Source organism: Channa argus, chromosome 12, assembly GCF_033026475.1.
Source record: "Channa argus isolate prfri chromosome 12, Channa argus male v1.0, whole genome shotgun sequence".
Taxonomy (NCBI): Eukaryota; Metazoa; Chordata; class Actinopteri; order Anabantiformes; family Channidae; genus Channa; species Channa argus.
In genome coordinates this window covers 15299559-15353912 of record NC_090208.1, presented here as the reverse complement: position 1 = coordinate 15353912, position 54354 = coordinate 15299559, and the positions used below count along the sequence as shown (strand labels likewise).

General features: G+C 40.1%; 1 protein-coding gene across 4 annotated transcripts; it reads left to right on the top strand.

The window, feature by feature from the left end:
• Positions 1-4181: 4181 nt before the first annotated feature.
• On the top strand, positions 4182-44021 carry stim2b (stromal interaction molecule 2b). Of its 4 annotated transcripts, none has more exons than XM_067524155.1 (12): positions 4182-5511; positions 25569-25699; positions 34529-34640; positions 35717-35828; positions 37564-37679; positions 37834-38011; positions 38180-38357; positions 38806-38967; positions 40054-40154; positions 40641-40879; positions 40973-41216; positions 41772-44021. In XM_067524155.1, the coding sequence occupies exons 1-12, from the start codon at positions 5382-5384 to the stop codon at positions 42397-42399; spliced, it is 2331 nt and encodes a 776-aa protein (XP_067380256.1). In that variant the 5' UTR covers positions 4182-5381; the 3' UTR covers positions 42400-44021. The 4 variants fall into 4 exon arrangements, with proteins under 4 accessions (XP_067380256.1, XP_067380257.1, XP_067380259.1 ...); XM_067524156.1 differs by having other exon boundaries at positions 4183-5511; positions 40973-41162; XM_067524158.1 differs by lacking the exon at positions 4182-5511 and adding an exon at positions 24425-24538.
• The last annotated feature ends 10333 nt before the right edge of the window (positions 44022-54354 follow it).

Here is a 54354-nt window from a genome sequence, read left to right as displayed (position 1 = left end):
CTGACTCTTTTAGCAGTCATGCACATCCACTGGCCCACAGAAGTCTGTTTCTGCAGAGACGACCATTACCTGGTGTTTTGTTCCCTCAGGCAGTGATCCTTCCTGGTGTTACACTGCAGGTTGAAGTGCCTTCTGTCCATCATCACTTTAAAGCTGGCCATCGCTGAAAGATTTCTCATTGAAAGTCATATCAAGTACAGTGTTTGGACAGCAGTGTGTTGTGTGATGTTTTGGCACCTTGTCATCACTGATGATATAAAATGACACAAAAAGCTATGAGGGTTTCATACCATGTCAAATTGAGCAGTATAATGAGACAGGTCTTCCTGTCTCCTACCTATTCCAAGGTCATAAACAAACTTGAATAGAATATAAATATTACATAAATATTCTCATGCTGCATTTAAATTTTTCTTTTTTTAACAACAGATAACAACGCTTTAAATTGTACCTGATAAAGTAAAATATTTTAAGAAATATAAAAAAAGAGTTAAAAAAAAAAAGACTTTTACCAATAAATACAAGTAGTATTCATTTATCTCAGTACCCCAGTAAAGTGAAAGCAGAATTTTAGTAATGACTTTTTCTTTTTGTTGTTCTTTCGGCTATGCCGTGAGCTTAGGGTCTCCACAGCGGACATTGTCCGCAAGTTGATTTGGCACAGTTTTTTACGCAGGATGCCCTTCCTGACAAACTCCCCAATTTCTACCGGGCTTGGACTGGTACTGCACAGCTGGGGAGGGGAATGGGCTGTTAGGGGTTAAGTGTCTTGCCCAGAGACACTTCGACATATAGCTTGGACCGGGGATCGAACCACTGACCTTGTGGTTCGTGGAGGACTGCTTTACCATTAAGATTAAAACTTTTAGTAATGACTGTAAATTTAATAAAAAGAAAAAACTGAAATATCACAGTGGCCTAAGTATTTCAGACCCTTTGCTCAGTACTTTGTTGAAGCACCTTTGGGAGCAATTACAGCCTTGATTCTTTTTTGGTATAAATCAACAAGCTTTGCACACCTGGATCGAGGGATTTTCTACCATTTTTCTTTGCAAATCCTCTAAAGCTCAGTCAGGATGGATGGGGACCATTTTCAGGTCTCTCCAGAGATGTTCAATGTGGTTTAAGTCAGGGCTCTAGCTGGTCCACACTAGGAAATTCCCAGAGTTGTCCCTAAGCCACTTCTGTTTTGTCTTTGCTGTGTGCTTAGGATTGTTGTCTGGCCCAGTCAGAGCTCCCGAGTGCTGCGGACTAGGTTTTCATTGAGGATATCTCTGTACTTTATTCCATCAAGTAGAAATCAAAAAGTTCAATCTTGGTTTTATCAGACCAGAAAATCGTGTTCTTCACAGCGTGAAAATCCTTCAGGTGCTTCTTTGCAAACTCCAAGCGGGAGTCATGCGTTTGGACTGAGGAGAGGCTTCTGTCTAGACACTGCTATAAAGCCCAGATTGGTAGAGGGCTACAGTGATTGTTGTCATTCTGGAACTTCGTACCATCTACACACAGGATCTCTAGAGCTCAGCCAGTGTGGTTTTGGTTCTTCATCACCTCTCTCACAAAGACCCTTCTCCTCAATTAATATGTTTGGCTGGACAACCAGCTTTTGGAAGAGTCTGGTCGTGCCAAACTTCTTTCATTTGAGAATAGCGAGGCCATTGTGCCCTTGAGAACCTGCAGTGCAGCAGAATATTTTATTGCCTTCCCCAGATCTGTGCCTTGCAATATTCCCGTCTCTGAGCTCTGTAGGCAGTTACTTCGACCCCATGGCTTTGTTCTGATTCATTATCCATTGTGAGGCCTTCTATAGAGAGGTGTGTGCCTTTCCAAATCATGTCCCATCATTTTAAATGACTACAGGTAAACTTTAGTCAAGGTGCAGAAAAATCTCAGCAACGATCAAGAGAAATAGGGGTCACCTGAGCTGAATTTCAAGTGTTGTTGCAAAGGGTCTGAATACTTACTCCAATGTGATTCAGTTTTTCCTTTTTCATTCATTTGGGGTGGGGTGGTAACATTAATGAGCAATCACAGCACTAAAAAGTTCAGTATACTATAGCATGCTCAAAAATGGGATCCCAGACCAAAGCAGCTGAGTATGCAGCTGATACACAGTATACAGTAGATCACATAAAGCTGGAAACTGGGACAAGGTATACTCAAACAACCTGGCTTTAGTGGTTGCATTACATTACATTAAGTCACTTAGCAGACACTTTTATCCAAAGTGACTTACAACTGAGGTACAAGGCAAGCAAAAATCAAACGTCATGGAGAAAACATGTTTACATTTCATGAGATGCAAGTGCAAGAGAGACCATAAAGGAAGTAAAAAAAACAGAAAGGTGGAGAAGAGTTCTGTTTTCAGCAGTTTTTTTCAATATTGAGAGTGAGTTTGCTGAGCCTGTAAGTGGTTGTATTTGTTTGGACCTCTCCATGGAAACATCTTGTGTTGCTCTAAAACAAGGATTCAAATAGCCTAATAATTTGCATGGGATGGCCCCGACACTCACAGACACAACGGGAAACCCTGACTCTAACCAAAAACATGCAAGAGTGCGAATGTTCAGCGGTCGTTTGAGTTATAGTGAGAATGTGCAGCACAGGTGTTGTAGTTTTTGCTTACTTGCATAACACTTAGTCTGCTCCTACCTTGTTGCAAGTACTTTTTGTCGTACAAAGTGTTACCTATGTTTTTTCATTCACATTTTTGCTAGTAAAATTAATAGTAATGTTTTCTTTACTGAAGCAGTAAGAGGATGTGGTGAATAAGTAATATTATTTATTCCCTCTAAATCACTAATACCTGTTAAAAAACATTCTATACATTGTTGTTATTTTAAATAAGGAAGTGAAGAAAGTACTTAACTCTTTCCCAGAATTGAGGTCAACTCACTGCTTCGGTTATATAGATGGAAAATGGTAAATGGCTCGTTATATAACACTTTTATCCAAAGCACTTTACTATGTGTCTTCTCATTCTCCCATTCACAAACACAGACACATTCACACACAGATGGCGCTGGCTGCCATGCAAGGTACAACTTAGGGTTCAGTGTCTTGCCCAAGGACACTTTGACATGTAGACAGGAGGGACCGTGAAATCAAACCACTGACCCTGTGGTCCGTGGATGACTGCCCTACCATACCTGTTCACTTTAAACCCACTGGCTGCCTATACTGTACATGTACACAAACAACCGAGGTACTCGACAGAGGCTCATCCACCTGAAAGGCAGGACCCCAAAATGCAGTGAGAAGCGAAACGGCTCTACACAGGAGGATGTACCAACAATCAGCAGTACAACTTCATCTGAAAGACAAAGGAAGCTCTAAGAATGACACACAAGCAAAACACAATGGACGGAGAAGACAAATCGGAGCAAGGCCAGGGGGGGCTCACCTAACAATTCCCTTCAAGGGGGACTGGGTGTCAAGAGTCGTGATCATCACATCCCCCTAAGATTCCTCTCTACTCACGTCCCCCATTGTCCACATAATGAACCTATTCAGGCCGGGGGAGAAACCTAGGATCAGCCTGGAGAATAAATCGGGTCCCCTGGCCAGCTTTTCCTCAAAGAAGCTACTTGGGTTTGAAGCCAAAGATTTAAAACTAAGAACAAACAAGTCCAGTTGACATAACTCAACTTCCAGATAATCAAATCTGGATGTCTGGGAACCTTAACTATTACTATTATAATAATTAGATATTATATTGCTATATTTGCAAAGTATAATATATAGTTTCCAGGAAAACAGCATTCATGTCTCCGCAGCAAAAGTAATAAGAAAATTACTCTAAATCAAGACGTTATATTTAAGAAAATCACTGAGAATAAATCAGTGTACAATCCTTTAAGGTCCATTTATTTCGCGGGCTGAGCGTCTTCAAACTAGACAACGCTGACGTGTGAATTGACCAATCAGGTTCTGCCATGTTGGGACAGTTTGGCCAATGAGAGCGCTCCGCCTGGAAGAAAACTTGGATGGGGCGGACTCGGGAAGTGGGTATTGAGTGAGTATTCCCCTGCTCGGCATTTGGCGATGAGTAAACGCAAAGTTTCTGTGGAAGATACGTGTTTTTTTTTTTTTTTTTTAAACATTTATTTATTATATTAGTCGCGGTTCAAGTATCTACCTCAACAACAACAAAAAAAATAAATAAATAAACAAAAACATCCGGCGCCCTGGAGTTGTCACCAACACATGTGTGGGAGATGAAGTGATTCCCCGCTGAATTTCTCCAAAACCAAAAACAACCGATTCCAGCGTCCGCGCAGCGGCAACAGGGGCCAAATTAAAGCTCCATCCCTCATTCCCCACCTCCTCCTGGTGTCAAAACCATTTTGCATAGTGACTTCCGGCCCGCTCGGCTTTCCTTCCCTACTGGTCTGCATCAGCCGGCATGCAGCTGGTATGACAGCGGGATACAGTATCGCACTGAGCCACGTAGAGCTGACTTAAAAAAAACTTCATTTAGAAAGTAGGCCGATCTCGTGTGCGGCTGATACGGGTCGAAGAAGGATTAGTAGAAACGGGGGATGAAGCATTGAACATATATTTGTTTTGACGCAATGGGATTTGCCACTTTGGTATGAAGAGGCGGACCTATGAGACACTGCGAGTTCAATATGTTGAGGCTGTCCCCGCTGTTTGTATACTGTACGTGGAGGTACACAGATTATTTTCTTCTAGATCACAGGCCTGCGTAAGAATTCAACACAGCATTTGACAATTGTAGCTCGTACATACACCCACGCTAGAAACGCTGCAACCATTTTTGTTCCAGTTTTGGTTTTGGACAGGGGATCCCTTCAAATAGACTGCATGTGCTGTCCGATCTCTACTATTCGGTCGTTTTTTTAAATTTTCTTTTTTTTTGTCAGCTAGTATAGACATTTAAATGCATAAAATTAGACATGGGGGGGCTCTCTTGCAGCAGCGAGCCCTCTCAAACAGCATGTAAACCCGTTAGAGGCTATTTGAGATTTTTGGTATTGGGTCTTCTTTCAAACTAGTTTCGCTGGCCCACGATGGTTGCTTTCTTTGTCGGCATTTTTCACGCTCCTGTGAGGTTTTGTGACAGCAATGACTGCCTCTGTTTTAGCTCTTAGCCGGTAGCTTTACAAACAATTCTACTGCAGGATTGTTTTTTTTTAAGTTGGTGCATTTTTTTTCCCGGTGTTTCTTTTTTTTCTCTCTCTCTTCTCGTGACACCACGATTTCTGTGACATCTCCTCGAAAGACTGATTATTTTGTGCTGTTTGGGAGGGCTGGCTATTGCTGTGTTGTCCAGTCGGAACCTGATATATTGTTTCTGGATCGCTCCTGCGCTTTCAATCTCAATCCGGGATTTCTCGATTTTTCACCTCCTTTCCACCATGAGTTACATCCACAAGCTGGCGAATGTATTGCTCCGTGGACTCGTCATCTATGCGGTACTGGGCTTGGAGTGCACTTACTCGAATGATCTACCCAGTCACTCGGATGCTGCGAGTGTGGCCACCACAGGTAAGCACAGTCCATGTCGGATAACGTTACAAGTGTCTCCTATTTATTTACGCATGTAACGTGTTATTCTCCTCTCCCCCTTCTTCCCGTCGTCCCCCGTGGCTTTCACGGAGAAAGCCGAGGAATGCCCTGCGCAGGGGGCTTAATGGATTTTTTTTTTAATGTGCGGGAAATCATCTCCCTCTATTGCTGAGGAATGCATGACATGACAGGAATGCAGGAGACATCCTCACTGGGGATGAGAGTGTTTTGTATTTGCCTTTTTTTTTTTGCCTTATAAAAACCTTTTATAGTTCACCTGCATGGATTGCGCACACGCAACACAGGAAGAAACATGACAGTTATGTTGTGATGCTACAGTAGGATGACACATCGCCAGTGCTTTAATGTTTACATTAGTGTTTTGAGTCAGGGTCATTGCTCGGAATACTGCTATTGACATAATCGAATGAGAGGAAGATTTCTATCTGTATTCATCTGTCTTTCAGTGGCTGCCATGGCTGGATGATGATTCAACTGGTTTTAGTTCATGGCAGGTGCAAGTTTGTTAGAGGGCCCCCTGCATGAAGAGGCAGTTGTGTAAAAATAATCTTGTTACAAGTGTTTGGGGTTTAAACAACTGAACAAACATGTGAGGCATAAAAGAACAGTTAATCTCAAGTAACATAGTGTGGACACTACAGTATGTATGTAAACACAGTGTCCTGTGTGCCCAGAGTGTGGGCATCCACATACTCTATGTGACCAGAAGAGCCGTTGAAAACCTTTTGTTCACATCTTTTGACACTTTCTGACCTGTTACTGCATATCCAATGGACTGACTCTGGGGTTAGTAAACTAAGATTTGTCTTGTAGCAGAGGTTTCTATTGTTATCTCATTTAAAAAGTTTACTACTTCCTTTAATCGTCTTTGATGCTCAAGACAACCTCACACCCTGTCACTAACACACCGTATTTGAAAGTGGCCATGGAATAAAGTCAAATAATATGTGGAAGGGATGTAACCACAGAGGGCATTTATATAAGTATTTTCAAAACGGCATACCTGTACTGTAGGTTAATCATCCGATAGCATCACACATCATAGGATAGCAGCGGATCTCCATGACAACTGAGCAAACTTCCATCTGCTGCTGGAGGCCACGAAATGTGGCTTAGAGCTCCACAAATCGTGCCGTTCTAAGACATTTCTTTGGACTTACCATGTTCAGTAATGAAGCTTTGAGCTCCAACCGCATCTTGGATTTTACTGTTGTGTTTTAGGGAAACATTTTCCTGAAACAGATATCCTTCACTATCTTCCCGTCACACACCATAACAGGCAGATCATCAGGACGAGTCAAATAATGTGTCATTAAAATCTTTGTATTCACTTGTAGCACAATCTCAAGTTAAATTTAATAAAGGTAAACTTTTAATTATTTTTATTCTTACGCATTTTGGGCTGTTTTTATCTGTGTTGCACTGGCACACTTGGGTTCTGCACTGAACACACACACACACACACACACACACACACACACACACACACACACACACACACACACACACACACACACACACACAAGGCCTTGTAAATGATAACCTGCAGTTTCATTTGTATATGTGTCCAACACATACACCTCTACTTGAGAAAGTAATAAACCTCATCCCAGGCAGCTGTTAAACATTCACGACTGTCTGTTTACAAGTGTTAAGCCGCTCCTGAAAATAAACCAGGCAAATACTGTATATTGATTAATAAGGCACAAGCTAACTTGCCCTTTTCCACAATAACAACACGACAGTGTAAAATGGGCCAGTGGGAGATGTCAGCCCTCTCTCCCCCGCGAACAATGAAGTGCTGGCTGCAGCCACAGTTGTGACTTAGTATGGTATCAGTAAACATGACCGCAGCATTACCTATTTCCCATCCGGCTCCTTGGAAAGGTCAGATGCCTTTTCACTGGGCTTGGCGTCAGGGGAAGAAGACAAAAGTCTTTGGGTGTGTGTGTGTGTGTTTGTGTGTGTGTACAAGAACTACAGCATATGCAGTCTTTCCTGTATAGGTTAACAAATTCCTAAGCAAATCTTAAAATGTGTTAGCACTACTTAAACTGTTTTTATGAAATCTACTTAGAAACAGATTTACCCTTTTAGATATTTAAAGCAGTATCTGTAACAGGAAATGGTTATAGGGGCTAAGGTTAGCTAGCTTTAAGTAAATGTTGCTGTATACCCTATTATAAATTGCTGACTTTATGACTCCTCTGATTGTGCCAATATTAAGGTAGCTTAGTATTTTAGCTACATGTTAATTAAGTAATAATTTAGCATGTAGCCACAGTGGCAGCTGCTCAGCAAGAGATTAATAGTGTGGCTCCAAGGATGTGATTCATTACTCATGTGACTGATAACACTTGCTCTAGGATGTTTGCCCATTCAGAAATCAGGTTACATTGTTGAGCTCTGCTTGGCTGTGGAATTGACCATTTGCAGGTCTATTTGCATACATACACACATTCTCCGGCTGGTGCCTGTGATTGTCACATGCATTGAGTGAAATTTTGTTGGAGTTTCAAGTTGGAGTGGAGGCTGTAATCATCCAAGCAATTTAGGTTTACAGTAGAATGCTGTGAGTAGCTACGGAGGTTATACAGGGGGCCTTTAATATTTGGTGGGCCAGGCAGCTCCCTTGTGTTTTAGGATCTTCAAAGACAAAGTCACGAGAGGTTAGAACGTACTTTTACTAATACATTGTAATTTAGAGATAAAGCAGAGCACGGTGACTGTGCAGTTTTTTAAAATAATAATAATTGAAATGATTTTAAAACGTCCTCACCACATCTGAAAAGTCTAGACATTTGTAAGATTGAGAATTTTAATGAGGTCTAGAACATGTAAGTGATTTCAACATAGAAAATGACCATTAAAATGGCTGATTTGTGTGCTCTGGGATATTCCTGTGTCTCTTAAGAAAGCCAAATCCGAATCCGGTGCTAAACTAGTAAATGCATTCAATTTGAATCGATGGTCAAAGTCATAGAGGTTACTGTTGCTTCACAGTTTTTTTTAGGTAATTTAGGTAATATGATATCCCTTAGTTCTTTCTCCATACCGGTAAACACATTCCTGACTGTGGGCCTTTTCAGCTGTACAGTATATAGAGTACCTGATTTATTTTGAACCTACTTGCATCCTTTGCAGTATGCTCTGAGCTGCGCATTGTTTTAAAATATGAGCTGAATTCTGAGTGGGTGTAAACATTAGGACTCGTAAATCATCTTTTGACACCTGTAGCAAACACAGGGAATAGACATGCAATAAAAGGTAAAGGGAATAAATTGTTTATAGAATGGGGTTGGTCGAGTGGCAGCGTAAACACGGTCTTCTTCTCTTTTAATTTTTCGAGGCAAATTACACAAACCTAAATGTAGTAAACATGATCTCTGTCACTAATATTTGGTTCAAAGCTGGTCCAGGTTTGGAGAGACTTCACTGAACATTTCTTTGTTTGTTTAGGGAAATCAGTGGTGACATGGGCCATATCGGAGCGGAGTGACTGCATTATTAAAGCGATTTGTTTGGAAAGGAGGTTCAACATTTGCCTGTCCTGCCAGTGCTTGCTTAAATACTGCAGGGAGTACAAGTATTTGCATTTTGTGATACATCTGTCGCTGTTAGCTTGCCCCTGTTCTATCAAACTAGCACACGCAAGTGGTTGAGGAAAACCAGGCTTTTACTTACTGTGGTGTTGGAATGAGTTTTGGGTTCACTCTGTGTGTTAATGGTGACAGAGTGTCACTGTGAAGCTGGAGCGAGAGATAATATCCTGGTTCTGTGGAGCACAGGTCAACAGGCAAAGCAGTTTCCTTTTTCCTACTGGGGTAAAGTGTTTGAGGGGTTCTTAATCGGATTAAACTAATTCTTAAAATCATGACATTGTGCTGCAGAGGTCAAACCTTTGCAGCAAAACTTGGAGACTTCTAAAACATCTGCTTTAATAAACCTACAGAGAATTATCATGTGACTCTACAAAGCCCTACAGCTGCAAGGAGAAGTTTGAGACGTTCTGTGGTTATATATATATTAATAATAAGAAACTTTGCTAACTTTGCTTTGTTTTTGCTACATTAAAATAGATTTTTTCTTGCAGCTAAAAAACACCTTCACATGATGTCACCTGTAATAGACAAGCAGGTTTACCACTGCGACTACAACTTCTGTAGCATAAGAAACCCAGTGATATCATCTTAACTAGAAACTATTTCACATGACATCATCTAGAAGTGTTTCCATTTTCTAGCTGTATCAGGCAGCCATTGTAGGCAAAAAACAAAAAAACAAAAAACCCACCTGTACTACCCAACAGCAGATAAATAAAGTGAGAAGCTGGTTGACACAGTGGAGCATTCAACAGCTAAAGAGCCAAAATATTTCCTATGGAAGTTGGTGGAGATAAAAACTGAACTTAAAATGTGTCCAATGTTTACAACTTCTCTCATTAGGAGGCACACGTCTATTTTATTATTGCTCTAAAACTGCTGGATTGGTGATTGGCCACATCATAACTTTATGTGGTGTTATGTTGTCTTTGTATTTGAGGGCTGGGGAACCCATGCTCCCCGAAGGCTGCAGGCCTGCTTCTGATTTACTGAGCACACCTGATCCAAATAGTCAGCTGTGGGTGGTGCAGGGATAGTTGGGAAAACAAGCAAGGAGTGTAGGTTCCCAACCCTTGTTGTATTATGTTGGCTTGTTTATCTTCTACACCCAAGAGACCAAAAACTAAACTTGTACCACTTTAAAGCACAATCCACTATCTATCTGTCAAGTGAGATCGTGGTTCAACTATAACATCATTAATAACCTCAAATGAAATGCCAATTGTTGCATAGCTTTACTGACGCCGCTCAGCTGCCCGCTTAGCATGTCCGAAAGTGGGCAGCTGCTACCCATCTCAGTTAGGGGCTTTAGGGGTTGTGATCCTACTTAATGAGGCCCGTCATCAAACAAACCGACCCCTCCTGTGTATTTATAAAGCCACTGTTGAAGTTTTCCATGTGCACTTTCTGTCATGCTCCCTGTTGTAATTGTGGTTGACCCAATACTGAGATCTGGCAGTGTGGCGCCAAGCCAGGCTGACTTTCGGCTGGGCTCTCCAGGGACATAATGGTTCCTCATTTAATGATTTACTCTGGTGACTGTAGGCACAATAAACAGTCGAACAGACCCTGGATATGAAGTCAACAAGTACCAAGACAATAAGTGTCCTGATTCATTGGCGTGTAGGCATTGTTAAATTTGTAGTTTGTGTCTTTTATTTATTCATATATATATGTTACGCCTTATTGATTTTGTTATTTAAAGACACAGGATGTAACTTAGTTGAAGATTTTTTTTACTAGGAATATGCTTCAAATGTATCTTCTTGTGGAGAGATGCTGTCAAAGCCCCCAGGCTCTTTGAAGAGCACTGGTGGCAGTGCAGAGATATTTGCTTTCTAAGTTTTTTCTAACCAGTCTGAAACGGTCATTATTTCTGCTTGATTAATAAGCAGTTTTGCCATTTTTTTGTTAAATTTTTTTATCAAAGCTACCTGAAGGGCCGTACAGGATGTAGCAGAAGGTATCGGAGCAGGGAGATGGATTGCTGGGTGGAGTAGACCGGATTGACTTGTCATGCAAGTGTCAGCTTAACTTGCATTATGTAGCTTTAAATTTGAAGAACGTCTTACTATTGATCCTCAATCTCTATATCACTGAAGTAAATGCTTGTTTTCAGCACACGAGCAGACAACACTGGCAATCAGTGGGCTGACTCACTCGGGCAAAAAAGCACCTCAGAAGAGATGTAGGTCACTGTACTTAGCTGTACAGTGTTTCCTGCTGTGAGTGACCTACAGTAGCAGAACTGTCTGTCCTCGTCGAGCCTAGAGGGGGCTATTGTTGTCCCGCTCTGCCACACTTCACCACAGGTGTTAAACCCTCAGCTGGCAATGCATGAGCCATTTGTTGGGTGAACCCTTTATGACAGATACACACAGGAAATACTACATGTAAACAGACAGTAAATACAAAGTGTAAATATGCAAACACTTGTAGAAGTCACACGCTGTCTCATCTGGCTCAGAGAAATTATTTTTCCATTATTGTTTGACATTTTATTGACTACACAGTAGCTTAAGTAAATATATCAATGCTAATAGAGTTTCTTAAAAAGCAAAACAAAACTAAGAAATCCACAGTTTCACCTCTACACATTGCAGGAGAAAAAGGTGATAGGGGTCACAGCCTCACCCTGTAATGGGTTTAAGAGCCTACTGATAATGATCACCCTCACACAGGAAGATGCCCAGTGCTTGGCCTTCACAGAACTATAAAAAGGTCACCATGGCTTCCTCATTTGACCAACTACATGTATTCACATGCATTTATTTTGTTAGTGCTTTTAATGAAGTCTTAAATTTTATATATTGTGCTTCTAAGACATTTAACCTACACACTTTAGTTCTTTCTTTTTGTTTTTCAATGTGAGAAACCCTGAGCAGACCAATCACCTTTCAGATTTTAATGATTGGGTATTTCTAAAGAAGAGAAGTGGACAGCTTTTACATTTCAGCTGTTTTATTAGGGGCTCATTCTCCTTTTTGATTTAGCCAAATGGATCTATGTAAATATATTTCTATTTGGGTGAAATTTAAAGTTAGAAATTAGAAACGAGCAGCAGTCCCCTCTGATTTCAGGGACTTTCCCTTGGCAGAAAGCTCGTGATGAGATGGCCTGGGCAAGAGTTTGCAAAGAGCGGTGTGGATTTCTTTGGTATGCTGTCCCTTCTCAAGTCTGTCTCCACCAATGTTCAAGTTCTGACCTGTGCTCATAACAAATTAATTTACAAGTAGAGACCAATACCCGTGAGACTCAGGTGCAAATGTAATCAATGAACAAAAGCAGCACTGAGACAACACTTGTCACACGTGTCTTTCAGTTTCTCCTTTTGACGGTTGTGAGAGCAGAGAGATAATTATCCCAAAGTTGCTTTTATTATAGTCACCAACCTTCTTGTATTAACACTGGCCCAAATAACTGCTTGGAATGTGTAAGGGGTCACTCTTGGTGACAAACTAAGAGTTCACATCTAACTAGATTTTTAAATAATTTTTGCTATTGCTAAGTTGCTATTATTAATATTTTGTTAACAAACACTAGGCTAAATAAGTGCTTGCAATGTCAAAGGGGACACATTTAGGGGGAAACAGAGGTAAACGATACTAGAAGAATCCAAGTGACTTAGAAGTTATATTGGTACATTTGCAGAAATAAATGAAACAACCAAATTATTATTATTTTTTTAATTAAATGGGGCGGCTATAGCTCAGTTGGTAAAGGCAGTTGCTTATGGACCACAGGGTGAGTGGTTTGATCCCCATCCCTGGCTATATGTCGAAGTGTCCCTGGGCAAGACACTGAACCCCTAACATTCCCCTCCCCAGCTGTGCAGTGCTGGTCCAAGCCCGGTAGAAATTGGCAAGGGTTGCGTCAGGAAGGGCATCCGGCGTAAAAACTGTGCCGAATCAACATGCGGACAATGATCTGCTGTGGCAACCCTGAACGGGATAAGCCAAAAGGAGAGTAGTAGTGATGTCAGTGTTTTTTTACTTTTGCCTCAGCACGGACAAAATTATTATGATTATGATCATTCACTGATCGAACATACATTTTTAAATACTCACGAAAGCTAAAAATCAGTTGTGACACTCTCCCTGTTGTAACCATGTAACCAACCTATTTTTCCGTTTCTTGTGTGCAAGGTGACAGTGAGTTGGCCTCCACTCCTCCTTAGTGCTGCTAACAGTAGCCTGTTCAGACCAACAGGTGGCTTGTCCGTGGCCATATGGCTCGTCCTTCATCTGCTCCAAAGTAAACCAGTTTGTATTACACATCAAAGGGCATGCTTACAACAGGATGACTTTACTTGCTTCTCACTGTCTCTCCGGTACCAAACTGTTCTGCTCTGTCTTTGCATGATGTGTTTGTGCTCTGTTTCACATCAGTCTGTAGCTTATGTGCACTTGTTAACCTTTAGAAGGACCTTATTGCCAAAAAGGAATGTATCGTGTCCCTGTTTGTCTTCATTATGGCAAGTGCACCACATGAAGGAACTTAGCTGTTTCCTTTTTTTTTTTTTTTTAAATGAACAGGTGTTTTTATTTGCTATTGTCTGAAGTGTGTCATCTATGCTAATCTTCCATACTGGAATCCATATTTAGGAGCACCAAGTACAAAAACATCATAATCCTGTCAACCAGGAAGGTAGGGGACATACACAGGAAGCTGGCAGAGAGTCAGACCTGCTGTCGGCTGTCAGTTACACATAAATGTCCCACCAAGACATTTGCAAGCTTAAAGCATAACATTTATCTTTTAGTACTACTTTTCAAAATGAAACTAAAATGTGTCCTTGTGAGCTTGTTATTTATTAAACAAAGCTTGAAGGCCAATCAGAAGTCTGAGATGTGCACTTCGACTGTCCTGATATTTAAAATAGATCTGGGTTTTTTTATGCTAAAGTAGTTTTTTCATAATTGGGTCCCATCAGCTCCTCCATCCCACTATTCATAAAGGCCCTAAGATTTACAAAAATATTTACAAAATAATGTGAGGATATTTTTAATGCCTGCCCTTAACTTACCTAACTTATAGTTAATGACTCTGTTTTCTGCAGCCAAATATGGAAATGGGCTGAAGCTCATTTTGGATTTCTCCACAAAATGTCAGTCTGAAAGAGTTGTTGTTGTTGTTGTTGTAGCTTGTTGATGATGAAAATCCTCAACCAGTGACTGGTTTAGTAGTTTGGTTTACATCTGTTAAAGTAATAGAAAATGTCAAATTAAAGAAGAAAACACGAGCTTTCTGTGTTGTTACTGCTCAAAATCATGAATGGCAGTAACACCCTCTTGCTGCCCCACCATTTTAGTTGAACCTGCACCTCCAGGTTTGAAGATATTCCCGTGTCTATGTGATTATGGGTATTATTTTCTTTAATACACATCTAGTTTCTATTCTTTGCTAATTTATTTCTCTTTGTTCAGACAGTCAGACAACATTGAGTATCATACCAAATAAAGATGTAGAGATGTCAAGTTTTTACCCTCCTCTTAACTTTCCTGTGGTCATTTCACAGATGAGGGACACATCTGGTCCAATATCTATCTATTGTGCACCACTTTATACATTAGACTAAAATGATTTATATTGCCTTGTAAGCATCTCTTTAAAAATAGTCAGAAATAGTCAGAACATCATATCCTGCTATTACATATTATGGGCCCAGTGCACATTGACTTCTCATCATGCTTTTCATTGTTCATTGCCTTGCTTGTGATCTCTTTCTTGGTTCGGCTCGCTCTATAGACCAAGAATCCATTAATCTTATATCCAGAAGAGCATGTCAGATGTCGAGCCAGCTAATTAAATGAGTGCTTGGCCTCTCCATGTCTTTTCATCCTCCAGCTTTTCTTCCCGGGGCTGACTGCATACATCACACATCTCGTGTTCAGGGCTGTTATTGAAACATTCCAAGGACGCCCAAGCACAAGGAGCATCTCCTTTTCTGGAAGTTTTTAGATCAGACTTTGTGGGCCTTCACACATTTTGCCCAAGCTGCCCTCCTCCTTTTTTTGGTAAACCCGTGGCCTGAGCCAAGGATTACTGTGGTCCATGAAGGTGGTTTAGAATGGTAAGGTATATTCTTGTTTCAGTGGGATGCCCGAGTCCATGGACTTTCCTGTTCATGTATCAAATCAAAGATAGAGGAGTGGAAGTTTCTTTTTAGCATTAGAACAATTTTAGGTTCTACTTTTGCAGCAGTGCAAATTTAAAGTAGCCCCGTGAGATTTCATTTATGATGTTTCTTAAAAACAAAACATGTGCCCACTCATAAAACTTTTCCCCAGTGTGTTACAAATGGTCAGAAACTCTGCAGGGTTATCTTTAAAGGGGCCATATTATGCTTTTCATATTTATAGCTGTAGTGTAGTAATGATGGCAATCTATATAAATAAATAATAAAGTCCATATGTTGAAGAAATCACATAAAAACATATCTAATGTCTCTGTCAACTGTCTAACACGGCTTTCTGCAGACTTTTCAATGGCTTCCATAAAATTTCTGCGCAACCACCCAAAATGCTCCTGTCAGTCGTGCCAATGTTCAAAAGTCAATCAGAAACTAATGTCCATTTTCTGTCCTCACACCCATTCGCTCTCATATTACATCAAGGGCTCACTGCTCTGCTCGGCCCACCGGCAGCCTTTCTGCGAGCCGGCCAGTCAGAACAGAGTGAACTCGGAGTGAGGGAGGGCAGTAATGACATAGGAGCTAAAACAAACTCTTTAATACAGAGCTAAAGAGGAATAAAAGGTTCATTACCCTCTTTAGTCCTAGGGGGAAAAAAGAGCAAAAAAGAAGAATTTTATGGATAATTTGATGCCCTAAACACAGTCCAACCTTTAAATACTGCAGAGGCAGGCAGCTGATCTGCCTCCACAGCCACCTATTGTTCTTGCATAATCTATTGTTCTTATAGGTGTTACATTCAGCAGGTTAAGATAATCCACTACAGGGTGGATCACATTTCGCTGTGATGTTGTTGGGCTGGAAATATGACTGTCTCTGTGTAGGTGGCTGCTGAAAGTATGAATCATGCTTAGAGATGCAAGCGTTTGGGGAAGAAAGGTTAGACTCCCATCTGGGCATGAGGTAATTTTGCAATGGTGTGTGGCACTGTGCTGTTGTTTGCTCGTAAATAATTTTTCAGTAACACATCTTTTGCCTTGCCCTGGGGGAAACCTGGGGAGCTGAAAAGCTCACCTGTCAGCAGAGCAGTCGCCAATAACAAAAATCTTAAAACCTGGCATATAAACAATGATTTTATTTTGCGAGGGCATCAAGCCAGAGAAATCGCTTATTTGGTTTTAAGGGGGAGACAACTGCTGTGATGCATCAGGTCCTGTCCTCCTGCTGGCCAGCTTCACTAAAGACACCTTGGGGTTTTTTGTCATCTTTGCCATTCTCTTGCCATAAGGAGCCAAAGTGAAATAAGTCAGATTTAAATGTACACTTGTGAGGCATTGGTTTGTCTTCACTTACAGTGACAAATGATAGAAGGAGACAGGAAATTCGTGCAACAACATTCTCTCAGGAACTGTAACTGTTCTGTTACCAAGGCCCCCATTAAAACTGATTTTAAAAACTGAGTTCTTTTGTTTACCTGACAATACGTCTTGGTCTTTACAGCAACTTTTGTCTGAAATGCCATTATGCTGTAATAAATGAACAGCTTGTGCAAACGGAGTAAATAAACAAACACTTCATCCTAAACTCTCTGTCTCTCTTTCTCTCTCCGAACCTCTGATCTAGCTGGTGGCATTTGTAGGTGGCTAATGATATTTGTGTCTTATTAATGGCTGCTGATGAGCTGAAATGGTAGACTCTCCAGTAGCTTTATTTACTTGCCTTTAATACTGAGCTGTCAGCTTGACTTATGACACTGCCATATGGGCACTGGTTACAGGGAACACGTCTGGTACACTCTGACACTTTTACACAATTTGGAGCATCTGATCTGTGGGTTGAATGCTGTGGGATTAGGAGCTTTATTTGCAAGGCTGGTAAAGGATCAGGTGTGTGAAGTACAGGTTGTCTACTCGTTCCTGTCTGCTTTGGGTATCAAAATGCAGGAATGCATAGGAATATCCTCACACATGTCATCCATATGATGAATTCTTATACACCCGTGAAGGTTCACATACTGTGGTAAAATAATGTAAGGTGTACTAAGGGTAAGCTTTGCTGCTCTTTGGCTGGAGAGCTAAGTGACATTTAGACAGAAACTGTTCGAGCAAATAAAAAGGTTTGCTCAAAGGAGGTTTGTGTAGCAAATAAAAAGAGCGGAGGAAACGTGTTCAGATCTGAGTGCCTGCAGTCCTGAAGTGTCAATGAACATGACAATGGGGAACCATTGCATAGCTGGTGTGCTAAGATGCAAGGACAAGTTCAACTTCTGCCAGGAATTTTCACATCTTATGATGGTCCAGTAGCACTTTTTTCATGGTCTTAACATCTCTTTGACATTTTCTGTTTCATAATAATGGAAAAAGAGTTATAAAAGAAATGTCTAAGAATAAAGATCCGGCTTTATGTATTTATGTGTCCTTAGATTTCCCCGCAAGCCAACCGCTGTTAATGTTGACAACCTTCTTAGTGTACCTACCCTGAGGAGACTGCTGTACTTTAGGGATTTCAAAAATGCCCTGTGGAGATACAAACAACAGTTGTTTATATAAAGAGCTAAAATCTGTGTGCCTTTTTTGATGTAAAACAAACACTGGAAGCATTTTATTCCCCCTATAGAACAATTTCCATCAGGACACACTAATGAGTTTACCACGTGTCATTGTTAGCCTGTACCTGTAGATGACAGACACAGTTTTCTATCTTCAGCATTTTTCCAACTTGGTGAGGCATCAAGCCTGAAGCCATTACTCCTTCAACGGCCTGTTCCTAACGTAATAGTTCACTTTATGTGGGCAGTGGATTGCGATTTTGGACTCTGTTGAAACATCAAATATGTAGCATCCCACAACAATAATCTAGAATAGACACTATTGTGATAAAAAAAACAACAAACTGAACTTTGCTGGAAAAGACGCTGAATTTTGTCCACATCTGCGGCTCCATCTTACTCTTTTTCACTTCCTCTCTTATAGTAGAATCACAGAAAGTAAACCCACTTGTTTCTTTTTTTGTCAACAATGAAAACATCGCCATCTTGTTTGAATAACCTTTTGTTAGAGTTGTCACTGAACTGAACACACCCGACCAGAGGCTCTATAATGTCAAGTTTGAGCAGAGAAATCTCAGGTTTTGGATGTGTGTGAAGGTTTGGTTGTTTTTAATTGTGTGTTTATAGAAGATAAATAAAATTTTCAGTGGAGTAAGTGTACAGTTATACACAAGAAACAGTGTTTGCATGGGATGAAAGGTGGAACAACAGAATTTCAGATACAGGTCAGATGTAGATTTATGTATTTTAATTACAAAGGCACATATTCAAAACTTTTTGTTTTTGTGTTTTTTGCTCCATATGTTCTCTAAATATAAAAAAAAAATAATATAATAAATATCGACTATGTGCACACATTACTAAAACTTACATTTACAAATAAAATTTTCAGTGGAGTAAGTGTACAGTTATACACAAGAAACAGTGTTTGCATGGGATGAAAGGTGGAACAACAGAATCCACGTGATGATTCCTTGCTTTTTTTAAGGCAAACCCTTGCACAGTGTGACCTAATTAGGCTGTCTGAGGAACTGTGACGTGGACAATGTCTCAATGGGGGAAATATAAAGAGGTGCAGATTGTTTTCAAATGTTGCATATTATATTCCCTCATCCGCTTCCTCATTACTTAATCCTGGTCTGCTTGTTGTACCTGTCGCCACCTGCACTGCCATTCAGCCCCACTCATCTGAGGGGGTGTGCTGTGTAAAAGCAAGGTGCCATTGTGTCTGTACACGAGAAAGAAAGAATGTGTGCCTGTGTGAGAACAGGGAATAGCTTAACACACAGAGACATCTCAAGCAGTATGTATGTAAGAACAGGCAACTTCAGCCTTCTTGGCTCCCTGGAGATGCATGTCAAACCCATCATATCCTGCTGTCTTAATTCCACGCCGCCTCTGCCCGCACCAACCTGGTCCCCACCCAAGGCTCAGATGCTCTTACACTAAATCTGGTCTTCATCCAAGATTGCGTTTGAAGTGAGATGGGGGGAGGGAAGACAAGCCTCAGCCTCCTCCATGCAGGTAGAAAGCTCATTCCTTGGACAACAAAGGGCTGACAAGATTCACTAAATCTTCAGTCACTGTTTTCAAAAGTCTAACATATTCATTTATTATTATCTCCTTTGTGGCATCAGGTCTGCAGTTAATAGCAGCTGCTGTGTGTGAGAGAAAATAAAAGTTGTTATATTTGTTTGTTAAATATTCAGATTTTTACTAATAGTAAATATTTTAAAAAAATAGTTTAAGGGCATCAATTTTCCAGTTGTTTTCAAGTATTTTATTAGACATTTTGTTGTGTAGTTGCATGTGTGATGCTTTAGTTATTGAATATTCAATGCAGCAGCACGGTGAATAAATGAACACACCACCCAATGCATGATGCAATTCACTGACGTGTTTTTGACAGCTCTTGAAAAACAGTTGAGCTCTGTCAGGCTTTGGTTACACAGACAATACTTTTTTTCATCTTTTCATCAGTTTGTTCGGTTAGAAAATAGAGAATATTACCAATCTTATACTATCTAACTTTAAAAAGTAGAATTTTACTGCCATTGTCACTTTTGTCACATCAAACCATTGTAGGAAATAAAGAGAAAACAAGTATGTGACACTTAGTGAAGCTGTCATTTTCACATAGAGTTTCAATGTCATTAACAGGCCACACATCCATTATGCAGTGGGTGTTAGTGAGTGAAGTCATACAAACATGATGGCTGAATGTCTCAAGGGATCGGATTGAAGGAAGTCCCCAAAAAGTCACTGTAAACACATCAGACATCACACACATTTTCCCGTCTCCTTCTCCTGTCACCTACTAAGCAGCTTTAAAAATAAAAACAGAACCTTCATAGCGACATGCATATAATGTACAAAAAACATTTTGAAGTGCTGGGATTCACTTAAAAGGAAGCAGCTGACAGCTAAATGCGTTTGTTATCAGAATCTTTTGAAGCAGACCTGCTGCCCTCTGTCACAGCTTGCACGCGTTTGTGAGTTATAGCAAAGTGAATTACTACAAAACTGCTTTCCTGCTTGTGTTTTCCAGCTGCGAGTGTGTACTTAACATCTGTTCTTGTGTTTCAGGAGGGGAGACCTCTGCCATTGTTGAGCTTTTACATCCTGACAACTGGGAGCCGGTTAGGCTAAAAATAACCCAGTGCTTTCCAATTTTGTCATCTACTGGGACAGCTTCGTTTGGATGTTTTGAATTTGTGTGCGTCCCCCTGGAACGCTCAGGGTCACCCAGGGCCACTTCCTGTCACATGCTTCCTCATTGTAGTGCTCACAGCGGCCCCTAAACATACTCAAACTTACTCAGATCTGGGTCACCTGGGAAGGAGAGGCTTGTGCTGTCATGTTTCTGAATCCCACACCAGGTGGGAGAGCCTAAATGCTGTCAGAGAATGACGGGGCTATTTTGTTTGTTTGTTTTATCTCTGAATTATTTTTTCCCGTGTGAGCTCCGGATGATGAGATGGGTTGTGAAGGGTTCCGCACACATGTAGAATAAAATTAGGACACTAGTGTGAAAAAAGACAACTAGAAAAAAAAAGATCCCCTTCATGGAAAGTTGTTTGTGAAAAGAAGGCTGGTATTAATTCAGATGTCCCTGCAAAACGGAGACTTTAAGTTAAACAGCAGCGCCTCACAGAATGTGCAGCCGCGTGTGTGTTTGTATGTAAAACACAAGTAAATTATTTGAGTTTTGCTCCTGTTTAAATAACCAGACAGCCAAATAGATATGCATGCTATGCAAACAGCAGGCAATATAAACTGCCCTGGCAAGCTAAGCAAATGCATTATGTAACTTGTTCTCAGATGCTTTTTGACAGGACACAGATGGACACTGCTAAATGAGGCTTATCTGCAAGAACTTCAGTATGTTGATCATGCTTCCTGTTCTTAGGCAGCGGCAGAGTTTTTTTTTTTTTTCTTGGTGGGACGTGACAGGTATTCAATGGTGTGGATGAAGGAAATTAAATGAATACATTTGACATTGAAAAATATTTCAAATATTATATGCAAGTATCACACAGCATACTATAACAACTGCACATTTTATAAAAGTAAAATTAATAATTTTAATAACCAGAGCAATGATAGGACTGAAAGGTGATCAACAGCTGTTAGTGGCATTGTATTAAAGCATGTTACATGTTTAGGTCAGACTTCCGCATTTAGATGTGATACGTTTGTCTCAGCAAGAACTGCTGAACCACGTCAGAAAGAGGGAGAGAGAGGACTCAAAGACTTACTTAGGCCAAGCTAAAATTAATGTGCACCGTGATTAAATACACTGCAATAATTTATGTTGCCTATCATATTATTAGAACTGTTTGATTCGAATAATCGATGTTTGCAAATTTTGAGACCCCTGTGGTGTGACATTCATAACAGGGTACTGCTTCAATGGCTGATACTACTGCTGGGGGTTGTGGGCTTTGGCTGAGAGGACACTTTTCTGTCACGTTGCTAATACAGTGGCAAACTATACAATTATTTTATTGAAGTAAAAATGCACATCAGGGTGAACTTGAGTCGAATCCAGTGGAAGTTGCAGTATTTGTGCTGCTTGCTTGATCTGGTTGCTGTGTCACTGGACGAGGGGAATCAGGGAAACGAGAGATACTGTTACGCTGTGGCTATTGTTATTCTTTGTGCTTGCAGTCCCATCCAGCCCCACCCTAGCACCACCTATGTTTCTTTTGTTAATAAACATACTTTTGGAACAAGTAGTATGTTCACGTGTAGGTCATACTACATTTTCTTTGGAGCGTTAAACAGCTGGTTTATTCCTATTTTTCACTGCATGGTGTTATAGAGTTCGGGTAGCTCAGTCAAAACACAATTGTAACGTTTGTTCAGGGCCACCACAGCATCATGTTAAGTGGAGATTTTAGGTCTGACTGGTTTCATTCACCCTAGCCAACCTATTGTATCTGCTTACACAAAAAAACAAATGATCACTTTCATCCAGCCCTCTGGTACAGTACACTGTTGCCATTCAATAGCCGTGGAGCTCAGTCCAGTCACAAACCTTTTGCCAAGGCTGGTTTCTTCATCCTCCCAGTTCATCCACCCTGTGTTCTTCCATCCAAACCTAGTCTGTGACACGTCCAATCAAATAGCCCCCCTTGCTTCTTCTGTAGATAACCCAGAAGAAACTCTATAACTAACGTGTCCAGTCTTGTTTGAGTAAACAGGCCTGACATTAGAACGTCACAGAAAAATACCACATAGTTCCCACATGCTCTACGTGCTCATGAATATAGCTTCATTTTGTTCATGTATTCAAAATAACACTGACTTAGTTCAGAGCAGTGAATATTATTTCAAATAAAATAAATAGATTCATATCTACTGTTCAGCCAAAACAGAACTCTTCCGCATCTTCCTATGCACTTAAATCTCTTAAAAAGAAAATATAAAAAATCCTTTCTGCTCTTTCTCGCACTTGCATCTCGTGAACTGTAAACACTTTTCTGATAGGACTTTGTTTTGTTGTTTTCTTCTTGACTTAGATTTTTGCTTGCCTGGTACCTCACTTGTAAGTCGCTTTGGATAAAAGCGTCTGCTAAATGACTAAATGTAAATGTAAATGTAAGTTTTAGTAATGTGTGCACATAGTCGATATTTATTATATTATTTTTTTTATATATTTAGAGAACATATGGAGCAAAAAACACAAAAACAAAAAGTTTTGAATATGTGCCTTTGTAATTAAAATACATAAATCTACATCTGACCTGTATCTGAAATTCACAAAGTATGGACATTTTTAATCCTTAAAATATGTTTTTTCTAGTTTTGAGTATTTTTGAGTGACTAGTTAATTCCTCTTATTTCTGGCAGTAGGAAATAGTGTGGCTGACTAACGGTTTGAGTGTTGTGTTTGCCTCAGCTCCTGTGTGGCTTTTGTGTTCGATGACAAACAGGTAGCATCATTATTTTGTGGGCTTGGCGTGACATGGACAGCCACATATAACTTTAAGACTTCTGTCTTTGTATATTTAGTTTATGTATTTAAATACATGTTTTTTTCATTTAAATAGATTTTTTGCATATGTAATTGCGTCTGTTTTGTCGCTCCTCTGAAACACTTTGGCACCTGTCCAGCTAAACGTCTCCATTGCGTGGAAGCCTGTAAGCAATGGCCTTATTTCCCCATGGGATGTCAGGGGGCTGATTAAACACAACTAGAGATTGCCTGGGGGACATTACAGGAATGACAACAGTACATGACAGAATGCTGTAAAAATGCTGAGCAGCTTTGTTTGCTGTGATCAGCTCACTATTTGCTTGAAGCATCCGTTGTTGTATATATTTTTTATTTGGGGTCCTAAAGGCAAATATCAAATGTGCATTTTTGTCACTTTATTAAAATAAGTGAAGACAAAGGGAAAGATAACTGTTCAACTGTTGTCAATAATACGAAGGGTAAAATGGGCTAAAACAAGTAAAGGAGTCGACCTGCCACTGAATTTTCAGGAGCCTGAATTTAGTCTGGGATACAGAGTTCTTCAGTCTAATTGCTCCCTGTGGCTGAAGCAGGAAACATAAAAAGTTTCTTTCCCATCTCTGTTTGTACAAAGGCCAAACAGCAGATCACATTTTGTGACCTTAGATTATTGAAAGATGAACTCTCTGATATAAGTGTGCAAAGCTATGAACGAAGTGACTCTTGAAATGGCTTGATAAATACAAATATACGTTTGGCACAAACATTGGGAGATAAAGCCAACCAACTTTTGGATTATGAAAGACTGTGATGATGCGTGATTTTAAATGACAAACTTAATCCACCGTAAAAGCATCATATGAACACATCCCGCCGGTGTGTTCATATACAGTGCAGCAAGTCATCTTAATAAAGTACTGGTAAGAATGTGGCAGCAAAGGTTTGAAAATGAAATTCTGAAACATATGTTCAATCTTTATTCACATGGTTTTCAACTTAAGAAAAGAAGACTATGATCATTTGACACACAAGATATTTATAACAAGCAACATCTGGATTCTTCCCTTGAACAGTTTCTGATGTTTTTTTTTTTTTTTTGCAGTAGGGACTAACGTAGGATCCTTAATGTCTACAGAAATATAATAAATGTGCCGAACACAGAGCCTTGGGGCACGTCATTATCAAGTGTTCGTTCTTGTAATGGAAAGACAACCGAATTGAAGTTCAGATGGAGGGACAGAGTACGTAAAGAAAATGCTTATTAGATTACCACAACATGGTTTGTTCTACTCACTCTATTGAAACTCTTGAAAGTCATCTGTTTCACGTTGACATTATAAAGCAATCCATCAGAGATGCAACCTTGCATGCATGGTTGACCAGCATAGTGTCTTGTTAAATGACATCATGTTGCATTGCAGAAAAAGCTGAACCATAGCCAACTTTTTCTGCATGATTTTACCAGAGCTCACAGTGGTGCTTGTCCTGGCTGCATTAAAAACACACTCCCCTGTTGAAATGAGTGAGACTGTTTCCCTTTTTTTTTTGGACCTAGTGAAACCAAACATGGCCTTCATGGCCTTCAATTTTAACTTATGTTTAGAGACTTTGCCTCTTGATTTTCTGGTCCAATTTATTTCCTCCCTGTAATTTTACAATCAGTTAAAATACCTCTCTAGAGTAATGTAGTGTATTCTTGCTATGAGCATAGTTTGAAAACACATTTTAAACCCACCTTTACTCCTGACCGCCTGTTGTGCCATTAGTAGTTTCCTATCACAGACATTCTTGATTACAAGTAGCTATAAACTGTTGGTGGCGAGTGAGAGTGTGAGAATAGCAAGCAAGCGATACTTTTGTTAATGACTGTGTTTACATGACACTTTAAGAAATCAGCTTTCCCTCAGTCAGTCCATGTCCCATTCAGGTCCTGTGTTTTCCCTACCTGATGCTGGCTTGTTGTGTCTGTGCCCTAAGGGGAACAATCAGGAGGAAAAAGGTTATGTAACGGGATGGGACATTACAGTGAGGTTTTACAAATGTGTGTTTGTGCATTATCACATTTTTACAGTCACGTCAAATTTGATGTTTTAGTTTTGCAGCAACCTTCACCCCAGGCCCACTGTTTAACACTCAATCCACCCACAAGTAAATTTACCATTGTTATTAAAGGTGACACAGAAACAAGGCATTAACGGATCGTTGAGTAAACATCCTCAGGCTGCTGTTTTGCTTTCTCCTGACTTGGCGTTTCTTCTCTGTCCCTTGTAGACCCCTGTCTTATAGTAATGCCGCCATGCATAGGTGAGGCAGACCGGTTCAGTCTGGAGGCTCTCCGGCACATCCACAAACAGCTGGATGACGACAATGACGGGGGAATAGAGGTCAACGAGAGCGTGGAGGTGAGTTACGTGAATGTGCATTTAGGACTTTGGGTGTTCAGTCCACATTGAGGACAAAAGACAAGTTTTATGAGTTTTAAACAATTGATAACTATAAGGTAAAGATGGCCGTTTCTGACCCGATGTCGGGATATTAGTCTGATAGAAGTTTAAAGTAAACCTGGGAGAAAGTTTGATATTTACATGGACTTGTCTCTAAATGTATGGAAATATTAAATACTACCTTTTAAAGGGCTTTAGCAGAAAAGAGATGATCTGACAACTCATCTCCATTCTGAGGCCCGAGCATGTGAGGAGGTGTCAAAAGTAGATTTTTTTCATTTTAAAGGGACACAAGGAAGGTTAGGGACCCCTGGGGTAAGTAACCAAAGCTTTAGGCCTTAGTGCTTCTTAGAACCTCTTTGTTATAAAGTGTGTAAACAGGAGCAAAACCTTTAGGACTGTGAAATTAAAAATCACTTTGTTATTGGAACATGACCAAACCACTTGTAAGTGTTTCAAGTGTTGACACAAGAAAACGTGTCTGTCACCACACACACAATTAAATATTTAGTTTACAATGATACAGTGAGTGAGTCCTTGTGGCAATGGTCCAGTCTTTGTATGGTGGCTGTCCTCGAAGTAAAATAACTTCTAATAACTAGCAGTTAGTCATGCTGGAGAGAGGCAAGTCGGCGTCAGCATTCCTGACATAGTGGCACGTCAGCAAAAACAGAGAATTTTAGTGGCTTTCACAGACATAAATCTACCAGAAGAAACAGAAAATGTAAAACAAATCTTTTTCTGTGTGGGCAAGCAACCTACATATAAACATATGATCTTATTTTGCTCATAAAGTTTGTTTCATCCGAAAACCTTGGTTTGGTGGTTTTTGCAGTTGAAAAGCATCAGCAGTGACAGTGTCTTTGTGTGTCTGTGGAATCTGGAGAGAGACGGAACCAGTTTTGAGACGGGCAGGACTGACATCTGAGAGCACTCTGACCTGCTGTACCCCGCACGTCTCTTGGCAATCAACGACCTCTTATGTTCAAAAGAAACCACTCGGGACCCTGGTCACATTTTGTGTGTGTGTGTGTGTGTGTGTGTGTGTGTGTGTGCATTGGTAGGAGTCATGTTTAACTGTCTGAAAAGTGCTAGTGTCAGAAACACTTACACTCTGCAGCTCTGCGGTGGCGCCTCAGCAAAGAGCTGGATGCTGTGTCTAAAGACCCCCATGGCTGCAGTGTTAGAACTGGCCCCCAGCCCACATGAAGTCTGTTTATGAATCACTGATGACTGTATGAACTGTGTATGAGTGTGATGCACTTTGGCCCTTACCCTGGCTTCAACTTTGTCTTTATAAGGGCAATGAGTCAAGCCTGACATATTTTTGGCTGACACCTATTAGTGAGGATTTCCATCTTCCTCTTTGGAATCCTGTGGCAGGTGCAGCAGGATTATGCAACGCGACGAATGTTTCTCTCATTGAATTAGTGTCTGTCTATCAATGTGTTTTATGTTGGTGAATGCTGTCATGTGAACAAGAGTACAAGATTGTAAAGACTGCAAGTTTTACTCTCACGTTCACTGTGCAAATGTATAGGTCCATCTGACATAAACAGCCATTTTACATCAACTTATATTTGGTAAACCTTTTCAAATTGTCAACAAAAAGGAATCTGATGTCTCCTAAGTAATATCGAATATGGAGTTGGAAGAAGTGACACAGTTAAGAAGAATGGTGGATGAGGGTGAGGTGTCTTAAAGGGCTGAGGATGTCAGGCTTCATCTGGACGTTGGGGACAAGATCGTCATCACCCACTCATCCCTCTGCCACCTCGCTGAAACCTTACACTCAGCCAACAAAGATCCCTGTGGCACTTTATGCTTTTCCTTCTCTACATCTCATCTACTAAAATTTGAGATGAGAGAGAGCGATCGTATTTGTTTATATCGTCTCTGTCAAGATATGTAGTTCTTAATAACGTATAAGTTGTCAGTGACACCACATATGTATGTAAAGTTTTTGGTTAGCAGCTTAGCTTTGTAGAGTAGAAAGGAAATGATTAATACTTTGCAACAAATATCAGAAATATGAATTAATACAGGATAAAAAAGACTGGCTTCTCTCTTTGTATAAGTCTGTATAAAAAGGGCCTGGTTTCCTTAGTCCTCTGTGTAAGTAAGCTATTCTGAAGTCGAGCCAAAAATCAATCATTCTTAAAATGTGGGGATTTGAACTTAATTTGTAGAATATTCAATAAAATAATTGGCAGACAAAGCTTTGAAACCGAACAGTTTGCTATGGCAATATACTTTGTAAATAAATTAAGGAAATTATTTTATACAGTGGTGCTTGACAGTTTGTGAATCCATTACACTATGACCTAAATATGATCACATTTTCATACAAGTGCTAAAACTAGATAATGGGAATCCAGTTAAACAAATAAAACAAAAAGATATACACTTGTTCATTTATTATTAAATATTTAGTTTGGCAAATGTGCAGTATGTGGACCCCCCCCCAGTTAATGAAGGTTGCAAAAACTTTTACCAGCTGCTGTCGGCCACTTGTATGTTACCTGGTAACGCTGTGTTCAATGTGATTTAGATTTATGGTAACAACTATCATTGTTGCCAAGTTACCAGGAAATGAGCCCTCACAGATGTATTAGCCGTACACTTGTTTAGACTTCAGCCTCTTTCCACGGGCCATTCAAGGCAGGATTATTGAGTCAATTTGCTGCAACAATAGGAGGTGACATTAACACAACCTTTTCACCTCGCTGTCGGTGTAAACGTGTAGACCTGACATTGGAGGTTGGAAGCAAATTAGTGTGAAGTCTTGAAAATATTGTGAGTGTGTGTAGCTTTCCAGAGAAAATCTCACGTCACTGAAGGAGAAATGGCATTTATGACATTTATGACTTGGATGAAGTTTTTTTTCTTTAGCCCAACTAGTTGTATGTTTCGACACTCAACCTGAACCCAATCTTCCTTCAACCCTAACCAGTTACCCCAGGCTCCTCCTTTAGTTTTCTGCAGTCATAGACATTTCTGGCCATGTACTCAATGCAATGTACTTAAACGCACGCTTGCTGTGGAGCAGTGAGAGCCAACAAGGAAGTGGTGAGGCCAGCACGTATCTCTGTTCCTCCTCCCACGTCAGCTATCCGTGTTGAACAAGAAAGGCTTGGGCTGCTTTTGAAGTTGATATTTGGAGCAGGGAGTCATGGCAGAAAACAAATAATCCTCAAAGGAAGCAAGGAGATAAATCTTTGTCAGAATCATTTGCCATGATGAGGGGAATATGTTAGATTTTGACAGTTTTTGAGTTGGTCCATCTAGTTTTATTTATTGTGATGATGACTTGACAGTTGGAGCTGTTTAATATCTCAAACGTTTTTCTCCCCTTTGGAACATCTAGATCAGACTTAATGAATGCAGTATGTACAATGTATATTTATAGCTTTAACACCATAAGCAATCACTTATTCCAACAGTCTTCCTAAAGCGTCTGCAATTTGACTACTGTGGAGGAATTTTATTAGGAATCAAATCTAGCTGTAATACTGTTAAAGATAATCCTGTCTCAGAGTTCTGTGTGAGTCTGGGTATCGTCAGGGGTTTTGACTGACCGTCAGGGCTGTTGCTGAGCACAGTCACTGGGGACGGCAGGTGCACGTCCTCTGCTCCGGGTGCTGGGCTGCGTGCCGCCCGTCTGCCACGGAGACGCTCGGCTGGAACATGTCACATCACTTTGAAATCGCAAGAACCCAACACACATTGCAATGGGGATGTGGGGGGAGGGGGGCACGGCGCTGCTGGTGATATGTGTGAATGTGTGTGTTTACTTTATCGGTTCTTGACAGGCCATGTGTAACATCTCAGTGGGGGGAAAACTGCTCTCTGCATGTGAGCGGTACATCTACAGTATGATGCATAATGTATATGCTGCATGCTTGGTCTGTTTTTGCACTGGTTTTACCAGACGAAATTTGAGAAGTCTTAAAAATCATCTCAGCTGTATCAGAGGTATTTGCTGGCTTGTCTGGGAATGTTCTGGAGGGAACGTTCTTTAAGAGAAATTTTTCATTATGATCTGCACTGCAAAATGGAATTTTAAGTAATTTTTATAAAAACTATTGTTTCTGGCAAATAAGTCGTGTTTTCATTTGAAAAGGAAAAATATTTAAGCATGTTTTGCATAAAGATATTCCAGCTGCTATTGAGCTAGATTTTACTAATAAGCTACAACAATTTTCCACATATCATCTCATTTTAACATTTTAACAACTGAAAGTTTCTCGAACACATATATATAGAAGACCCCTTTGAAAATATGTGACCAAGAAGTAGACACAAGCAACACATAACCATGTTTACCACAGAATTAAGGAGCGACAGAAATCCCTCAACAAGGAGAACTTATGGGTGTAAAGGTCATTATTGTTATTTGCAGCTGATTTAATTGAAGTAAACACAGATAGTGGTGCGTAACAGACAAAACAGACAAAAAAATCAATCAGTCATATCAATGTATGTAGCTAATTACAACAGTAAAATCCTGGTTTTTGCATTAAAGTACAAATGTCAATAATCTAATGATATATTGTGGACTGCAGGAGACATTTCACTGCTTTTATTTTATAGATTTTGCGATATTCCTTTGGAACACATTTTCACATAGGCTAGCAATTTAGAACTTTTTTAAAATAAATGTATTAATACAGTTATTTATTTTCAAACAACTTATCAACGCAGATACTGTATGTTTGTAAATAAAGGGGTGATGATAATGCAGTAATGTAACCAAATCACCTAAGCCATACTAATTATGGTGTAGTGGTTACAAGAGGACCCATACAAGTAAAAGTTGACTAATAAAAAGAATCTGCAGCGATTCACAAAGAAAAACTATGAAATGGTCGCGAAAGATCGTGTTATTTTTTTTCTTCAGTTAGTATTGAAGCACTGAAGAGGAATAAAACACAGCCGTTTCCATAATATGTCCCCTAGCTGAATTAAAAACAGGCGCACGAATGCGTGGAACTGGTGACAAAGTTTGATCCTGTTACGAACGAACAATTTAAAGGAGGATTCAAAACAAAGGGACAAAGGGACAAAGGGACAAAGGGACAAAGGTCCAACGTCTCAGCAGCGAAAATCCAAAAGAAATTGCAGCACTAATTAGAGACAAAATAAATAAATCAGAAGGATGAAAAATTGCTCTTCCATCATATTAGACTGTCCTCTCTAGACTGAGCCATTAGCTTGCGCGTCAATCTCTGAACGTTTTGTAGTATGACTCACCTGGTAAAGGTCTGTGTGACACACTTCTGAGAAAGTTGACTGTTGAAGACTGTTGTGTTGATAAGGATGATAATGGGACATTGACAAGTCGTTCAAGCAAGATTAGAAGGGACTGCGTGTCCCCTGCAGCGGTCACACTCCCAGTAACAGATGCAGCCAAATCTTCAGTGATCTCCGTCTCCTTCTTTGGTGTTTTTCAGACTTTCTAAAATCTTTAGAGATTCTCTGTTCAACACTGGGCAGTTTCACTGTTAACGTGTTAAAACCCAGAGTTTATGTAACTCAGAAACATGTATTTTAGAATGTTGAACCACTTATCACATTACAAACTACCTGCTATGACCTCAGCAGGCCTCGCTGAGGTCATAGCAGGTAGTTTGTAATGTGATAAGTTCACAATAAAAGCTCAAAGAAGATGTTATCATGCAATGGTTTCAAATTTGAAACTTCCCAGCTGTCATGTCTTATAAATCAGTTGTACTCTAAGTATTTCACACTTTTCATAAATCATGTCAAAGGCCAGCATACTTTTCTCCCGAGTTTATAACCTATTAACTAAATTAATTAAACTACTTCTGCAGTTTCACAAAATGAATGGGATTAATTCATGTTGATGTAAAAAAAAACAAAAAAACTCTGCGTTAGGATGATGGATGCAATAACCTTGAGCAAATTAGACGAGTAGATGTGGACAGATGGACTGAGACAGCAGATATCAGCGACGGAGCATCACAGGCTATTAGAGAAAGCAGAGGCTCATGGGAGGACTCTCAGACTGTGTCAGCTATGCCAGGCCGGGATCTGATGGGAACAAATATGCCTTTGTTTGCTACTGTGTCTGACCATGTGTCCTACCCAGTCTGTGCTCGGCCAGTGTGTGTTCACATGGGCTGAGTGTATGTATCATTGTCTTTGCGAGATTAATTGTCCACTGTCATGCTTACAACAATTTATTACTATTATTTCCAAGTTATTACAATCTAAGGATCTTTGGGTTGTTTTTTTTTTGCAGGATTTGTTCCCTTTCCAACAGTTATAATTAACACAGCTATGACATTATCTAAACCACACAAGCCAAAAGGCAAATACACAGAGGCCTATCTTTATGTTGTGTGTGCAGGTCATCGCTTATTTTATATGACTCCATAAAGCACCACAAAGCTGTCTTTGACCACATGCAAAGCAGCCCCACCAGTCTGCCCACAAGTAGAAGCATCGTGATGCAGCACTTTTAATCCTCCAGTTAAGCGGCCTCTTGTTGTTTTAGAGTATTTTCTGTGAGTCACACAGTAACTCTTTAAACTGGTGGCACTGTAATGGATGCATCTAAACTACTACTACTACTACTTGCTGTCTGATAAATGACCCGTTGAAATAATTGACGTTTTCTCTCACGAAGACAAGTTACCAGAAAGAATATCTGCCCGTTTCACCAGGCTTTTTCTGTTCTTGTTCTATTCTTGCTTTGGCAAATGCCCTCGAAATTGCATCTTGGCCAGCAGGACTTCTTATCACACAAAGTACAGCGAGCATTAGAGGCTTTGCAAGACATTCGTTTGTGTTCGTATTGCACACATTGTGGTTCCTCCAGTGACTCTGCAAACTGTTGGTTTCTTTGGCCTGTTTCTGGGTCTGTGTCAGAGAGAAAAAACTCATTTGCATTTGCATTGCGAAGGGAAGAAAACACCATGCAAAGTCTCTCAGTGACCTAAATGACCTTTTCAGACTGAAGACTCCAGACTCCAGAAAACCTTGCATGTATGTGAACAAGGGCTACAACAACAACAAAATAGTTTTTGAGTATTAGGTTCAGTATAATGCTGTAGTTTCTGACAGTAGAAATATCTGTTAATTATTCCATCATACTGTGTAGCATAGCCTGTCAACAATGATTGGATGGATTGCCATAACATTCTGTACAGATTGTGACCAGATGATGAATCCTCATAACTTTTAACCAATTTCACTCACTTTAAATTGTTCACACACACACAGAAAAATTGTCTCATTGTTGGAATCTGTCTCAACAACCAGCAAGTTCAATGTCAAACTCGCAGCTCTCCTTCAGATTTTCTGTGCACACAGCGGAGATGTGTGAAAGTACTGGTGGATTTTGAAAATGATGGCCAAGTCTGCACAACGTCACGATCAAGATGTGGTCTTTAATTCTTTTGGGACTATTTGAAAGGGAAAAAAACACACTGATAACATCAGTCTAGGTGCAGGCCCGTGATGATTTGCAAGCTGTGATGGAATATGGGTGTGCTCTTTATCCTTATCAAGTCAGATGTGAAAGTCATTGATCTGCATCCGATTCATTACAGTCTGAGATGTCAAAACACCCACAGCTGCAACGTTCGGTTTATCATGTTTCAAAAACACGATCTAATCTGCTGCTAACCCCAACACCACATTAGTACTTTCTGAATCAAAATCAGAACCTCACTATATGTGATTTGTACTGTATTAGTTTGTGTGGGCCGTTCAGATGAAAGGGATTTAAAGAACGGTTAGTTAGCTTAGAGAGTATCTCTTTTTTAATTTTTTTTTATTTTATGGACATCTACGATAAGTTGGACATGGAATAAAATTGTTTGAAAATGTGCTCTCCAAATTTGCTTAGGAGCTTATAGCTTACTTGGGCTAACTTTACTCCATAGCTTTTCCATTCAGTGAGAGTATAAAAAGAGTGCAACACATTAAATTAACATTACAGTGTAATGGTGTCACTGAATAGTAGCACCACCTCCAATCTACATTTACATTTAGTCATTAAGCAGACACTTTTATCCAAAGCCACTTACAAGTGAGGTACAAGGCAAGCATCTATACTCAAAGTGCATACTTTACTAATACAAATGAGCCAGGTTTTGCATTGGCAAACACCCACTCTGTGCTGCCGCAGTGTACATTACATTTACAGTGCATTCCTGCAAAAAGGCATGATTCAGTTTACTGCTGTAATATCACGGGCTAATTAGATATCAAAAGCAGGTAGGCTGTATGAATTAGGCAGAGATTTGATGTTGATGCCAATGCCACACACATAAACATAGTGCTCCAAGATGAATGCTTTGAAGTGTTTGGTAGTCAGCCACAATCCTTGTTAATGCTACGGGTGTTCTGGGACTCCTTTCCTGGTTTTGTGTGCTATGCCTTTGTCTGCAGGGGCTTTCATTGCTGAGCTACCAAAGGAGGACAGGCGGAAATGTGGAAACACACACAGGTGGAAGTTGTGCCTCCAGCACGGGGCTCTTTCTCTTCTCCAAGTCCCTAAAAGGAAGAAAGAGCATGAAAAGAGTGTGTGTGAGATCTAAAGCCAGACTTTTAGGCAAAGCCAACTCTCTAAAGCTCTCTGTAAAAACCACACATGGACACTCACACACACACGGGCACATCTGTATCTCTCGATTGTGTTAGCGGAAATAACTCATTTTAATACAGTATTCTGTAATCTACTGCTACAAAAACATTTTTATTATGGTGTGTGTGAAGAGGATGCAAACATCAATATGCCCTCTCTCCATTTCCTAGTTTATAATAGAAGACATGAAGCAGCAGCAAACCAACAAACACAGCAACTTGCACCGTGAAGACCAGCACATCACCGTGGAAGAACTGTGGAAGGCCTGGAAGATCTCCGAAGGTAAAGCAAAGAATTAAAGTGTCCCTGCAACAAGTTCAGAAAAAGAGACGGAGTTAGAAGGAGAGAAAGACACAATGAAGCCAGAAGAGGAATAATAACAGATAAAACAAACTCACATGACTCAGGTGTGGTTTCTGTGAACTAGCAGGTGAGAAGTCATCTTCACAGACATGATTTTAACAAACCCTTGCTGATTTGTCAGCACATTATATGAACAATACTCAGGTTATATTTCTATTCTACTCTATTTCTACTCTATTCAGGTTGTATTTGCCCTGAATAAAGTGTGGTCTGATATTGTGCGTGGAGAATATGGAAGAAAGGAAACAAAAGTAGTCAGCAAACACTCATTCATGTTTAAAAGTGTATTTGGTTGAGGAAACCATGTGTAGTAGTTGTTATCAGAATTTGTAACTGCTGTTGTAGTTATCAGGCTTCTCATTGGAAAATGCTTTTTGTTATTTTTGATTCCTAAAAATGACACATGAGCTTAGTAGCTTTATTGCAGCTGTTACATCTTCAAAAAGTTATGCTTCCTCCACTTCTTCTCGTATTTGCGGGCTAAGGGGGGGTGGGGTGGGGGCAGTTACCAGAAGTTTTTAAGCACACACTCGTGTTTACTTACCATTTGAAATAAACACACTCTGCACAAAACAAACATCCTGGCCTTTGCTTTAGGGGGGTGGGTTGTCTTCAAACACAACAACCTGATCAGTCATTTTCAGTCTGTGCGTGTCACTGTTCTGTTATCACTTTGAAAAGATGTGTGGAGTCAAATAATTTTAGGAACACACTCATGGTCTTTGCTTTAGGCATTGTTTGTGTTACCTGACCAGAAAAAAAATATTCATTTTGTATCAGTTTGCAGTCAGTTGTAATGGGTTGTACCTATTTGCTGTTTTAAGAATAGAATATTTGTACAAAATATCTACTAATTTACTCTACTGTAAGTTTACCATTTATGGTACTTGTACTCAATTCTTAATGTTATGACAACTTCAACTCTACTACATTTCCATGCACTAAGTAAAGTAGTGACATCTCTTTCTCTCGCTTTTCTCTCCCCCCCTCCCCAGTCCACAACTGGACAGTGGAGGACACGGTGTGGTGGCTGAAGGAGTCAGTGGAGCTGCCGCAGTATGAGAAGAACTTCCGGGAGTTCAGGGTCACGGGGAACACTTTACCTCGGTTAGTGCACGTCACAGGGGCCAGTGCTGCACGACCTGTGCATCCCTGTTCTGCAGCAGTAACACTGACGAGACAAAAATGGTTCATTGCTCTTCTCTGTCATGTTCCAAGTGCTAAATGTCATTTAGTTGTCTCTAATTAAGTTCTTCTTGTTTAGCTCTGCCACTGGCAATGGTAAAGTGTTTTTATGAGCAGCAGCACTGTTATGATCTTTGTTACACTACCCAAAGGCACCTTTAGTTTTCATTACTCTGTTAAATGCTGCCCACTGGTGGTCATAAAAGGCAACAGAGGGGAATTACTTGGTTCTGTGCCTTAGCGTCTTAAAGTTGTTGTGTCAGGAAAGATCTCAAGGCTTGTACACTTTACTTTTTCCAAGACTAGATCACTTTTCATTACATGAGCTTAAATTGATACAACCAAATTCATGACTTGTTCATTTACACTTTTCCAAATATTTAAGACATTTCCAGATTTTCTTTGTACTGCACCATTAATGTTTAATTGAGCACTGAAATTGCTGAAGAAATTAAGACATTGGTGAGACCCTTGTGGAATTCAACTTGCTATAGACTGCGTGGTCGGTGCGAGTAAGCTGGAGGGGCCGGGGAGAGGTTATTAAGGGGTTTGATATTACGCCGCAGGGCTGATGGGTGCTGACTCATGACGTGAGGTCACAAGGATGGGGGTTCAGTTTCCACAGTCTGGCCGTGTTGTCTCAACTTTTTAAGATGGTGGTGGTTTGCGGATGCTTCTCAGAAGCGGGTGGGAGGGGGTGTCAGTAGGGGGAGTGGGTATTACAAGAACAGACTTTAGCCACAGGCAGGCAATCGTGCAGTATCTGTGCTTCTTTAGGGGGTTTCTGTGACGCCGATCTTGTGGACTGAGGTCAAAGACAGCTAAGATTTAATCCATCATATTTCTCTCAGTTTTTAATTTCCATCTGTCTGACACCTCTGGAACAGCTCTTTTAATAGGTATTAGTTTTTTTTTTACCCCAAGACTTAAAAGGACCTAAACGGTGAGGGAGGTACAGAGAAAAGGGAAAATGGCACTTGAGGAAAAATAAACATTTAAGTGGCAGCAGTAAAGAATAAAGCACAGACCCAGAACTCAGCACTGCAACAAGTAGCGTTGTTGGCTGTTATTTGTAGCATTGTTGTAGCTGTTTTCATTAGTGTTTCACTGCTTAATTGTGTTTTTTTAAGGACTCGCAGCAGTTTCCGTATAATAAGCGTGAGCAAAACGACTAAAGCAGCCTGTAGTAATTAGGTGGATTTACTACACAAAACCACCTTCACACAAGTGACACTATGAAGAGTTTTAATGTGTATGCAGATGTTTTTTTGCATTATTTTTTTGCGCTGACTTAGATTTCTTAACTAATGTGTCACACTCGCCACATGGCAAACACATTTTACATTTTAAAATTCTCTTACTTCAGCAACAGTAGTCCCAAGATCAGGCAGTCAAATCTTTTTTTTCACTGATAGATATTTCCCATAGGTATCGTTTATGTATATATGATCCAACTCCAAATGCAGTCTTACTGTGTATAATAGCGGTTGCAAAAATAAACCAGTACATCAGAATAACCCACATACTGTCACTGTACGGTGCAGTTGCAGGTTCTGTATTTAAAAGCAAGTGAGTTAAATACACACACAGATAATAAACACTGCCGTTAATTGACACCAAACGCTCTGAGTATTCATAATTTCTCTTCATATTTCAGAATAGCGGCAAATGAACCGTCATTTATGTCGATGCAGCTGAAGATATTAGACCAGCGGCATAAACAGAAACTAAACCTCAAGGCGCTAGATGCTGTGCTTTTTGGCCCTCCTCTCCGTAAGTATGCACAGGCATCAAAGAGCATCAACATCCATTAAAATACCTACAAACACCAGCTTATGACGTTTGTTGCATTGCCACCATGGCAGCCAGATAAGGTGGGTGTAGGATTTTCAAAAGCCACCAATGTTCTCCTGTCCTCCTTCTGCAGGTCCACAACATAACTGGATGAAAGACTTTGTCCTGATGGTTTCCATAGTGATCGGTGTCGGGGGCTGCTGGTTTGCCTATGTGCAAAACAAGTCCAGCAAGGTGCACATCTCTAAAATGATGAAGGATCTGGAAAGCCTGCAACACGCTGAGCAAAGCCTTATAGACCTGCAGAGTCGGTAAGAGAAAAATGCTGGGTCACGTACACCAGAATATAAAGATTGAGGATAAAAGGCCTAAAGTTTTGCTGCGTTACATTCCTTTAAGAGAGTATCAGTTTAAACTCCACAAATAGTTAGTTTGCATCTAACAGCTTTAATTACTCTTGTTTCCTGCTGTGTCCTCAGGCTGGAAAAAGCTCAGGAGGAGAACAGGACAGTTGCTGTGGAGAAACAGAACCTGGAGCAGAAAATGAGGGATGAGATCAACGGAGCCAAGAAGGAGGCTCACAGGCTCCGAGAGCTGCGACAGGGCGCCGAGTGTGAGCTCAGCCGGCTCAAATACGCCGAGGAGGAGCTTGTACAGGTCGGCATACCACATGTAAACAGACTAGTCACTATTCTAATGTGGCCCAGTATTTACATACCCAACTAGTCAGTAAAGGGTTCGTCCCCGAGTGTGAATGTAAATGTATTCACTACTTCTGCTGCTTAGTGACGTTAAAATAAAAAGACTGATTTCATGTACAATTTTTTTCCTAACACAAAACACTTCCTCTGCTTATCCACTAGATATCCACTAGTTCTTCTCATAAATAAAGACAGAACCAATATATCTTCCTGTTGGTAATGAGTGCTCTCCTTGTACTTGAGCCAGGAATGGACTCATTTTTACACAGGATGTTCAGAAACTAGGCAGTAAATGCAGTTCATTTGAAATTCATTGCAAGAGTCCTGCATTTGAAGTCCTGGCAAACATTGTAAAACATTTGACCCGAGCCTGGACCTTGATGTATCCCGTTTCTCGCGTGTAGGTGCGGAAGGCTCTGAAGCGAGCAGAGAAGGAGATGCAGTCGGAGCGGTCGGTGCCTGAAGCTCTGCAGAAGTGGCTTCAGCTCACACATGAGGTGGAGGTTCAGTACTACAACATCAAGAAGCAGAGTGCCGAGTTTCAGCTGTGCGTCGCCAAAGATGAGGTAACTTTCAGTGTTTTCACTGAGGGATTGTACACGTGTAGCAGTGGCCTTTTAGCTTAAGCAATAGTTTCCATATTACACGATGCGCTAAGAGGAATCTTAAGGTTTCAGCCTGCATATACATTTCTACTGGGATAAGATTAGTGTTGGCTGAGATTCTTCAGCATTTGAATTGCATACATTTAAATAGCTTGATCTTGATCCACAGATTTCACAGTTGGTCGCCGAAGGCAACCGCTTGCAAAATGTTTAACATATTCAATTATTAAAAAATATAAATATTTAACTTAATTAAAATGATGAGTCAGGCATTCCCAGTACAGTCTATTCCTTACTGCTAATTTGACTTTCTAAGGCATTTTCAATGCAGAATTTTTTTATTTCTTGCTCAGGCGTTGACTAAATTCAAACATGCTAAAATTATACCTACCCCAGTTTTATCATAGTCACAAACAACAGTACAATTACACTTAGTTAAATGACAAGTGCTGATGCTTTTATCCAAAGTGACTTACACGTACCAGACACTAGGGACAACTTTGGGGTTGAGTGTCTTGCCCAGGGACACTAACATGTAGCTATGTGGTTCGTGGAAGACCACTCTGCCAACTGAGCTACAGCTGCAGTACATTCAACTTCTCATATTGAGCAACTGCTCAAGTCGGTTTCCTACTAAGCTACAAGTTTTAGATTGTAGAGCTAATGGTATTGTATAACATCATGTCTACAGCAGCTGTAGCTGTATTTGTTAGTAACAGTAGAATGTATTACCCCCTTAAATATATACTGCAGCATTTTGAAGGTGAGGTGAAGGATGTTGGTCTGTTCTTAGCTGGAAATAACAGCCTTCAACCTCAGATCTGAACTGACTACTCATTTTGAAAGTACTTATAAAGCAATACATTGGATACAAATCTAAACTCCACTATTGAACTACAGTAAACAGCCATATAGAAACCCCCTGAAACCTGCGGTCAGTTCTGAGTGACAGTGGAGAACCTTGAGGCCATGGCTGTAAAATCTGAATTGTTTAATAGAGACTAATTACAATTAAACATCTGACATTCCTCATTTTTTGCTTTTCAGGCAGAGAAAATAAAAAAGAAGAGAAGTTCTGTTTTTGGAACTCTTCACGTCGCCCACAGCTCATCACTGGATGAGGTGGACCACAAGATACTAGAGGCAAAGTAAGAATACACACGTGCACACAACCTGATCTGCACCTGTAGCATTATTTAAAGACACAATTACTTTAATACTTATTCAGCTTAGTGCAGGGTTTGTTTGATGGCTGCTCTGAGGTGTAACCCGCTGTCTCATTTATGAGCAAAGCTCAGTCAGCTCATACTTGATGTAATACATGACACAAAGTATAGATTTTTCAGCAATCATCTGTCCACCTAAAGTTCCTCCATCAATTTCAGTGAGATACATTTTCATTTCTGACACATGATAAATTGCTTTGCATATGCATTTGTCATGTGCATTCAGAAAAAAGAAATCATTGGCAATTACAGTGCTTTTTACATTAAAGTAAAACAAAAACCCACTGACAGCTCAGGGGACGAAACTGAGTGTGACACAAAGATTTGAATCACTTTCAGAAACATAATTACTTTATTGTGCCATGTACAATAAATTTACAGTAGCCTGTTCGCATTAAACCCTTTCAGGAAATCCTTGTCAGAGGTAACAGCGTGTCTAAGGGAGCGGCTGCACCGCTGGCAACAGATTGAGAAACTTTGCGGTTTCCCTGTTGTCAATAACTCGGGGCTGCCGAGTTTGACGGCCAGCCTCTACTCTGACCACAGCTGGGTGGTCATGCCAAGGGTGTCGGTGCCTCCCTACCCCATTGCAGGAGGAGTGGATGACTTGGACGAGGATACGCCTCCCATCATTCCACAGTTCACAAGTAAGCGAGCCAGCAGAAGGTCTGATAATCAGAAACATACGATGATCAGAAACAAATAGGGAACTAAGTTTCTTCCTTCTCGTCTTTTGCCAGCAACTACATTGATCCGGCCCCCGCTGACACGCAACAGCAGCATGTGTCGTTCCAGGCGGAGCCTGCTGAGCTCCCCACAGTCCTCTCTGATCTCGCCGGACCCCGACCTGCTGTCCATGGCCAGCTCGTCCCTCTCCTATCGCCCCGAAGCAGATGACGAACATATCATGTTCAGCTCGGATAGGAGGGGGTATGTAGCTGTGGCTGGAACACCGCGGAATGGTTTTACAGTTTGGAGTCACAGGTGTTTCATCTCACTGATGCTTTAAGCTTGGGGTTAAATGGAAACATGTATCACTGGGTGTTATTTAGTCTGTAGAATTACCTCTTCTGGAAGCCGCGCAATCACTTAACATCTAATTTAATTAATTCAAAAGGACTTGTCTCCCCAATTCATTAGGTAAAATCTACACAAGAAAACAGATGAAAAGTGGCCACTAACCACCTGGTAGCATGTATTTAACTTTCCAAAATTATCATATCGAGGAGTGAAGCACCTGAGAGGATGCATTTTATTTTTCAATTCTGAATAATTACCAACTTTAGTTAGTTACTAAGCATTCTCTATTAAAATGTTTCCCTAACATACTGTGAGTAGTGTATAATGCATATTTATAAGACCAGACTTTTGATATTGTTGCAAATCATTCTCATAAAGCACTTAAATCTATAACTAGCATCAAAAACAAGCTAAAGTTTTTAAAATGAAAAACAAAACAAAAACCCTGCTATTTTACCTGGTGAACTGTAGTGATGAGCTTCACATTGTGACCATGGTTTGCGTGCTCTCTTCTGTCAGGGAAACGGCTCAAGAGGGCAGCTCCGACACAGACTCTATCAACTCTTCCTTGGGCCGCAAGCAGCTGCACAACCCCTGTACACCAGGCTCGGAGACCCCCTTCCGCAGAATCTCACGAGAAGAACTACTATTCAGCCAGAGTGTGGAGCTTCCCGAGTCCACCTCCATCACCCACATCAGCAGCAGCAGCAGCAGCAGCAGCCTCAGGGACTCCACTCCTCCTCCTCTCCCTTCCACTCCTGCCACCACCCCTTCCGGACCGCCGTCCACCTCACCTTCCCCGGCCTTGGAGCACCACTCTTTTGCACAAAGTGGCTCGCCCGACCTTACCCCCACCATACCTGAGTCCCAAAGTGTAACATTCTCACAAGGGAACGCCGTCTCTCCAGCGGGGAAGGGCATGTACAACGGTGTGTTGGAGAAGTCGTACAGCTTCACACAGCTGCCTGCGAGCATGCTGACCAATGTGGGGCGTCACCCATCTCTTACCTCCCTGGACTCCGAGGGCCGGAGTGTGGGAAGGGATTACAAGCTCCAAAGCGCCTCGTCCCAGGACTCCAGCGACAATGGAGAGAAAATCAAGCGCTCCTCCTCTAAAATTAAAAACCTATTTAAGAAGAAAAAATAAAATTTGCAAAATGAGTCATAAATAAATCCTTGTTTTAGACCTAATACTAAACTAAATGGACATCACTTAAGCTAAAACATTGCATTTTCTCTCTTATTTTCTTCTTTTGTCATCAAAGACGGAATGTAGCTCAGTCTGGGTGCTCCGGACTGATAGCCTTATTTTTTCATTATTGTCTTTAGTTCACTCATAGCCTCATAGAGAAATCTGGAAAGAGTCAATGAAAGGTCAAAGGTCATACTAGATGCCATTCAGAAAGCCAAAATACATGACTGTCAAAATCTTCTGTTTATGTTATTTTGAGTTCAAACCAAAAAGTCTAAAGGTGCCGTCCATACATTTGTTTTCATGCACCTTATGTCTAGGGTTTCATTTTTTTAGGTCTCCTACAGAAGTATTTAATGACAGCAGCACATCAGTAACATCCATGAAAATTAAATGGTCATAAGACTTCCTTTCATAAACTCATGTACTTGATTAATTTCCTTTGAGAAAATTACAAAAAAAAAAAAACCTGCTAAAAGTTTGTTGCACTACTGCTTTCCTAGTATTTTGGGAAAGGTCCGCTGATGAGAGGAAAACACGGGCAGCGACAGTGAAGGCGCAGCATTTAATGCCAGAGCCAGAATTCTTCCATTATCTGATGTGCCTTCAATGCCACTTTCACATTGTTATGTCTTTTAAATAGATTTATATTGGTGGGGGTTCTAATGAACTGCTCTTAGTGAAGAAGGTTTATTGAATACGCAGAATAAACCACACCAGTCATTTCCCCTGTAATCTAGCACTCCCTTATTACTTGATTAACTGCATTCTGTAGCCATATCAACATACTATGTCCAGTTTTTTTGTCTTAAATCCCTCTGTCCCCTTTCGAAAACTTGGTGTCACTACCAGATTCTGGTCAAATGTTTTTTTTCTGTGGGTGGAAGGCCACATTTACAGCGTATTTAGGGATACTTGAGTGCCAGGAAGTTCAAGACAACTGCAGGAATGTAATTTTTTTTTCCTCAAAAAAAAAAAAAAAAAAAAAAAAAGAAAAAAAAAGTTTTTTCTGTAATTGACTTCACTGTCTCTATTGTACTGTGATGATGTCGCCTGTACCATCTGTGTTTCAAGGCTTTGTGTAAAGACAAACACAAGGGATAAACTATTTGATTCAGATCTGATTGATACACCAAGACCCGCCCCCTACCATACACTAAGCTCGAAGTCGACCCATGCAATACGGTCCTGTTTCTCACCTCTGGGCCTGCGCCGAGCATATTGATGTCAAGAGCTCCTGCTTCACACTGTGATTTCTGCCTTCTTCCCTTCATCCTGGACCTGGCTGTCACTGCTGCAGCTTAACGCGGCGATGCGAAGGGGGTGATGCCATGTACGAGGTGTTTCTGGGTGACAGGACAACTAGATAACACAAGGATCCAGTGGCATCTGTTTTTAAAGAAAAAATATATATATTTGGAAAGTTGTAAACAATACAGCACACAATGAAGGACACAGAGTATAACTGCAAGACATGGGTAACATGAATGTTTACAAAATATTAGGGTTTTTGAGAACATTTTGTGTGTGAATATTTGTATACTGTAGAAGAATTAATAAAAAATGGAGGCACCAGGGACTTTTTAGTTATGTTTGCTGCCATGTTTCACACTTATTTTGGTTAAACGCACGGAAAAAGCCCATCAATATTATTGCAGTTGATTAAATATCTACAGTAACAGCTGTCACTGAGCAAGTGGATGAGCATTTGCAGGATATTTTCAAAGGGGCACTTCTCAAATCTTACATTGATGGCTTTTGTGGCAGTGCTATCTGCAAACCTACCCCTCGTCTCAAAGATCTCATCACGTTTGAGTCAATCTGCAGACGCTACACATTTTAAACATAACCACACAAGCAGGGGATTTGTAGCTGGGCATTTACAGTATGTGGGAGGTCTAACAAGACATGCCATCAGGAAATGTAGGAGGATTTTTGGGCTTAAGCCAAAAGAAAGGATGTAAAGTCCAGATATCTCCACCTCTGCTGCTGTGAAACACAGGGAAAAGTGTGCATGATTGCTTTATCAATATAAAGTGAATGTGATGAGTCTCTGCACACCGGGAAAGGAGCAGGGACGTCTGCTGATGATGAATGTGCTGTTTGGGCAATACTGTACACAGCAACAAATCCCAGGCTTTCACAGCGGCCCACAATTGCAGGGTGCACTTATAGTGGGGGCCACATGGTGTCAGCAGAGCATCAGATGAAAACAACCTGATCAGCCACTCCCTGACTGTGGGACACACACAATCCATGTTGGTGAGCACCATAGAGTCAGACTTGTTCAAATTCCAACAACTTTACGGCTCCACCTATGGCACAAGGATAGAAATCTGTCCTCAGCTCCATCACAAACAACATGATCAGGAATTAAATAAAAAGAGCGTTCATTTAACATTATAAATATAAAGGAAAGACATTTAGAAACATTTTGTGAGGTCAGAATGACATGGAGGACAGCAGCTAAAGGAATCAATATCATTGTCTACTTATATACTGGTACATTTGCATCTAATGTCATCATCCAGTGAAACAACATTTCTTAAAAAGCATTTAAAAAACAATTACAGTGAATTAAGAAATTGTGCAGTTTATAAGTGGCATTCAAAAGCTTCAAATTGAAAATCAGAGCACAAAAGCATAGCACTGTATTTGCCAAGTACACACACAACAAATGTGCACTAATTCTTGAGTGCGTGCCAGGAAACAGTTGAGCAACCAACACGGACCTAACAAATCTCTCTTTAATATCTGAACCACTGACAATAACAGTAATATTGTATGGCTAATAGTATGTGGACAGATATTCTGGCCTTTTAATTTGCCATCTACAGTATGCTCAGTGGATGTCAATGGAATATTTTAATTCCTCCTAAAGAAGTGTTTCCTTTGACTATTTTGTGTTTCTTAAAAGTCTTATAATCCCAGATCATTTTAGGAAGATGGGAACATTTTAAGCTGTAATAGTACATATAGTTCAGTGCTATGGTACATACAGCATTTGCTGGAAATCTTGCAGCATGACCTGCAAACTACTCCTATAAAAGTGCATAGATTATTGCGGTCACGTTTCTGTGTTTGGCTGTCCATATACTTTTGGACTGACACTATAGATAATGTGTCAGACGATAATCGGTTGAGTACTTCTTTGACACTGTATCTGCGAGGCTGAACACTCATTACTTTATTAATGAATCGTTCCCAAATTGCTTTGAAACAGGATTGAACTTGCAGTCATTTGCCTCCTCCTGATTTAAAGTAGTGCACGACTCAGTGTGAGTGCCTTACTCATTTATTACCTATTGTTACAGAACTGTTGCTGAATTATGAATCGCAGATGCATTGCAGTACCACAATCATAAAGCTACTCAGTCTGCAACCAACACGTTTACAGAGCAGCTCATTTCAAACTGCATTCAGCTGCTACTTTGGCCCACATTCTTTTCCTGTTTTCCTCTTCTCAGCTCCTCATCTTTCCTCGCAGGACCACTGCAGGTTGGGGACACGTTGTGGATATTTATGGCCCCGAACGGCACTGCAGTGATGTAACTGGCCCCACAATGACGCTAATGTTCAGACAGAGGAGCCGTGTAGGACCAGAAAGTGATCCAGAAAGTGATGGCAGAAGACTTCTCCCTTTAATGAACACTGCTAAAAAGGTAATGAATAGACAGAAGGCTTTAAGGCACAAGTAGTGAAGAGCGTATCAGTGAGGCTTTTACGCAACCAGACTCAGACAACCACTCCTCTCTGTCAAAATCAGGCTCTCTCCTTTCTTTATCCTCATCATTTACCACCCTCTCTGTGCTCTCGTTTGGATCCCATTCCACTGCAGCAGAATAGGTTTATTAGTGTGCTTAATGCACTGTGACCCACTGGGGCTTGCTGTCTACCTTATTCATGTGCAAAAATAAATAAATAAATAAGAAAAGGTTGAATGTTTTTAGGGCTGGAAGCAGAGCAGGAATGAGGTACTGTATAAAAGGGCAGTAATAAAGAAGAGAGACCATTAGAGAAACAAAATTATAACTAAAGAGTGAAGTTAATAAAGAAATGATGCTGAAGAATCAGTTTGCCAAACTTAGAGAGAAAACAGGAGCTGCAGACATGCACATTCAAATTCATTATAATAAACAGCAGCAGGGAGTTGTCCTAAGCAGCCCAGGCTAGTCCATGTTGATAACTGCCATGTTTACCCACACTGGGAAGACAAAGTCGGCTCTGGCACCCGTCGCGCTCGGTGAAAATGATTGTTTCTACCCCAAAACTCTGCCGGGGAGACCTGCAGCCAGTTTGAGGAATAATGAAGCCATTTCAGTCACGACCGATGTTCCTGCGCCTGCAAGAGCTGAGCCAAAATAGAGGTTTAGCAGTGTTACCTCAGAAAGAGCTTGGGTTTGAACAATAAAGGATATAAGACATCTTTCAGTCTTCACCATAGAGGTGTAACCAGAGCAGCACACTGTAGCATGTGTATAATATAAGATAAAAAATAACTATGTCTAATGCAAAGCGCTGATTGTAGTAACATATCCTGCAACTCTGATGCTCTACAGATCAGTTTAGTGTGATTCCAGTGGCTGACGCAGCCTATCTGAAAAAAAAAAAAAAAACCTCTAAAGAGCTCCGGTATCAAAGAACAATGATGTATGATCTCTGCAAAGGCTCCACCAACTCACTGTGGATGCTCTAGAGTGAGGGCACCTTTAAAAACACTTAAGTGTTTGCCTACAATTTCACTCAAACTCAATTTCAAGTGCAGCAGAAAGTTGTTTTCACCAAAAAAAAAAACAAAAAAAAAACAAATAGCCAGATGAACCCATCAAATCCTACCTGGGCAGCAGACAGGCTAGCTAGTAAACATTGTGGAGCACTTACTGTAGCAGCTGCAGGCCAAAACAAAGGCAAAGATATAGTGAACGTTTACATTATATTAGCTATTATCTTTATGTCTGTGAGTATAAGGATACTAACATGCTAACATGCACTACAAAACATGATGGGAAATCTGAATACTAGCAACAGGAACAATGGGTTTGAATGCATAACATGAAATATTACAACGGGTTGTGTGACAGCTTCACATGAAGGATGCTAAAATGTTACAAACCTTTGACATATGAAGCGAGCAAACACAGTAGTACATACACAGTTGGTGCACAGGCACTGAGGACAGTGCATGCAGACACAAATTTATGGGCTGCTCGTTTTTTATTAATTATTTAGATTTAAAAAAAAAAAAAAAAAAAAAAAAATCAAGAAATATACTTTGTTTAACAATATTGTGACCAAGTAAAAATTAGGCATCACCACTACTTTGGGGACTAAATCTGAGAGAATCAGCCTGTATCACCAACAACAGAATGAAAACCGACAGTGACGAATCCTTTTCAGTCAATCATTTCAGTTTACATGATTATCCAACAAATTCTCTGTTTAGTGACTATAATCTCATCAAATTGGACACTTTACTGAGACAGCTCACACCACTATTCAATGTAACTCACAGAAGAGGGAACTGGAAAAAAAAATGCTCAGCTTTAATTTCATCTTCAATTCCTATCAAAGATAGGGTGATTAAAATCGCTCCTAAAAATATTTAAGAGCTGCACGTATCTCTTTATTAAGCAATTATTAGTTTCATTTGTCTGCCCTAAAGCAGATCAAATAAATCAAAGGCCTCATTCATATGAACGAACAAATCATACAAAAAATATGTTTGGAGCCATCTAAATGTCTTTTGACTTAAATGACACAGCTCTGATTGATTTGTGTTTGAACAGAGTAATCAGATTTGCATCACAGCAATCACATCAGCAGAACATCGGTCCTCCACATCCATCAGCTGAAACAAACAAGCAGGATAAGCCCACAAGCTCCGATGTTTTCTCCCCAGTTACTTCTAATTTACCACCTGCACATGACTCGGTTTGACCTCTTAAACACTGAATTAAAGTGTTGAATTTTCCGAAGCACAAAAAATGGGGCGTTATGTCTGCTGTAAAGGTGTAATCAGACAAAGTCAAAACATAAGCAAACACATTTAAAACATTTTATTACATAGTAATTAAGCTTTCACCTGTCACTAACTTATTTTGCACCTTTATGTTTTTTGTTACTCACAAATATATTGTCTGCCTTCTCTGCACTCTGTAATTTTCAACATATTTTCTATCTGACAGTTTGAGTGCAGCCTTATGGCTAACAGAGTTGCTATATACTGTAAACAGGAAAACAGATGAATCATTAATATTTAAATTGGGAGTTTGCACCACATTTAAAAAACACACTAACATTCACATTTTATTTCAGCAAGAAAACCCGACTCCGCGCGAACGCCCCTTTGCTTCATACATCCATTTTCTCTGCTCTCCTTCTGCTCCTACATGCATCAAGTCGGGCAAACTGTAGTCATTCACCACAAACTGAGTCCTAATTGTAGTGTTTTTCCTTGTCACCTAAAGTTATGTTTGATAGTTACTGTCAGGCTCTAGGATTGACGACACAAAAGATACAGAGAAAGCCTCAACCAACTATCAACTACTGGCCCTGGAGTATGGCTATTCTAATAGGTGTCAGCGTCTTATCTGAGGCAATTACCTTGTTGTTATCGTCAACACTATGTCACAAAATGAAGTCCAAACAAAGTTGGTGCCGAGGTCTCAGAGATGTGACACGGCACTGAGTGATGGGCTGCAGCACCTATTAGATTAACAAGGACAAGTCCGCTCAGAGCGAAGCTCAGTGTCTCCCAACACGGGCTGAAAGAAATGCCAGTGGATGAAGCACTGACGAGTCAGTACAGCATCCACAATTAAGAAAAACTTTCGCCTTTAACACGGCCCTTAATTTAACCCAAACTATGATCTTTCCCTAAAGCTAAACATGCTGCATAACCTTAAACATGTTTCTTTATTATTGCTCTTAGGAGTTGTATCAGATGTGAGGGTTAATGTGTATAAGGATCTTTTAGGCTGAAGGACCTGTTGAAAACTACACAAAAAAGGTGAGAGTCAGTGAAACTTTTCAAGAAGCCTTATCAAGTCTTGTAACTGGTAACACTGATTCTCAGTAACTTCTAGATACAAGGGAGTCTGTATTAAGAAAACTGCACAAGCATGTTTTTATTTTAAAAAACTATTAAAAATAGTTACAAAATAAAGTTTTTAACTCAAGTGTTTGAAGTGCAAAATAAACAAGTAGGTTGAGCAATGACTTATCCCTGTACTAAAAGCACATTCATTTCCAGAAAATAGCATGTTTGATACAAGCCTGTTTTCTTGATTTGTGCCCCTCGTGGCAGGACATGTGCCATACATCAGTGGTCCTGAAAGACCCCTGCTCTGCTTGTTTTCCAACCAGCCACTGCTGATTACCTGCATCAAGTTATTTCAGTCAATTAGATGCTGAAAGATGCCATATCAGATAAGGGTGGAGAGGGGGAAGACAAAAGGAAATTGTTATCGTTAAGCTTCCGCTCGACTGACCACACCTTCAGTTCAGATTATGATATATTCTTGCTCACACTATGGAGTTTGTACTCATGGTCCACCTGCTTTTCCAGAGTTTCCCAGTTGACATCATGTGAACTCCTAGCAATGAGAAAACTCCTCCAGGTGATGTCATCTGGAGGAGTTTTTCAGCTAGAAGTAGAGAAATATTTTATTATAGGGGAGGAATATCAGAATATCAGAGGAATGCTTAAAGGCGTTAATGTACATTAACACCCTAAGATAAAACCATAGAAACCAAGCTGAAATGTGAAGTTCCCCCTTAAACTTCAAATGGTTTTAGTTAAAATAAGCACTTTATTGACTTTCAAAATTTAACTATAGCATTTGTTGTAAAGTATTCTGTTTCAAACTGTGATTAGATGCTAGGATATGCAGTTTTGGCAAAAAAAAAAAAGTACATACTGTAGCTTCAACAATCTAGGGATGATAATAAAATATTTTTGCACAACCAACCTATGGAATCATTTTATATGGGAGGATAACTCCACACTTATGATATGCAGTACATCCCAAATCTAGAAACTGCAATCTTAGGTCGGCCCTAAACCTTAGCAGATTTTGTTTTTAAAGATTGAATCAATTTAGTATAGAACATTAATACTGTAGCAAAGACACCAATTCCCGCACTTTATGAAAAAGCACCACATTAAAATTGGTATTAAAAAAAATATGATCCATCTAGAAAATCTAAGCTTTAGTGTACTCTTAATGTTTGTGTCTTCACAATAAATAAATATACTGCATTGCAGTAAAAATACTGTTTATACAGTACAATAGGTAGGTATACAGAAGATTACATTATTCAATGTCTAGATCCAGCCTCTATGATTTTTTTTTGCGATGCAAAGATATAAATAAAATGTTTAAACAAGCAGGCTGTGGGAACATTTTGCTCTATAAAAAGCCAACTGGAGCTGCAGTTCTAATTATCATATATGTTGTTGTATAGAGAACTCCACAACACTAACTCTGTGACATTGCTGCAGTGACCTGGATCACATTAGGAGCCCAGCTGACACTCGAAGTCGCTGCTGTGTTACGTGAAGTGAGTCTAGGGGTTTAGTTTAATTTACTTTAGTTGATGAAACACAGTGAAACAAGACAGAAGATTAAACAGGAACAAAAGAAAGTGCAAGAAAATAAAGAGGAAAATTGAGCAGATGAGATGAAACTCAAATGTGCCTAATAAAAACTCACTTCTAATCATTTTTAATTCCTGCAGGGCTCAGCTCGAGTTTATTGAGCACTTATCGTGAGACAAAACCTTTTGGGCAATTACGCTATTGTCCAATTTAACAGTAAAAGAAATCCACATTTTTTTTGCAAACCACATCTGACCTCGATGTGTGCCGCTCAAAAACCATTTGAATTTCTTTGACAGCGGGAGATCAGAGTGGGAGAGAAGATGGATAGAAAAACCAAATCTGAAAAGATAGCGGCGTGAGAGAGAAACACACAGGATGAAAGAATCACAACAAAACAAGTGAATCAGCAGGGTGCCAAGGTCACCCGAATGTGAGAGCGGCAGACTTATGGAGAGCCAACGCTGGAGAAGATTGTGTGAAAAACTAAAAGCAAAAGCAGAAGAATGAAAGGCACCCTGTATGAGAAGATTTGTAGAGGAGAAAACATTTTCAGCTATTTAGCTAATTTTCACATTATTTAAAAGTTTATCGATTCTCATTAAGCTCCCTCAAAACTTCACCCTGTGCTCTCCAGCGCTCATAACCTTGTCCCTCCTCCTCCTTCTCTTTTGATTTTATAAGTCTAAGAAATCCAATCATTTCTATATGTGCCAAACCTCAAGTTTGATCTTTCAAACAAAGGCGGCGAATTTGATTTGAGTGAATTCAGGAGCTTTGTGCCAATGAATAAAACATCGCTTCTCCTTGATGTTACCCGGACTTATCAAGTCACAGATTCCCCCTTTGAGCTCGGTGGTGACAGTGCAGGAACCCCAGTGCAGGATAAAACAGAAAAGATGAAGTTTCTACTGTATATCTTCAGCTTGGGCTGCGAGGAAAGATAACTGCACAAACGTGAAAGTACACAGGTATGTGCAACACGCGGACGTGATGAAGGAGACTGACTTTTGATCAGGTTTTTTTTTTTTTTGATGAATAATGCATCACGACACATAAGATAAAGAAAAGCAGAAAGACAAAGAAAAAGAAAGCTGATCTTCACTTTCATATATCTGTCATGTACAACTTGTGCAAATCCCCTTCAATTGTGCAAAAATCAAACATGTAGGGATTAACAAGGCTGTGTTGGACAGGATATGCATTATTTAATCCGCAGTTTAACTTCTAGGGTGACTGATTAGTGTCCGCATATGCCGGAAGCTGCTTTGGGGTCAAATTAGTAATTGAATTGAGATTATTCTTAAAGTTTCAATCAGAAATGCAATTAACAGCTTTAGTACAGAAATGTAAACAGAACACTTAATTAGAGTTATTTCTTTATTCTGCCTGTAGCACACTCAGAGCTGTGGTACTGTAGGTGGTCAAGTAAGATGTAGGCCACTTAAAACATAGTGAAATATAATTCGTTTTTTTTTTTCCACCCTCTTTCCCAAATCATCTAAAGCTGACAGAAAGTACCTTTGTGCTGCTGCTGAAGTACTTTGTGTCTTATGTAATTTCAAACATTCATTGTGCCCAGAAGATGAACCTTAATAACTCTGGCAATCACGATTTCGCTTTCCTCTTTGGTTCATGGTTTTAATGGTAATTAAAACCTTGCTGCTCTGCAAATACATTTAGAACGTGCATTTAAACGTAATCAGGGAAGATTTGATTTCACATTTGCAAAAAATAAAAAGATGTGATGCCACATCTTTATAAATGCCTTTGTTTTTCAGAGCTATTTAGCAAATGTTAGCATATTGCAACTGAAACTAAAATGCTGAGCGTGAGAAACATCAAAGCTGCTAAACATCAGCATAATAGCACACTTAAGTTAGTGTAACTAAGTCATGGATAAATACCCCTCGCTCTAGGTTTATGAAGAATTCAGAGCATTTCAACGGATCAAGCAGGTAAACAACTGTTTGCCAAGTCTTCTCAACATCACACTGAGGCTCCACCTCTTTACCGTTGGTTAATAATTTGGGGTTCTGCTTCTTAGCATGTTGACTGAAGAACCTTTAAATCAAACTTTGAACTTTCCCCAAGTTGGCGCTCTCTGCCATTTTCTCTGCTATGCCACATCACATCATCCCTCCACCCTCTTGCACTGTTGTGGTATGTGTGTTCAAGCACGTACCTCTCAAAATGACTGCCACAATCGTACCGCACTGCAGATGCCCTCGACTATTTCAGTGGCCCAGTAGATGAGGAGGATCAAACTGGGAGCCTCGCCATGAATGCAATCTGTAGATATTCTTGGCTGGATCTTCTTGATGGTTCTCTCTCAAGGCTTGACCTGCATTTAAAAACAGGCTTATAGTTTCTTTTCTGTTTTCTTTATATAATACAGCATCACTGTGAAGCATAGCATCATTATTTAAATGACTGACTTAAAATTGCAATGTCATTTTAAATTATTTGCAACACCCTACCCCAGAGACTACATATACATACAAATTAAACAATATTCAGCTGTGGCCCTGAAACCACATAGCAATGCAAAATGCAATTTGAGAAAACACATGAGAATTTGTTTTTTTCTTTTGGCTTGGCTATTTGCATGCATTTTCTCAAATTGCAATATTATGAGTGCTCAGGACCATTGCAGTATTCAATTACTTCAATATTTAGCCTAATTTAAAATCACCATACCTTCCTCTCAAATAAGCACAACAGTCCAGAAAACTACAGTGGCTTAAGTTACTAATACAGGAGAAATGCATCTAAGTTTATGTTGGCTAATGTTTCAATCAGAACAGCCGTCTGTCAATATAATTACATTTATGTATTTATCCTGCAAGTTCAGGGTCGCAAAGGCTGATCATTAGTCCACATGTGGATTTCTATCGGTTTGGTACCGGCACTGTGCTGCTGGGCATGGGAACGAACTGTTGGGGGTTCAGTGACTTGCCCAGGTAAACTTCGACAAGTGGTTGGGAAGAGCGGGGCGTGAACCTCTGACCCTATGGTCGGCCTCTTTACCAACTGAGCACTGCCACTCCACAAATGTATTTAGGTAAATATTTATATCGATATGCACTGACCAAAGTGCTTTACCAAGAACAATTTAAATGTTGGACACATTAAAATAGACAATTGTGAGAATACATAAGAGTCAGTAATGGTGGAGGAGTATTGAGATTACATCATTGCTGCAAATATGTGTGCATATTTCCCAAGTGCACGCAAACATTGTTCCCAATTACCGAGAAAGCTGGATTTTCTGAGCAACTCTTTCTTAAGTGCATGCAAACACAGTCAAG

What these genes read in the sequence shown, in the direction of transcription:
- stim2b (XM_067524155.1), top strand. Translation starts at nt 5,382, where the DNA reads ATGAGTTACATCCACAAGCTGGCGAATGTATTGCTCCGTGGACTCGTC. An exon ending in TGCGAGTGTGGCCACCACAG is followed by an intron (nt 5,512 to 25,568) that starts GTAAGCACAGTC and finishes TGTCCCTTGTAG; the next exon opens with ACCCCTGTCTTATAGTAATG. An exon ending in AGGTCAACGAGAGCGTGGAG is followed by an intron (nt 25,700 to 34,528) that starts GTGAGTTACGTG and finishes TCCATTTCCTAG; the next exon opens with TTTATAATAGAAGACATGAA.